This window comes from Pan troglodytes, chromosome 20, assembly GCF_028858775.2.
Source record: "Pan troglodytes isolate AG18354 chromosome 20, NHGRI_mPanTro3-v2.0_pri, whole genome shotgun sequence".
Classification (NCBI taxonomy): domain Eukaryota; kingdom Metazoa; phylum Chordata; class Mammalia; order Primates; family Hominidae; genus Pan; species Pan troglodytes.
This window is the reverse complement of record NC_072418.2, coordinates 60555769-60612500: the sequence shown is the minus strand read 5'-3', so window position 1 is coordinate 60612500 and position 56732 is coordinate 60555769. Positions and strand designations below refer to the sequence as shown.

General features: G+C 43.8%; 3 protein-coding genes across 50 annotated transcripts in view; all 3 read right to left on the bottom strand.

Moving 5' to 3' along the window:
- ZSCAN4 (zinc finger and SCAN domain containing 4) overlaps positions 1-19233 on the bottom strand; it is a 27952-nt gene extending 8719 nt beyond the window's left edge. The window contains exons 1-4 of the mRNA XM_009436554.5: positions 18975-19233; positions 18827-18891; positions 10560-10706; positions 72-397 (exon numbers count right to left, since the gene is read on the bottom strand). The gene's annotated coding sequence lies outside the window, so the exon portion shown is untranslated. The remainder of the gene's footprint in view (positions 1-71; positions 398-10559; positions 10707-18826; positions 18892-18974) is intronic.
- Positions 19234-27983: 8750 nt separating this feature from the next.
- On the bottom strand, positions 27984-40980 carry ZNF211 (zinc finger protein 211). Of its 48 annotated transcripts, none has more exons than XM_063800898.1 (7): positions 37271-37544; positions 36802-36921; positions 36646-36684; positions 36192-36265; positions 35770-36079; positions 30686-30841; positions 27984-30048 (listed from the first exon to the last, which is right to left on the bottom strand). In XM_063800898.1, the coding sequence occupies exons 4-7, from the start codon at positions 36243-36245 to the stop codon at positions 28571-28573; spliced, it is 1998 nt and encodes a 665-aa protein (XP_063656968.1). In that variant the 5' UTR covers positions 36246-36265; positions 36646-36684; positions 36802-36921; positions 37271-37544; the 3' UTR covers positions 27984-28570. The 48 variants fall into 48 exon arrangements, with proteins under 48 accessions (XP_063656968.1, XP_063656967.1, XP_063656979.1 ...); XM_063800897.1 differs by having other exon boundaries at positions 36802-36994; positions 37271-37539; XM_063800909.1 differs by having other exon boundaries at positions 35953-36079; positions 36802-36994; positions 37271-37539.
- A 7761-nt stretch (positions 40981-48741) lies between these two features.
- ZNF134 (zinc finger protein 134) lies at positions 48742-56409 on the bottom strand. The gene is given in 3 exon segments (NM_001280353.1): positions 48742-50505; positions 51158-51254; positions 56162-56409. Coding segments are annotated over 2 exon segments (1284 nt in total). The 5' UTR covers positions 51198-51254; positions 56162-56409; the 3' UTR covers positions 48742-49261.
- Positions 56410-56732: the final 323 nt, after the last annotated feature.

Sequence of the window (56732 nt, the reverse complement as noted above, 5' to 3'; positions counted from 1 at the left end):
TACACACTCAAAGACACAAAATGTATACACACTCAAAGACACAAAATTTTCCTTCCATTATGGAAGCTTACCTCCTTCTTGGTTGACTGGGTAATCCCGGGCCGAACACTGAGCTGATGTGTGACTAGCTTTCCACACTGGGTTTATCTGATGTGCCTCCTAAGGCTGCTCCCTTTTATAGGGGCTGGGATCAGTGATTGATTTAAAGACGTGATTGGATAACACTTGTCTGTTGATTGAATTACTGATGGAATCTTCATCCAGCCCCAGCTCCATGTCAGTGATTGATTTAAAGACGTGATTGGATAACACTTGTCTGTTGATTGAATTACTGATGGAATCTTCATCCAGCCCCAGCTCCATGTCTCTAATACAGTGTTCTATACCATCACTGGTCCTGGGTCAACAGGTCATAAACAAACACATTAATATTTCTGCAGGCTAGGTGCAGTGGCTCACACCTGTAATCTCAGCACTTTGGGAGGCTGAGGCAGGCAGATCACCTGAGATCAGGAGTTCAAGACCAGCCTGGCCAACATGGTGAAACCCTTTCTCTAATAAAAATACAAAAATTAGCCGGGCATGGTGGTGGGCACCTGTAATCCCAGCTACTTGGGAGGCTGAGGCAGGAGAATTACTTGAACCTGGGAGGCAGAGGCTACAGTGAGCCAAGATTGCGCCACTGCATTCCAGCCTGGGAGACAGAGCAAGACTCTGTGAATCCCTAGCCTGAGCAACAAAGCAAGACCCTGTCTCTACCAAAAATAATGTTAAAAATGTTAGCCAGGCATGGTGGCATGTCTGTGTAGCTTGTTTGAGCCAGGGAGTTCATGGCTACAGTGGATTATGACCGCCCCACTGAACTCTGGCCTGGGAAATGGAAGGAGACCAAGTCTCTAAAAAAAAACAAAACAAAACGAACAAAAAAAAACCCATGCCTGTAATCCCAGCACTTTTGGAGGCCGAGGTGGGCGGATCACGAGGTCAAGAGTTCGAGACCAGCCTGGCCAATATGGTGAAACCCCATCTCTACTAAAAATGCAAAAATTAGCCAGGCGTAGTGGCTTGTGCCTGTAGTCCCAGCTATTCAGGAGGCTGAGCAGAAGAATTGCTTGAACCACAGAGGCGGAGGTTGCAGTGAGCTGAGATTGTGCCACTGCACTGCAGCCTGGGCGACAGAGGTAGACTGTCTCAAAAACCAACAAACAAACAAACACACAAAAAAATACAAAATCTGCGGTAAAATGTAACAAGGTCCACATTAAATGAAAATATAAAGACAGGCCGGGTGTGGTGGCTCGCGCCTGTAATCCCAGCACTTTGGGAGGCCGAGGCAGGTGGATCATGAGGTCAGGAGTTTGAGACCAGCCTGACCAACATGGTGAAACCCGGTTTCTATTAAAAATACAAAAATTATCTGGGCGTGGTAGCATGCGCCTGTAATCCCAGCTACTCAGGAGGCTGAGGCAGAAGAATTGTTTGAATCCAGGAGGCAGAGGTTGCAGTGAGCCGAGATTACGCCACGGCACTCCAGCCTGGACGACAGAGCGAGACTGTGTCTCAAAAAAAAAAAAAAAAAAAAGAAGGAAAATATAAAGACAAACGTTAGTCTCACAAATTCTGATCAAGTTTTATTATAAATTACTCATAGAAACATGACAAACTTTTGCTCAAACTTTTAAGTTTTCAGAGATTTATGAATTACAAGGGTGGCAGAGGGCAAGGCTAATGCTGTGTCTCCTTCTGTGCCAATTCCAGGCTGGTGAAACAGAGGGGGCCCGGGACCCAGAGAAGGCATTCCTAATCCATCAAAAAGATGACAGGGGTTGAGACTAGGATTATATCAGTGGAAAGGGAGAAATTGGTGCATATTTTATATTGAGAAAGCATATGATGTTTGATAGACTTAACATGAGGCTTGAGAGAGATGGAGGAGTTAAAATGGTGAGAAGCGCCTGGTCACCTAGTGTGGTGGAAGCTGTGCCTTCTTCCCTGCACTCTCCCTCCCCACTTTCCACCCTCATACAGGCTGAGGCTTTGGTGGAGTTGAGAACGTATCGAAGGGGTGGGAGCTAATTACAGCCATGTGTTTCATCTGCTCCATCAGGCATGCAGCCTCTTGGGGCTTAGATTGTCCCCCTATCACTGTTGGGTACAGAGTTTGAATCTCCTGGTACTCCGCTGATGAAATGTCTGCTTGACTTCCCCGCATTAGGAATTATGTTCTGAATCCTCACATTATAAGACTGTGTACTAGTCCATTTCTCCAAGGAGTTTCATCCACATATACTCCATACAGAGAAGTATCCCTGCTCCCATCAAGAGCCAATTTTCCACTGGTGGTTTAGGTCCTGTCACCAACTATGTCATTAAACCAACTGTGACAGGAAAATTGGCTCTTGATGGAAGCAGGGATACTTCTCTGCTACAACAATGAAAAATGGGCTGGGCGCAGTGGCTCATGCCTGTAATCCCAGCACTTTGGGAGGCCGAGGCGGGTGGATCACCTGAGGTCAGGAGTTTGAGACCAGCCTGGCCAACATGGTGAAACCTCGTCTCTACTAAAAAAATACAAAAATTAGCCAGGCATGGTGGCAGGCGCCTGTAATCCCAAGTACTCGGGAGCCTGAGGCAGGAGAATCACTTGAACCTGGGAGGCCGAGGTTGCAGTGAGCCAAGATCGCACCACTGCTCTCCAGCCTGGGCGACAGAGTGAGACTCCGTCTCAAAAACAAACAAACAAACAAAAAACAATGAAAAACGTAGACAATGTGAGTACCACTGGAGGCCAGTTGTTAATTTGTGGTGGGTTGAAAGCATTTCCTGTCTGCTTCTGCAGTCTCAAGGAGTTCCTTGAGCTCTGTAAGGAGCTGTAAGGAAAAGCTTTGGGGGAAAAGCTGGCAATTTCTGTTTGGAGGAGGTTATTGGATTTTTGAGTTCAGATATACAGCCAGCTGTTGGACATGCTGGTGTGTAACTCTGGGAGCAGTTAGACCTGAGGCATGATGATATCAGTAAGAGTAGTAAGAGCATCAGGGATCATAATAACTAACCTTTAAGCAGTCAGGGCATATTTGACTCTGTTCTCAGTGCTTTCTGTACGTTAACCCATTTCCATCACAACAGTCCTGTAAAGTAGATCCTAAATAACTCCATTTTAACATCAAAGTAACAGAGGCACAGAGAAGTTCAGTACCTTGGCCAGTGCTACATGGCCTGTAAGTGGCTGGGCTAGGATTTGATACCTGGCTCCAGAGTGGGACTCTGAATGCTACATTAAGAAGGCAAAGACACACAGCCACTGTGTAAAACCAGCAGCTTTCTAGGGAATGGGCTAATGGAGGAGTGAAGGGCATGAGCAGGAAGATTTATCCTTGGGGAAACACAGATGGTGGAGGAAATGACCTGGTGATACCCCAACTTAGGCATAGAATAAACAGGCACAAAACAATAAAAATAAATGTGAAATCCACATAGTAATTTAATCAAATAAGGATATTACAAAGACAACTATCAAATGCTTTTCTGATCAATTGGGAAGGCAGGTAGTGCTGCCTTTGGTAAAAATAGATGACCCGTTTACATCCAGCATCATCTCAACTTGTGTCTGGTGAGTATCCCCGCTCCAGTGTGAGTGAGGAAAATAACCTTTGTTTCCAAGAAGACAAAGCCAATCCGCCTCAGTATGTAGGAAACAGTGATTTCAATTAGAATAATAATAATAATAATAAAAACCTGGTAGGAAAATAAACAAAACTGTTAACTTTCTATTTTTTTCCAGACAAAGTCTTGCTCTGTCGCCCAGGCTGGAGTGCAGTGGCGCGATCTTGGCTCACTGCAACTTCCGCACCCGGAGTAGCTGTGATTAAAGGCATGCGCCACCACACCCGGCTAATTTTTGTATTTTAGTAGAGACGGGGTTTCACCATGTTGGCCAGGATAGTCTCAAACTCCTGATCTCAGGTGATCCGCCCACCTCAGCCTCCCCAGGTGCTGGGATTACAGGCGTGAGCCACCACACCTGGTGACTTTCTTTTCTTTCTTTCTTTTTTTTTTTTTTTGAGAAAAAATATTTAGTCAATTTATTTATTATTTATTTATTTTTGGTTGTTGCACCTACTTTAATAACAACTTCAAAAAAGGAACAACATTCATCCGGTTCTAAATGTCTTTATGAACGCAAAGACTGGGGTCCCCTGCCAGCTTCCGAGGCAGCCCTGCACCTCCCGTAGGTGGCCGCACTTGGACCGCACCACTCCATTAGCTAAAAGCTACAACAGTCGTAAAGAGAAGGAAAGAACTGGAGAGCCAGCACGCGAAGCTTATCCAATGCTTCCAGTCATACAAGCAAGCTGCAGGATCTCACGGAGGTGCGTGGATCACCCCGTGGAAATTCTCCAGGGCGCATCGAAGCTTAGCATGTTTAGTGGAGACTTGGACAAAGCCCCGAGTCTGTACGGGACCTGTAGGAACCATGGCAGGCATCGGCTGCTTCCTGAGGATCTGATATGGTTCCTTTTTAAAAAGTGCATTCTTCAAAAGGCAAACTACCCAATTCCCTTTTAAATATGAATACAATACAACTTATAATACATACACTTGTCAAAATTGTGTGCAAAGAACTGCCAAAGTGACTTTCTCAAATTAAAAAATTGTCCTAAGATGATTTTCTGTAAACTTACTTGGGCCTCGCAAAGATATTTTAAGTATCAGTATTATTATTGAGACGGAGTTTCACTCTTGTTGCCCAGGCTGGAGTGCAGTGGCACGATCTCGGCTTACCACAACCTCCACCTCCCGGGTTCAAGCAATTCTCCTGCCTCAGCCTCCGGAGTAGCTGGGATTACTGACGTGGGCTGCCCAGCTTATTTTGTATTTTTAGTAGAGATGGGGTTTCTCCATTTTGGTCAGGCTGGTCTCGAACTCCTGATCTGGTGATCCACCCGCCTCAGCCTCCCAAAGTGTTGGGATTACAGGAGTGAGCCACCGCGCCCGGCCTTGGATTAATTTTAGAAAAAGGGTGACTTTAGGTCAAACACACATTTACAAAAGAACAATGATTCACCCAGGAGCTGACAGGTGCAGATTGATGTCAGTGAACCTGTCTGCTGGCTGCTTTTGTATGAGCTTTAAAAAAAATAAGTATTAAAATTTAAAATACAAAATTTGACACCAAGTGTAAACGTATTTGTGTCTGCAGACACTGGAGATACCAGGTGCCTCCCTGTATTTAGCAGCCTACACAAATGGTAAGGGGTGTGCTGCGGGATTTAGCCTGCTGGAGTGGCTGGGATGGGAAGAACCGCCAGAAGCCAAGTAGATACACTCCAGGAAAAGTATCAGAACTGAAGTTACAGAAAATGGAATCCTAGCAGCACAGTGGCAGCTAGATTCTTTTCGCTTTTGTCTGTAGCTTGCATTAGCAGAGTGCAATATCCAATTACTATGCACTTTACTATTCTAATCGTGCAGAGATCCCAAAAGGTAAAAGACCCCTATGCTTCCAGCCAGCAGCGGCTTTGCATGAGGACTGCCGGGCTCTCAGACCCCACATCCCTTGGCCTTCTTAGTGGGGAGAGCTCCCAGAATGCCGCTGGCTAAAAGCCTATTTTGCCCCTGGTCAGTCATGGAATAGCCCAGTCTAGCCTCATTGTTAATGAAGGACATCAATCCCAGGCCGGTCTCCATGAGGAGGGGGCGCTCCACGACCAGCACGCGTGCGCTTGTCCTGGAAAAGGACTTTCCTTTTTGGCGTTTTTGACCTTGGATTCACAGAGCCTTGAAGCTTTCCATCTGGCAGAGTTGCTGTGTTCTCATCCGCAGCAGCCATAGCGTGTTGTATGAAATTGGCACAGGGTACGTTTGTGGACCAGGGATTCCATCTGTTTAAGAAGGAAAGGCGGCTTCGCTTGCCCCACTGAATCCGAATCCCAAAACCTTCTCGCTTGTTGAGCGACTTAGGGGGAAATTGGAATTCTCCGCAGGAGACGGCATGCCATCCGGGCCGCCTGCCAGCCCTGGAGTCAGATGAAGCCGTCTTTACCGCTGAGCGCTCCCTGCCCCGTGACCAGCTCCCGCCGCTGCTTCTCACTGTCCCAGCGGCCCCTCGGCCGGCAGCCGCAGCCCCCGGGTCTCGCTGTCCTCCACGGCCGCACGACCGCGCCGACTCCTCCCCCGCCCCGGGTGCTGCGGGGCGGGAACACCAAGGATTCCCTGACCGGGGCGGCGCTGGGTCCCAGACGCTGAGCGGCCACAGCGCCTAGAGCCGCCCCCCGCCGCGCCCCAGCTCCTCGCCCGCCGCCAGCAGCGCCCTGGGGCTCTTGCTCGCCGAGTCCACCGAGCCCTGCAGCTGCGGCATCGCCGCGCCCGACCCCGACCCCTCACCTTCATCTGCCCAGGAATTTCTTTTCCCTCCCTCCCTTCCTCCCTTCCTCCCTTCCTCCCGTCCTCCCTTCCTACCTTCCTCCCTTCCTTCCTTCCTTTCTCTTTTTCTTTTCTCTTCTTTTTCTTTTTTGACGGAGACTCTCTCTGTCGCCCAGGCTGTAGTGCAATGGCACGATCTCGGCTTACTGCAATCTCCGCCTCCCGGGTTCAAGCCATTCTTCTGCCTCAGCCTCCTGAGTAGCTGGGACTACAGGTGCCTTCAGCTAGCCCGGCTAATTGTTTTTTAATTGGTATTTTTAGTAGAGACGGGGTTTCACCATGTTGGTCAGGCTGGTCTCGAACTCTTGACGTCAGGTGATCCACCCGCCTTGGCCTCCCACAGTGGTGGGATTACAGGCGTGAGCCACAGCGCCTGGGCTTCGCTAGTAATTTCAAAATCGTTTTATTAAAATTCAATAAAATTTAAACAAATCAAAATTTAAAGCATGCAATGAAGAGGATTTGTTCAATAAAGACAAATTCAATTACCAATGGCTTTTTTTTTTTTTTTTTTGAGACAGGTTGTCACTCTGTCACCCAGGCTGCAGTACAGTGGTGGGATCTGGGCTCACTGCAACCTTTGCCTCCCAGGCTCAAGAAATCCTCCCACCTCAGCCTCCCGAGTAGCTGAAAGTAGCTGGGATTACAGGCTCATGATACCACGCCCAGCTAATTTTTTTTTTTTTTTTTTGAGACATGGTTTTACCACGTTGTCCAGACTGGCCTCGAACTCCTAGGCTCAAGCGATCCTCCCGCCTCGGCCTCCCAAAGTGCTGGGATTACAGGCGTGAGCCACTCGCGCCCAGCCTATAGCATTTTCCTGACATAAAGGTCTACCATTATCTTAATGGTATAGAAAGGAAATGTGTGTGTATGTGTACATAAATGTAAATATTGGGACTTATTACCTAGTAATAAAATAGTATTAGCTGAAATATAGAAGTGATTTTTTTTTTGCCTCAGGTCTTAGCTTTAAATAACATGTGGGATTCAAAGTGAAGAATAACAATCCCGGGTGCGGTGGCTCACGCCTGTAATCCCAGCACTGTGGGAGGCTGAGGCGGGCGGATCACATGATTTCAGGGGCCTGTAATCCCAGCACTGTGGGAGGCTGAGGCGGGCGGATCACTTGAGTTCAGGAGTTGGAGACAGCCTGGAAAACATGGTGAAATCCAGTCTCTACAAAAAGTACAAAAATTAGCTGGGAGTGGTGGTATGTCCGTAGTTCCAGCTATTGGGGGTGGGCGGTGGGGGGCAGAAAAGGGGCTGAGGCAGGAGGATCTCTTGAACCCAGGAGGTTGAGGCTGCAGTGAGCTGAGATCGTGCCACTCTACTCCAGCCTGGGTGACAAATGACAGCCTGTTAAACAACAACAACAAAAAAAAACCCAAAGTAAAGCATAATCTTAGGCTGGGTGTAGTGACTCACGCCTGTAATCTCAACACTTTGGGAGGCCAAGGCAGGTGGATCACTTGAGGTCAGTAGTTCAAGACCAGCCTGGCCAACATGGTGAAACCCATCTCTATTAAAAATACGAAAATTAGCTGGGCGTGGTGGCTCAAGCCTGTAGTCCCAGTTTCATGGGAGGTTGAGGCGGGAGAATCACTTGAACCAGGAGGAAGAGGCTGCAGTGAGCTGAGATTGTGCCACTGCACTCCAGTCTGGGCAATAGAGTGAGACTCCCTCTCAAAAAACAAAAACAGACAAACAAAAAACCAAATCTCTCAGTGGTAAAAATATTTGTATATTTTTACAATCTTGGATAGGTAAGCCGTTAATATGTAAACACTGAAAAAAGTCAATTTTTAATAAAATGAAATATTAATGAAAAATAATTGCAAATTAAAACAATCTAAATAAGATATTTAAATACATAGAATGTAAAAGAGAAAGTTATCAATCACTTTACTATTGTTAATAGCCAGATAAAAGAAAAAAATACAACATATAAAAAGATATAATCCTGAGAAAAAAATAAAAACATAAAATGTTTGGCTCACATTCAAATGAAATTGAAATGACTTATTTTAATTGTAGCTTGTATTACTTTGCTCAAATTTGTTATGGGTTAAATTCTTCTGGAAGAAATTTTATGTTTCTTTTATTTTCTATCATAAACCATAATTAAACATGATTTACAAATTTACAATTGGCAGTTCTTTTTTTCTTTTCCTTTTTTTTTTTTTGAGACAGAGTCTCGCTCTGTTGGCCAGGCTGGAGTGTAGTGGTGCAATCTCAGCTCACTGCAGCCTCTGCCTTCCAGGTTCAAGTGATTCCCCTGCTTCAGCCTCCTGAGTAGCTGGGACTACAGGCATGCACCACCACATCCAGCTAATTTTTTTATTTTTAGTACAGACGGGTTTTATCATGTTGGCCAGGCTGGTCTTGAACTCCTAACCTCAGATTTTCTGCCCACCTCAGCCTCCCAAAGTGCTGGGGTTACAGGCATGAGCCACCGCGCCCAGCATGGTAGTTCTTTAAAGTAAGCTAAAACACTTGAAGATGTCAAAATTCTGAGTACAGAATATTCACAGACTTGTATTTATACAGGTCTACTTTTATCACTCACTTTTACCTCAATAGGATTTTTAAAGAATCTCTAATTTTTGTTTCTGGCACATTTTATTTAGGCTTTATAAAAATAAAAAGTTTTCCTTTTTGTGATTATAGTTTAGTAGTTTTTATTACAGTAAACCACTTATGCCATTGAATAAATAGAGCAAATGGCATTACTTTTGGGAGGAGAAAACTCCCTGTTGATAAATATATACATCAACCTGTGGAGACAGACGTGTTGGAGTTGAAAGCATTGATTTCACCAGTAACAATCGTGTGTGATTTATGGTCACTGATTAGCACGTTACATGAAGGGAATATGGAGAAAGAATTTACTCAGCAGTAAGTCAAGCAGAGGTGAGTTAAAGGAGATCTTGCAAAATTTGTGTAAATTAATGAAAATCTATCTGGAAGGATCCTCACCACTTGTAGACAGTGTTCCTTCCTTAGGTTGAGGATGTGGAAGAAGGAGGGGGATAGTGTGTCCCAGTGAGTATTCACCATAGACACATACGTTTATTCCAAATATTCATTAAAATATTTTAATATTAAGAGAAGTTATGAAATTACTGGTAAAATAAAAATATAGGGGATCAATGAATCAAAAGAGGAGAATAACTGGAAAACTTTTGGAAGAGAAATCTTAAAATGAATTTAAGTAACAAAATGTAGGTCAGTAGACATAGTGTGGGCATTAATAAAGTTTCTCTAAAGTCCAAACACCGTTGCTGTGGTAATCAATCATACCAATTCTTCAAAAATCATAGTAACTAGTAATGAAGGCTCAATTTTATCCTGATCTGAAGGATTGTGTGGAGACAGAAGAGGAATCTACACTGGGGGCCAGGGGAGGTAAAAATGCCCTTCACTCACAGCCTCTGGTCAACACTTTTGTTTGCTAAAAATCCACTTAAACTAGGCAAGGAAGGGAGGAGGGAGGCAGAATAACAGAGGAGACAGGAACAGAGAAGCAATTCAGAAACTTTGAGGATAGAGAAAAGTACTGTGAGTACATGAGAATGAGAATGTCAAGACACTTTTAGAAATATAATTATCTGTTTGCAGGGTGAGATACTTAGGGATTTTTAAGCTCCATGAATTTTTCATGGCTGAAACTCACAACCCTCCTCTACTCCTCCATATTTATCTGTAAGTAAAATTTGCATTATTATAAATGGGATAATTGAGACTCATTTAAACAGTAGAAAAATGTTCAGAGTCTTCTGCTGATGACAGAATGTGGAGACATTACAGATTCCAGTTTGCACAACCTGCTGTTTCACAGAAGAAATGCACATATCAGCACCTGTCTCACAGACACTAGGTATCTGCACAGCACCAAGAGCTCACCATTGTCATCTAACTGTTCTTAACATGTCTGTAGCATCAAGCCTTTATCTGTGGCATATAGACAGGATGCGATGTGTGTCTAGTTTTCTCAGCAAATGACCTTCCTGCTATATAAACTCTTTTGTGTTCCAAACCCAGAAATGTTTTACAGAGAACAATTAATACTGAATTTTCTGAGATAGTTTCCATCTAAGGACCTGAAACTTACTTGAAAAGCATGAATTACTCACTTGGCATCTGGTGTCAGAATGATGGAGTGACGGCATCTGTACAGGTGTGGAAAGGACATCTGAACCTGAGATAAAGATTTGGAACTCCGTGATCTCACCTTTTTGCTGGGAAGTGGTTATCACTTCACCTGTAATTGCAGCGACCATCTGTAAAGAGAATGGAGGTTATTTGCGAAGAATATTTGAGTATTGTGTATATTACTGAAACTATTAATGGTGAATCATAAAGATATCTAATAGGAATGACAGAAGTAGCTGAGGAACACCCTATGTAGGAAAAAATGAAAAAGTAAAAATAAAATTGATCTGTAGGGCAGGTAAGCAGAGGACAGCAAGATCTAAGGAGAAAGAGAATGAAGGTGAGAATATGGCTCTGCTGGATTCCTGGCTGCTTTGAAGGTTTTGGTAGCAGAATATAGAGCTGTGTGTGTGTGTTTTAATCATCCGATAGAACAAAGGTAACTTGAAGGTAGAGACAGTGAATGAATTAGACAGAATTTCTGGAGAGGTAAAAATGAATAGGAAATTGGTATGTCATATTTCTTCAGTGTTTCAAAAACTCTTTATTGAGACCAGGTGCAGTGGCTCCCACTTGCAATACCAGCACTTTGGGAGGCAGAAGCAGGAGGATCCTTTGAGCCCAAGAATTTTGAGAGTTCGAGGCTGCTGTTAGCTGTGATCATGCCACTGAACTCCAGCCTGGATGACATAGCAAGGCTCTGCCCCTCAAAAAAAATTATTGCATATTTTTTGTGGGTCGGGTCATTTTTTCATTATATGGGGTATATCAACACACAAAATTAAAAAGAAAATTGCCTACATGGAACTTAGACTTAGTTGATAGAAACAGACAGTAAGCAGTAAGCAAAGCACCCACGTTATTAGGCTGATAGTGTATTAGAAAATGATGGGTCCTACAGAGCAGGATACAGCCGAGAAGTAAAGTTGGTAAGGATGGGGTGAAACAGTAAATCAGGTGTTCATAGTAGGACTTACAGTGAAAATGACATTTAAGATATATTTTAAGGGGGCGAGGAACTTAGCTTTCTTTCTTCTTTACAGATTATATATTTCTTGTCTCACCTAATTGCATGAGATAGGACTTTCAATATAATTGACTATATGTGCAGACAGTGACCATCCTCCTTTGGTTTCTGGTCTCGAAAATATTTTAATAATGGACCATGAGTTATTGTATTTACTCTAGGATTTTGCAGATGTTCTTTATAAGATTAAGGAAGAGTATTTTTGGAGCAATTTGGGAATATATTACTTCTTTTTTTTTTTTTTTTTTGAGACACAGTCTCACTCTGTTGCCCAGGCTGGAGTGCAATGGCATGATATTGGCACACTGCAACCTCTGTCTTCTGGGTTCAAGTGATTCTCCTGCCTCAGCCTCCCAAGTAGCTGGGATTACAGGCACGTGCCACCATGCCTAGCTAATTTTTGCCTGTTTAGTAGGGACGGGGTTTCGTCATGTTGGCCAAGCTAGTCTTGAACTCCTGATCTCAGGTGATCTACCTGCCTCGGCCTCCCAAAGTGCTGGGATTACAGACCTGAGCCACTGCACCCAGCCAGAAGTATATTACTTCTTGAGCCATGAATATTTTTGGTGTGTATTATTATTTTCCTTAAACAAATTTAGTGCAGTATAATACAAATAGGATGATCCCCAATTTCCAGTGTATAATTTGATGAGTGCTGACAAATATAAACAGCATGTAACCACTACCACAATCCTGATAGAGAAGGTTCTCATCACCCTATGTACTCTTCTGCCCTTTGCAGTCAGCCCCTTCCTCCTAGGCCCAGATCTGAGGATCACTCATTTGCATTTTGCCACTTGAGTTTTACCATTTCTAGATTTTTATCTGAAAGAAATTTTACTGTATATAGACTTCTGAGTTTGGTTCCTTCACTTATGCTTTTGAGATTCAGATTAATGTTTTTTTCCCTTATGTCAGTAGTTCATTCCTTGACGTTTATGAGGAATATTCTATTTATAAATGTAACACAATTACCCATTCAGATGTGCATAGACATTTGTTTTTGTTTTCCAGTCTTTAGCTTTGAAGAAAATTGTTGATAACACGCAAAATCAGTTGGCTTTCTATATCCATGGGTTCTGCATCTATAGATTCAACCCACTGCAAATTGAATATTTGGAAGAAAAATTGCATCTGTACTGAACATGTACAGACCTTTTTTGGGTCATTACTCCCTAAACATTACAACTATTGTGTAGCAACTATTTAAACAGCATTTACACTGTATTAGGTGACAACGTATAGCAACTATTTAAACAGCATTTGCATTGTATTAGGTATTATAAGTAATTTAAATTATAATTTAAATTATGTGGGAGGATATACACAGGTTATATGCAAATACCACATCATATTATATAAGAGACCAGAACATCTTCAGGTTTTGGTATCCTTGGGGGTCCTGGAATCAGTCCCCCATGGATACTGAGGAATGATTATACAAGTATTTCTATGGACACGTTTCCATCTCTTGAGGTTATACTTAGGAATGAGATTAATTTATCAAATGATAAGTGGACAACTAACTTTAATAACGGCTACAGTGTTTTCCAAATTTATTTATTTTGCATTTCCACCAGCAATGTATGAGAGCTCCAGTTTATTTCATATCTTCAACAGCTAGGTGTGATCATTCGGTTAATGTTACTCATCAAAATGAGTATGTAGTGGTATCTCATTGTGGTTTTCATTTGTAGTTCCTTAAATAGTAATAATTCTGAACTTATTTTCATGCATTTATATACCATTCATATATCATCTTTAGTGAAAAATGTGTTCAAATATTTTGCCTTTTTTTTTTTTTTTTTGACATGGAGTCTAGCTCTGTCGCAGACAGACGGAGGGCAGACGGAGTTTCACTCTTGTTGCCCAGGCTGGAGTACAGTGGCGCGATCTCAGCTGACTGCAACCTCTGCCTCCCAGGTTCAAGCAATTCTCCTGCCTCAGCCTCTTGAGTAGCTGGCATTACAGGTGCCTGCCACCACTCCTGGACACTCCCGGATAATTTTTGTATTTTTACTAGAGACGAGGTTTCACCATGTTGGCCAGGCTGATGTTGAACTCCTGTCCTCAAGTGATCCGCCTGCCTCAGCCCCCCAAAGCGTTGGAATTACAGCTATGATATCTCACCCTGTTGCCCAGGCTGGAGTGCAGTGATTTGATCATAGCTCACTGAAGCTTCAACCTCCCTGGAATCAGTGATCCTTCCATCTCAGCCTCCCAAGTAGCTGGGGCCATAGGCACACACCACCATGCCCAGCTTATTAGCTAATTTTTGTAGAAACAGTGTTTTGCCATGTTGCCCAGGCTGGTCTTGAACTTTTGCCTATATTTAAATTGTGTTGTTTATGCTATTTGTAGGGATGTTTTACGTATTCTGAATACTCATCATTTATTAGATAGAGGTTTCACAAATATTTTTCGCAGGCTGTAGTTGGCCCTTTCCTTTTTTTACAGGGGGTATATGGGTGAAGTCAACTTGCCAGTCCTCTTGTGGGAAATGGCCTCATGCCCGATGAGTGGAGAAAGGAGGTGGTTTAAGAGCCCCTTCAGGGGAAGTCTGACCACAAACTGGGCAGACTGGTTAAACATTCAAGGTTGGTTGTCATGGTGGTGGAGTGTGTGTAAGTTTTTAAAAACTGGGGTATGTGGTAACAACCAGCATGGAAGTGGTTGTGGATGTGGGAGGGAACAGAGAGTTCTTGAGATTTGGGCAAGATGAGTTTGTGTCAAGATAACATCAGCCTTCCCTTTGGGTAGCCCCAGTGTTAGTTTGACTTGTTCCTCCTGGGTGTATGAGGGATGTGTGCTGGGAAAATGGACAACAGTGATGGGATGTCGTGGGCCACCTGCCAGGCTGCTGAGTCTGCCATAATGTTTCCCTTGGTTATGGCATCTGTAGCTCTCTGGTGTCCATTGCAATGGATAATGGTGGCCTCTAATGGTAGTTTAGCTACCTCCAGCAACCTGTGTATCAGTTTGCCATTTACTATGCAGGTCCCTTTGGTACTAAGAAAACCTCTTTCCTGTGAGATTAAGGCTTGGGAGTGTAGAATGTGGTATGCATACTTACAGTTAGTGTAAATATTGACCCTTTTTCCTATTACTAGGGTGAGGGCCCTAGTTAGGTCGACTAATTCTGCCTGTTAGGAGGTGGTAGGGGATGCGACAGTATTGGACTCCAGGAGCTTGTGTTTGGCAACGATGGTGTAGCCTGCTGCAAGACATGGCTCTTTAAAAGAGCTCCCATCAATGAACCATGTAGGTGTCCCCTGTAAGGGGGTCTCTGATATGTGTCGGAAAGGGAAGGAAAGGGAATCTAAAAAGTCCAAGCAGGAGTGAGAGAGTTCAGAGTCAAAGGTCCTTATAGGGAAGAGGGTGGCTGGGTTAAGAACTTTACATCTTTGGTAGGTGATTAGAAGGTTGTTTATGTAGGAGGTGTGTGTTTGTTGTAAGTAAGATAGCAGGAGGGAAAGAAGGGAGCAATGACTCATGAGTTCCTGTAGGTTATGAGAAGGTGCAATGGTAATGTATTGATAGAGGGTGAGTTTTTGAGCTTCTGAGGCCAACAGCATAGACACACATAAGATCCTTAAACAGGGTGGCCAACCTTAGATGACTGAGTTCAGTTGTTTTGAGAGATATACAATGGCTTGTGGGGTACCGCTGAATGTTTGACAGAGTAGCCCAAGAACAAGGCCTTGGTTAGAATGAACATACAGAGTAAAGGGCTTGTTGGGGTTGGGTAGTCCCAGTGCTGGCGACATTGAAAGGGCATTTTTCAGTTTTTTGAACTGGGAGTCAACGGTACAGACTGGATCCAGGTGTTCTAGGATGGGCCCACATGATGTGGTGTACAGCAGCTTGGTCAGCAAGTTGGGAATCCATAGCCAGAAGTATCCCATAAGGCTCAAGAAGGAAAGGAGGTTCTTTGTATGAGAAAGGGGCATATCCCAGATTAGCTTCTTCCATTGGGTTGGTATGGCCTGAATATTAGGGATTAGGATAAGTCCCAGGTAGGTAACCTGGGGTTGGGTTACTTGAGCCTTTGTGAGTGAGACCTAATATCCCCAAGAATGGAGAAAGTCTAGAAGCTGAATGATGTGTTGGATGGATAGATAGGTTAAGGGAGGGGCTACAGAGAAGGGTGTTATTGATGTATTGGAGGAGGGTGCTAGGAGCAAGGGGAAGTTTAGCCAGGTCCCTGGTGAGGGCCTGTCCAAATAAGCAGGGGCTATTCCAGCCCCCCTGTGGGAATATAGTCCATGTTAGCTGTGTGGATGTGTGAGTATCAGGATCTGTCCAGGTGAAAGCAAAAAGGCTTTGGGAGGCTGGATCCAAGAGGATGGTGAAAAAAGGTGTCCTTCAAGTCCAATACAGATAAATGAGTGGTGGAGGTGGGGGGATATGGGAAAGTAAAGTGTAGGGGTTGGGGGCCACCAGATGGATGGGCACCACTGCCTGGTTAATAAATAAAAAATCCAGGTAGTTGGGCCCATCAGTTTTCCAGATGGCCAGGATAGATAGGGGTGTTGTGGAGAGATTTAACAGGCTTGAGAATTTGGGCTTGCAGGAATTTCCAACGAATGAGTTTGAGGTCTCTGAGGCCAGCTGGGCTAAGGAGGTACTGGGCTGACAAAGGAATGTAGAAGGGTTTTGAAAGGTTATTTTGTCTGGGGTGTGGTGTGCTGCTATTGTTGGCTTGGAAACATCGCAAACCTTGGGGTTGACAGAGGCTAGCAAATTGGATAAGGAAGATGAGGGAGAGGAGAGGGAAGCGTCCAGTTGACAGAGTAAAATAAAAGGGGTAGAATGACAGGGGGTAAATTCTATGGAAAACTGGAATTGATTAATATATTCAGTCCCAAAATAGGGGTGGGACATTGAGGGATGACCGGGAATGAGTGGGTGAAGCAAGTGTTGACTAGGTTACATAATAGGGGGCCAGTCTGTTTATGTTTAGAGGGTATTCCATCAACTCCTAAAATAGTGATGGAAGAACTGAGGAGAGGTCCAGAATATTCTGGTAGAACTGAGTATGTTGCCCAGTATCCAATAGGAAAGACATGAGCTTACTAGAGACTGACAGTGTTACCCTGGGTTCTAAGGTGGTGATGGTGGTGGGTGATCCTGTCAGTCTTCAGTGGCCAGGCCAAGAATGCTTGCCAGACTGGGATCTGGAATGGGGGACCTGTTTGAGTTAGAGGTGGTCAAGCAGGATGAAGCGTCTTGCTGAGCACAGTCTGACTTCCAGTGTCCCTTGATACCACAGATGGGGCAAGGTTTTGAGGGCCGCCTGGGATTAGGGCAGGCTTTTGCCCAATGACCCTGTTGGCTGCACTTAAAACAGGCTCCTGGTGAGGGCTGTCCTGAGGTTGAGGATTTTTGTATGCATTGGGAACCCTGTTGTATGGCATCTGCCAGCACCTGGTATTTAGCCTAGTACCTTTTGAACTTTTGGGTTTTCGGTTCTTCCTCCCTATTGTTAGAGACTTTGAAGGCCACTTTGATTAAGTCTCTGGAGATTTTGAGGGCCATCTTCCAGTCTTTGGAGTTTTTTTCTGAATATCAGGGGTTGACTGGGAAATGAAATGTAAGTGGAGATAGATTCTGCCCTTGTTGGCCTGAGGGCTTTAGGTGGTGTATTTAATCATGGCTTCTGAAAGGCGAGAAAGAAAAAGAGCAGGATTTTCTTTCCTTTTTTTTTTTTTTTCTTCTTTGAGATGGAGTCTCACTCTGTCACCCAGGCTGGATTGCAGTGGAGTGATCTCAGCTCACTGCAACCTCCACCTACCAGGTTCAAGTGATTCTCCTGCCTCAGCCTCCTGAGTGGCTGGGATTACAGAGGCGCACCACCATGCCCGGCTAATTTTTTAGTAGAGGCAGGGTTTCACCGTGTTGATCAGGCTGGTTAAGAGCAGGATTTTCATCAAGGCCTTGAATAATTTCCTTTATCTTTTCATAGTTGACTACCTTAAGAGTGGCTTTATTCATGCCTGCCAGGAGGCATGTTATCTTATGATATTGCCTTTACCTGTCTGGGGAAGTTGGCTGATAATCCCACTGGGATCAGTTCTGGGGACAACCAAGGCCCCAACTGGGTTATGAGCTGCATCTTGGTGGTGGAGAGCATCAGTGTGAGCCTGAGCAGCTGTCCAGACATGTCCCCTGTCCTCAGGGGTAAGAGGGGAGGAGAGGATGACATAAAGGTCATGCCAGATTAGGTCATAAGATTGAGTGATGTACAAAAATCTCTTACAGAAGGAGGCAGGGTCTGTGGAAAAACAGCTGAGTCTCTTTTCAATTTGGAAGAGGTCAGCTAGGGAAAAGGGAACATGGACTCAGACTATGCCTTCAGCCCCTGCCATCTCCCACAAGGGAAGGACTCTGAAAGGGTTTTGGATGTGGGCATGGCCTTCAGTGGGAGGGTGTTAGGCACAGGACTGTGTATGCAGTGGAGAAAGAAGGGAGGATGGAGGATGATGGTGAGGGGGTGGAGGAGCCAGAGGGGGAGATGGAGCCAAAGGAGAAGGAGGAGGATATGGTGGTGAGGAGGGGTTCAAGGGCAGAGGTTCATCGACTGGGTCAAAATCAGAGGAGGAAGGCTTGTCCGAAAGAGGAGGTGTTTTCGTGGGTCTTTTGTTGAAGAGGAGGATTTGAAAGGGTGAACAGGATTGACAGAGAGAGGACCACAAACAGAGATAAACAAAGGCCTGAATATAGGGCACCCCGGACCATTTACCATTGCATTGGAGAAAGCTTTTTAGATCACGTTGAATTTGGAAGTTCAATGTCCTGTTTTCCGGCCATCAACTACATTGTCCAGCTTATATTGGGGCCAAGCCACATTACAAAGGAAAATAAGGCGTTTGGTTTTAATGGAGTCCACCAAGCCCAGGGTTTTGAGGTTCTGGATGAGTATCTGAGAGGGGTGTCTTGAGGGGGTTTTTAGGAGCCCTGCCCCATATTGGTGGCCAGGAGGGTGAGATAGGTGTGTGGGGTGGTGAGTATCCTGATTCCAATCATGAGGAGGGATGGAGAAGAGCTGGGGCATCCCTGAAGCTTTTCACAGTCCCTTGGGGGTTGGAGCAGTGAGCATTCTGAGGACATCCCCTGAGAAGGCAGGTCAGGGTTACCCAGTGGTGACTGGGGAGTTCTCTCACCTGGCACTGGGCTTTCTGGAAATATGAGAGGAATCCAGAGGGGGAAAGGGGAACTCACCCAGAAATCGGAGACTGGTGTTGGATATGATGTCCAGTAATTGGAGTGATCCTTGCTGGAGCTTCCTAGTGGAAGAAGGAGAGAAAAGGGAAAGTGGTAGGAAGACGGGGCTGGGAGTGAAGGGTCTAATTAGGATCTGGGAATTCACCTGGGATGAGCTGCCGCTGCTCACTGCTTCCCAGGTTGCAAAAAGGGATTCCTCCAAGTGAACCCAAGCCTCGTCCCGGGTTTCAGAACTGAGAGCAAGGAAGGGAGAAGGAACGGAATGGAGATGGCTCTATGGCAAAACAGGTTTATTGAACAAAGGCCTGTAGAGGGGCACACCAGCTAGCGCTGGAGTCCACCCCTGCTTACAGATTGGGGTAATTATAGGTCTAGGCGGGAGAGGTCTGGGCTTGTTGCAGACTGGGGTGGGGCGTTGTGGTTAGCTGCTGATAAGGGAGGGATTTCCTGCAGTCAGGTGGTTAGGCTTGGGACTTGTCTGGCAGGATGTTTCTCACAGCCAAAGACCTAGTGGAATTTTCCACTCTGTCCAGGGTTTATGAAATGGCAGGGGTTTACAAAATGGCACCGTTTGGGCTAACATTATCTTTATTTATTTATTTATTGAGATGGAGTCTCACTCTGTCCCCCTGGCTGGAGTACAGTGGTGTGATCTTAGCTCACTGCAACCTCCACCTCCCAGGTTCAAGTGATTCTCCCATCTCAGCCTCATAGGCAGCTGGAATTACAGGTGTCTGCCACCATGCCTGGCTAATTTTTGTATTTTTAGTAGAGACAGGGTTTCACCATGTTGGCCAGGCTGGGCTTAAGTGATCCACTCGCCTCTGCCTCTCAAAGTGGTGGGATTACAGGTGTGAGCCCCTGAGGCTGGTGGAAATTCATGTTAAAACTTAATTTCTAATGCAATGGTATTATGAGATTAAGAGATGGGGCCTTTAGAAGGTGATTAGGTTGTTATGACAGCTCCTCCCTTAAGAGTATGATTAAGGCCCTTATAAGAAAGAGACTTTGGCTGGGCATCGTGGCTCACGCTTGTAATCCCAGCACTTTGGGAGGCCGACGGGGGCAGATCACCTGAGGCCAGGAGTTCGAGACCAGCCTGGCCAACATAGCAAAACCTTGTCTCTACTAAAAGTACAAAAATTAGCCAGGGGTGGTGGCAGGCGCCTGTAATCCCAGTTACTCAGGAGGCTGAGGCAGGAGAATCGCTTGAACCCAGGAGGCAGAGGTTGCAGTGAGTCGAGATCGCACCACTGCATTCCAGCCTGGGCAACGAGAGCAAGACTCCATCTCAAAAAAAAAAAAAAAAAAAAAAGAGGCTTCATCCTCATTAGTATAGTGGTGAGTAACCTAACCCTTCTGAGTAGCTGGGATTACAGGTGCCCGCCACCACACCCAGCTAATTTTTGTATTTTTGGTAGAGAGGGGGTTTCACCATGCTGGTCAGTCTGGTCTCGAACTCCTGACCTCAGGTGATCCACCCACCTCGGCCTCCCAAAGTGCTGGGATTACAGGCGTGAACCACCACACCCAGCCGAAAATTACACATTCTGATGTAGAAATATACAGAACAGTGAACTATACACACTGTGGAAATATACAGAACAGTGAAAAATTTTTAAGAATTTATTTTGAAGTACAGATATGCAGGATGTTGCAAATGTAGTTGTGGGATCAGGAGCAAGAGCGAAGTTGGAGGTGCCACACACTTTCAAACAACCAGATCTCGTGAGAACTCACTATCATGAGGACAGCACCAAAAGGGTGGTGCTAAACCATTCAGGGGAAACCACCCTCATGAGCCAATCACCTCCTGCCAGGCCCCACCTCCAACATTGGAGATTACATTTCAACATGAGGTTTGGGCAGGACAGATATCCAAACCATATCAATAGTGCAGAGTACCTTTCACCTACTTTGCCCAATAGTAGCATCTTATATAACCTTAGTACATTACCAAAACCAGGAATGCCACATTGGTTCAATCCTCAGACCTCTTTCAGAGCTCACCATTTTATATACTCGTTGTGTGTGTGTAGTTCTATGCTTTTTTTTTTTTTTTTTTTTTTTTGAGACAGAGTCTCGCTCTGTCACCCAGGCTGGAGTGCCATGGGGTGATCTTGGCTCACTGCAACCTGTATTTCCTGGGTTCAAGCGATTCTCCTGCCTCAGCCTCCTGAGTAGCTGGGACTACAAGTGCGCGCCACCATGCCTGGCTAATTTTTTTTTGAGACAGAGTGTCGCTCTGTCACCCAGGCTGGAGTGCAGTGGCATGATCTCAGCTTACTGCAAGCTCTGCCTCCTGGGTTCACACCATTCTCCTGCCTCAGCCTCCTGAGTAGCTGGGACTACAGGCGCCCGCCACCATACCCGGCTAATTTTTTGTATTTTTAGTAGAGATGGGGTTTCACCGTGATAGCCAGGATGGTCTTGATCTACTGGCCTCGTGATCCACCCGCCTCAGCCTCCCAAAGTGCTGGGATTACAGGCGTGAGCCACTGGGCCCGGCCATGCCCAGCTAATTTTTGTATATTTAGTAGAGACGGGGTTTCGCTGTGTTAACCAGGCTGGTCTCAAACTCCTGACCTCGTGATCTGCCAGCCTTGGCCTCCCAAAGTGCTGGGATTACAGGCATGAACCACCACTTCTGGCCAGTTCTATGCAATTTTATCACGTGTGGAGATACATGTAATCACCATCACAATCAAAATACAGAACTTTTTTTGGCAGGATAACAAAAGGTTATATTTGGCCCCAAAATGCACGTAGTGCAAGTCAAATTAAGAGAAGTCTGAGATTAAGGACTCAATAACTTCAGAAGCGAGGGGTATTTCGGGAAATACAACCAATAAGTTCTCAGGGGCTAAAGTCTTGGACTTGGTATTTGGTATGAATTATTGCCAGTGAACATTTTGGTCAGACATAATAGTGGGTCATCTTGAATAACTGGAGTTGGCATTTTTAAGAGAAGTCCAGGAGAACAAGTTTAGGTTTGAGGTGTGACCAGCCAAATAGATTGATGTGTGGAGAGTGTGTGGAGAGTGCCATGGTAAGGCTTACAGTCAGCTGAATAAGCTGTGACATGGTGAGGCAGTTGAAGGGGAGCCTACGGCGTACACACACACAGGTGTACAAAACTGCCAATGAGGTAGGGGGAGCCTGCGTTCCTTAGTGGAGGATGCTGTTAGACAAATTCAGTTTTGGTCTTTGCTGGCCTGTTATTGACACGGTGTGGTTGTGGGTCTTGGAGCCATGATTTCTCTTTCCTGAGTGAGATCATTATGGGCATTTGTAATTAAGTATCCTTTATAACCAATAATATTTGGCAAAACTCCTGCCTTAGGCGACTCAACGTTAGCAGGGTGCCAGATGGCTCTGGCAGGAAGCCAAAGGGGCATTCATTCATGAGGATCATAACTCACAATCCACCCTCAGTCTGTCTTTCTTTCCAGTCAGGATGGGGACTGAAAAGTGATAGCAGAAAGAGGAAGAACAGGAGGAATGCCTAGTTCAATATGATCTTTGTAAGCTCTGTTATGTGAAGTGTCACCACAGAGGGCAATGAAATCTAATGGAGATGTTTTCAGTGCATTTTGGCAGGGAATAGAGCTGGGAATTTAGTATAATAAGGTCTAATGGCAGGAAAAAGACCCATCTATAAGACCATATGCTATTTCATAATTTCTATTAAGTTTTAAGTAAGCCATTGTAGCATTCTATAAAACCAGCAGCCTGGGACTGATTGGAATGTCGCAAGTTCTCTCGAATGCTTTGTCTAAAATGAGAGCTTTGTTCACCGCTGTTGTCGGGAACTCCAAAGGGAATAGGAGCGTTTTGTGGTGCTGTATAGTAGCTTCAGCAGTGCCATGTCTAGTGGGGTAGACAAGTAAGATGTCGGCGGTAGGCATCAACCACAGTCAAAGCATAACAAGTGGCACTGGTAGACAGAGGCAGTGACCTGGTAAAATCTACCTGCCACGTGACTAAAAGTGGGATCCAGAATAGCACACCTCAGTTGTCTTGCCAATGACAGGTATTCCCACAGAGTGCACTGACCCGTCATCATGTTGGCCATGGTAGAGGGGTGGGGAAACACTTTGTGTTTAGCCCCAGTCTTCAAGATTGGGTTCCTCATAGAGGTTCCTCTATGACTGTTGTTTCATGGGCCTATTGGGCCAAAAATAAAGGAATGGGCCTGGAAGGTCATCCAACAAAGTTTTGGTCCTAGTTTTTGAAAATTGTTGTAATCTACCAGCTTGGGAATTAAGTTAGGCTTCAGCAGTCTGAGCCTTGGTGTGGGCGGAGACATACATGATCTTAATTTATATCTTTGATATCTGAGAGGCAAGAAATTCCTAAAGTTGTTTACCCCAAGAGTATGATCTTGAATGAGAAATTGTTGCCATTGGTTGCACCAAAGGACTAGAAGTGTAATTGAGGTAATTTGTTGGCCAAGATAGCCTCCAGCGCTAAAATGACTGCCTGCAGTTCCCATCCTTCAGCAGTGTGTCTTGTTTAGAAGAAAAGCAGCAGACCTCCAGAGAGCTCCAGCTCATGTAGTGGTGGCATTACTGTCAATAAAGTATGTGTTCTCCCTTTGTTGTTTACTTACTTGATTCCAGGGCTGCCAAGGGCCCAGGAGAGAGGAGACTTCCTTCACCATGGCATCTGGCAAGAGACTGAGGACAGAGAAGGCCACCTCTTTTTCCAAGTGAGATACACCAGGGGGCCCAGATTTGGCTCCATCCTGTATCAAGGCCTTGGTGATCAGGCTGAGCTTGTAGGTGTTGCTTTCATGACCTAGGTAATAATGTGTAACTGGGTGGAGTGTGTCATGGTTCAGGTCCTGTGAGAGCTTCTGTTTCTAAGAGGTCCCAGTATGTAGCTGGCAGTTGTTGCTCTAATTGCATGTTACATGAGGACAAAACAGGCAGTTTTTTGCACCAGAAGCCCATGGGCAGCTTATGGCCAGATGTGTGGTCCAGAGTCTAAGAAGAGAGTCTAGTGGGTAGTCCACCAGAGCTTCTACCATGAAGGAATCTCCAGGAGGCACTAAAGGAAATGTCTGTTATATGGTCATCTGAACTGACTCTAGGGCCTTCTGTTGTAAAGGCCTCCAAAAGTGGGCTGTTTTGTGGATGGGTGAATAAATAGGCCTGAGTGGTATTTGTAAATGGAGACTATGTTGCCTCCAGGAGCGAAAGAGACCCAATAGGTGCTTGGCCAGCTTGGGATTGGTTGGAGCTGACAAAGTTAGAAGTTGCCTTCTAACAGTATCAGAAATGGAGTAATGCTAAGCACACCAGATGATGTGCACCTCAAGTGATCTGCCCACCTCGGCCTCCCAAAGTGCTGGGATTACAGGCGTGAGCCACTGCGCCCAGCTGAGAACTGTTGAAATCACCTTCGAAGGTGAATGTGTATGAGAGGCTGTTGGAATAGGTAATGAATAGAACATATATAACAGGAAAGTATTTGCCAGTGGAATAATGAATGGCTTTGTTCATGTCAACTATGTGAGGTATAGGGGATTTAATGGGTGAGACCAAAGTAGCAGTAATCTACAGTGAAATACCATTTAATTACATTCTCTTATTTTGTGTACTAAAACTTTTCTAGAATGTTCCTTCAGTTTTTACTTCATGCTTAAATTTTTCTTTCAAATACATATAAATTTAACATACTTTCTGTTCTACCTGTGTAACACTAGAAGTAAACACTTATCTATGATTGATGATCCTTCTGGAGATAGCCTGATTTACTTGAAAACAAACAGTAGCATCTCTTCTGATTCTCCACCTGATTTCCTGGTTGTTTGATTCATCCCACAGTGCTCTTCCTGGCCAAATGTCTACAGACAGCTGTGTGATCAGTTAGTGAGATGTGCTCCTCATTATCTAGCCCTGGTTCTGTGGGAAGGAGGCAACAAGTAGCTATTTTCTTCCCCAAAACATTAGTGCTATTTGTACTTTCCGTTATCACAGAATGTACCAAATATATAATATGGACAACTAAAATGTGACTGCGAGTTCTTTATCAGTAAATCCTAATAAATCCCAATGTATTTGCACTAGAAAACTTTATGTTACAAAATCCCAGAGGATTCATAATGAAAATAGACTTTGATTCCAAAATAAATGTTGGCAAATTTCATCTCAATTGTTAACTTCCATTCTTTCTCATGTTTTGTCAAGGCATTTTCAGTTCATGAAGATGAATAGAGCAAGAACTGCCTGTATTTCAAATATGTTGCCTGCTTTGTTTTTTGGACAACTGATGTATTTAACAGAATAACTTAACTGTTAACTGTTAACAGTATTACAGATTGTCTTTTCACTTGTTTTCAACGAAATTTTTGATTTTAAGGGTATAAGCGTGTATCAAAATATCAAAATGTACATTCAAAAATATGTGCAGTTTGCATTGTCAATTATACCTTTTATATTTTTTAAAAAACAAATATTCAAAATTTGTCACTTCCTAATCATTTTACTATGTTTTATTGTCTACATTCTAGAGGCTATTTGCAGGTAGTAAACTTGCAAATAAATTTACTTAGAAGTAAATTTAAATATGGATCACTATTATGGAAATGGTATGTTTCTGATGGCTCTTCCCAACCCCAAATTCAGTGACATGATGACAGTTTGAAATTGGCCACAATGGGAAGTTTTACACCAGGGAAACTGGCATCACTATAAACCATAGCTTGATTCACTGTACTACTAAGTGTCTAGACTTAAGAATGTGATAGAGAACATGTGAATAATACAGATTAAATTTAAAAGTGTGTGGTGTATGTGGTAATTACACTGTGCATAGCATGAAATTAATTGTGGAACAAAAACTAGTTATTTGTTAATGAAAAGCAAAATAGACACAATTCCTAACAAACAGATAACGTATATGAACAGACGTTTTATCAAAGAAGATATACATTTGGCAGGCTGGGTGCAGTGGCTCACGCCTGTAATCCCAGCACTTTGGGAGGCCGAGGCGGGCGGATCACGAGGTCAGGAGATCGAGACCATCCTGGCTAACATGGTGAAACCCCATCTCTACTAAAAAATACAAAAAAAAAAAAAAAAAAAAAAATTAGCCGGGCATGGTGGCAGGCACCTGTAGTCCCAGCTACTCAGGAGGCTGAGGCAGGAGAATGGTGTGAACCTGGGAGGCGGAGCTTGCAGTGAGCCGAGATCACGCCACTGCACTCCAGCCTGGGCGACAGAGCAAGACTCCGTCTCAAAAGAAAAAAAAAAAGTGTAAAAAAGAAGATATACATTTGGCAAATAAACACATGAAAAAATGTTCAACATCATGAATCCTTAGGGAAATGCAATTAAAACTACTGCACACTTATTAAAAGGGTACATTCTAAAAGATAGACCATGCCAAGTATTGGCAAGGATGTGGAACAGCTGGAATTCTCACACATTCCCAGTAGGTAAGCAAGAGCAAACAGCCATTTTAGATCAATTTGGCCATTTATCTTTTCTTTTTTTTTTTTCTGAGATAGAGTCTCACTTTGTTGCCAGGCTGGAGTGCAGTGGTGTGACCTTGGCTCACTGCAACCTCCGCCTTCTGGGTTCAAGTGATTCTCCTGCCTCAGCCTCCCAAGCAGCTGGGACTACAGGCGCGCACCACCACGCCCAGCTAAGTTTTGTATTTTTAGTACAGATGGGGTTTCACCATGTTGGCCAAGATGGTTTCGATCTGTTGACCTCGTGATCTGCCTGCCTCGGCCTCCCAAAGTGCTGGGAGTATAGGCGTGAGCCACCGCACCCAGCCCATTTTTGGCCATTTCTTAATAAGTCAAACATTCACTTATCCTGTGTCTCAGGCATTGCACAAGAGAAGTGAAAAAAATGCACATATGAAGAATTGTACATTTCTAGCAGCTTTATTTGTAATAGCCAAAACTAGATAAAACCTAAATGCTTATAAACAAATGGATAACAAATAGTATATCCATAAAAAATATACCACTCAGCAATAAAAAGAATGACCACCACATATAAGCTCCATTGAAGAATCTCAAAATAATTATGCATCATGAATGAAACTGGAAAAAAAGACATTTTATTAATAAAATCATATATTATAGAAAATACAAACAAACCTATTATAAATGAAGGTATAAATCAATGGTTGCCTTGAGGGCCAGAGAGGGGAGGGAGAGCTTAGAAAAAGGCCTGAGGTAAATCCGAGGTGACTAATATGTTCATTGTAATAATTATAATGATGGTATGTGTTTTTGACTAGGTTTGGTAACCCTACATTAACTCTCTTTCCTGATGACCTTGGAGGGACACCTTGCCTCAGTGGGCAGCAAATATTGGTAATCAATGAAACTGATTTGAATTCATTTAAACACAGGATGATGGTAGGCTACAAAGTCACATTCCTGGAAGGACATCCCCCGCCCCTTCTTTCTATGCTTGTTTTCCTGGCCTATGCAGCAATGTCCTTGAGGTGCACATCCCAGAAAGGCTATTGGAATACACGAAACCTTTAGGTTGTTTATTATTTTTTGACAGTCACCTCAGCTACAAAAAATACACATGCCTGGAAATTCTAAGAATGTCTGTACACACTGATCCTGCACAATTACTAGAACATATTACAAGGAGCACATTCCATCTAGTTTGCTGCAGTCTCCTTCACTCCCTAGTAACCCAGTGTTTCCACACCAATTATGGCTCCCCCATCATTTTACAGTGACAGTAGCCTACTAAATTGTATTGGGGCACTTGGCTCCTTGGCAGCACCGGGGGTAGACTGCCTCAACAGTGCTGGGCAGTATGTAATAACCCTTGTGAATAACAACAAAATTCATCTTGTTCCCAGAAGCAATGGAATTTGTCACAATTTCCCACTTCCTCAGGGTGTCCTTTGAGCCCACAAAAAATCCTGGCATCCAGTCCACGAATTAAGACCATAATATCCTGCAGTATTTCCTAGAAGGCCTTGGGCAATAATTCAAATTCAGATTAGGCCAAAGCTGGAAAGACAGTTGTATTTTTCCATTATACTGTTGTCACTGAGGCATATGACACCTCCCTCTCCCTCCAAAGGTGTTTACTCTGTAAAGCTGGCAGGGCCTGATTCTGTTTTTGAACCACCTCAAAGAGTGAATCAAATGCCAAGATAAAGGTAGCTTAAATAATAATGCTTTTATTATTGTAAAAAACAAAGCAACGTGAGACAAGCAGTTCCCAAGTTGGTGACTTAGAGGCTGGAAAAAAATCCATGGAGGCGTCACATGAAACCAGTATGTCTTGAAAAAGACAGTCCTTCTTGGCAAGCTGCCAACAACACTCATATTGGGTTCTCCGGCACAAAGCTGGGTCAAGTCCATGCCCTAACTTGTCAGAGAGGAAGACTCAGACTATTCATGATTTCTTCTAGCAAATGGGGAGAAGCAGAGGTCTGCTTCCTTGAGCAAGTTCAGGAGGTAAATGATACACACTGTGTGGACCTCACAGGTGGTAGACGTGATACGGCTTCTGCCTCAGAAACTGTCAGTGACATAAATGGCAAGAGCCATAAATGGCAGGTGAGAAAGTGTAACACTTTCTAAATGGCACGTTAGAAAGTGTAACACATACCTGGAACTTAAGGGGAATCCGCCCACTGTATATCCTTAGATGTTGGGGCTTCCAAATCAGGTTCTTGTCTCTCTCACAGGTGTACTCCTTCAGTATAATTACACTAAAAGGAAATTGCATATTCTCAGTATAGCTAAGGCTTTTCTCCAATGTGAACTCTCTGGTGTTGAATGAGGACAGATTTGCAGCCAAAGGATTTCCCACATTGACTGCACTGATAAGGCCTTTTTCCCGTGTGAACTCTGCGGTGTTGAATGAGGCTAGAACTTTGGCTGAAGGATTTCCCACATTCACTGCACTCATAAGGCCTTTCTCCAGTGTGAACTCTCAGGTGTTTAATGAGGTTAGATTTACAGCTAAAGGATTTGCTACATTCACTGCACTCAACAGGCCTTTCTCCAGTATGAACTCTCTGGTGGTTCTTAAGGTTGGAGCTATGGCTAAAGGATTTCCCACATTCCCCACACACATAAGGCCTTTCCCCTGTGTGGACTTTCCGATGTGAACTGAAGCTGGAGCTTTGCTTAAATGACTTCCCACATTTACTGCACTCATAGGGTCTTTCTCCAGTGTGAAGTCTCCGGTGGTGAATGAGGCTGGAGCTTCGGCTAAAGGATTTTCCACATTCATTGCACTCATGAGGTCTTTCTCCAGTGTGAACTCTCTGGTGGTAAATCAGGCTGAAGTTTTGGCTAAAAGATTTCCCACATTCGCTGCATTCATAAGGCCTTTCTCCAGTGTGAACTCTGCGATGCTGCATGAGGTTGGACCTTTGGCTAAAAGATTTCCCACATTCCCCACATTCATAAGGCCTTTCTCCAGTGTGAACTTTCCTATGGCTATTGAGGCTGTATATCTGACTAAAGGATTTCCCACATTCAGGGCACTCATAAGGCCTTTCTCCAGTATGAACTCTCTGATGTATAATGAAACTGGAGTAGTAGGTAAAGAATTTTCCACATTCATTGCATTCATAAGGCCTTTCTTCACTGTGGACTTTCTGGTGCTGAATGAGGTTACATCTTCGCGTACATGCTTTCCCACATTTACTGCACTCAAAAAGTCCTTCTCTAGTGAGGATTCTCTGGTCCTGAACAAGTGTGTCTATGTGGCTAAAGGCTTTACTGCATTTTCCCCAGTTGTGATGACTTTTTCCACTGTAAAAGGCCACCGCACACTTGTTACTGTTATTTGGCTTCTCCCCTGTTTGAGTGGCGTCTTGATGGAGAAACCTCATGTTGGCCAGGAAGTCTTTCCTGATCTCCCTGCAGGTAAAAGGTTTCTCCGACACATGGACTATGCAGCTCTGTGTAAATGAGGCTGTGTCCACATAACTTCTGAAAGGTGCCTCTGTAATGTGCTGCCTCTGGTGCTGTTGAAGATTTGCACTGATGTAGAATTGTTTTCCACATGTGTGTAGTTTCTGCCTGCAGTTTGTTCCTTGGTGTTCAGCCAAGTGCAAAATATCTCTCAAGACCAGGCAACGTATTTCACAGGAGTTGGCATTCTGGGAAGATGAACCTTCTTTGGAAGTCCTGAACTGTGGCACTCTTTCTCCGGAAATTCTCTGTTCAGAAGGTGTTTCCTCATGTTCCACTCCACACCAACAACCTAAAAGTAAAGAGATCATGGTGAAGTACATGTTACCTTTATTAGGAGGAGGCAATGCAATTGCAAATGCACATCAGTTACAGCAAAGAACCAGTATATGGGCCTGTTTTTAGGAAAAGTGAGTTGGGGGGGTCACGTTGAGGAAGCAGCTGTTGTGCATTACTTGTCCCTAAGGTTACGGAATAGGGTAGGCCCTCCCAGGTACAGTGCACAAGGCTAAGGTATGGCCCAGGACTAAGAGGCATGTTCTACAATTAATTCTTCTGATAATAGCTTTTAGTGGGATCATATCTGCTGGTGACAAGTGATGCTGTGAAGTGTATGCCCAGGCCCAGGAAAATCTCACTGGAACAGTAACTGGTGTTCAGGGACTATTAAGGGAGATATGCACACTTCAGGACAAAATAATATTAAAGAACACTACAGAGGGAACAGTGAAAAGAACAGGTAGGATAAGGAGTCCAGAGAGGTGAGGATTAGCGTTAGCTAGAAGTCAAAATAAAAATGACAAGTAGTAGAAATAACAAGTTTGTAAACTTTTAAGAGTGAAGAGGGGAAGGTCGAAGTGAAGTGTCTCTGGCAATGGCATCAAGACAAGTCAAACAGGACAGGTTCCTGGTGCAATTTAAACACAGACCTGATGACATGCCTTTTCCCAAGTGCCATTCATGTAGGCCAGGCCCTCTCTGATCCCATCTTGCTGAGGCTGGAGTCATGAACATCCTGTGAAGAACAGAGGGCACTTCCCCTAGCCCTAGTTGAGCAACTACATGAGACCAGGATAACGTAAGTCCTAAGGGAAAGACAGGACATGTGAGCAACTAACACTGGCCCAGAACAACATGGCACAAAAAAGAACAAGGAAAGTTAAAGAAGTTAAGTTTGTATAAATTCAAGTTAGAGTGTTGTAACTTTAGGATGTTAAATGTAATCCCCATGGTAACTATTTTAAAAAAAGAGCTACGTGAAGTATACAAACAACTGGGCGTGGTGGCTCACACCTGTAATCTCAGCACTTTGGGAGGCTGAGGTGGGTGGATCAACTGAGGTCAGGAGTTTGGGACCAGTATAGCTGGGTGTGGTGGTGTGCGTTTGTAATCCCAGGAGGGATTACTCATGAGGCTGAGGCAGGATAATCACTTGATTATGGGAGGCAGAGGTTGCAGTGAGCCGAGATCGCCCCACTGCACTCCAGCCTGGGCAACAGAGCGAGACACCGTTAAAAAAAAAAAAAAAAAAAAAGTACACAAAGGAAATGACAAGGAATTAAGAAGTTTCACTAAAAAAAAAAAAAAAAAAAAAAAGTGAGCCAAACACAAAAGAAGCAGTAATGCAGGAAATTAGGATCAAAAAAGCTATAAGGCTATAAGACATGGGGAAAACAAAGAGCAAAATGATAGAAGTCTGCCCTTCCTTATCAGTGATTACCTTAAACATAAATGCCTTAAACGCTCCCAACTTTTAGCTTAAACTCTGCCAAAAGACAAAGATTGGCAGAATGGGTTAAAATAAAAACAACCCATGATCCAACTTTATGATGTCTACAAGAGATTTGCTTTAGATCCAAAGATATAAATGAGGTGAAAGTGACAGCCTACAAAAAGATATTCCATGCAAATAGCAAGCAAAAAAGAGTAAGAATGGCTACATTAATATCATACAATAGAGATTTTAAATCAAAAAGGGTAACAAGAGATATAAAAGGATATTATATACTAATAAAAGGTTCAGTAGAGCAAGAAGATATAACACTTATAAACACTTATGCACCTAATAATAGACCATCAAAACACATGAGGCAAAAATGGACAGAACTGAAGGGAGAAATGGATAGTTCTACAATAACAGTTAGAGACATCAATACCTGACTCTCAGCAGTGGATAGAACAATCAGAGAGAAGAGAGCAAACAGAGGACCTAAACAACCAACTAGCTCTAACAAATATATAAAGAGCATTCTACCCAACAACAACAGAATATACATTCCCCTCATGTGTACCGAAAACATTCTCCAGGACAGACCATAAATTAAGCCTCATTTGATTTAGACACACATCATACAAAGTATCTTCTCCAACCACAGTGGGATGAGGTTGGGAACTCTTAATAGAAGGAAACTAAAAAATTTACAAATCTGTAGAAATTAATACAATATTGAAAAACCAATGGGGCCATGAAGAAATCAGAAGGGAAATAAATTGGAGATGCAGTAAAAGCAGTACTAAAGGGGAAATTTATAGCTATAAACATTAAAAAGAAGAAAGATCTCAACTCAACAATCTATTTTTACAACTTAAGGGATTATAAAAAGAGGAACAAACTAAAACCAAAGCTGGCAGGAAAAAAATAATAAAGACTAAAGTCTAGATAAATAAAATAGAGAAGAGAAAAACAATATAAAAAAAATCAACAAAACCAAAAGGTGTTTCTTTGAAAAGGTTATCAAAATTGACAAACCTGGCCGGGTGCAGTGGCTCATGCCTGTAATTCCAGCACTTTGGGAAGCTGAGGTGGGTGGATCACCTGAGGTCAGGAGTTCAAGACCAGCCTGGCCAACATGGTGAAACCCCATCTCTATTAAAAATACAAAAATTAGCCAGGTGTGGTGGCATGTGCCTGTAACCCCAGCTAATCGGGAGGCCAAGGCAGGAGAATTGCTTGAATCCAGGAAGTGGAGGTTGCAGTGAGCCAAGATCACACCACTGCACTCTAGCCTGGGTGTCAGAGCAATACTCTGTCTCAAGAAAAAAAAAAAAAAAAAAAGACAAACCTTAAAGAAAAGCCCTTGACTTGATGGCTTCACAGATGAATTCTACCAACCATTTAACTAAGAACTAATACTTACCCTTTTCAAATTCTCTCAAAAAACTGTAGCATACACACATCTAAAATCATTCTGTATGGCCAGCATTACCCTGATTCCAAATGACACAAAGATTGTGTAAGAAAATAAAACTACAGACCAATATCCTTGATGATTATTAATGCAAAAACCATCAACCAAACACTAGCAAACTGAATTCAACAGCATATTAAAAGGATTATGCACTACGACCAGATAGAATTTATTCCTGGAATGCAAGGATGGTTCAACAAACAAAAACTGATCAAAGTGGTGGCTTACACCTGTAATCCCAGCTACTTGGTAGGCTGAGGCAGGAGGATCGCTTGAGGCCAGGAGCTTAAGACCAGCCTGTGTAACATAGCAAGACCCCATCTCTAAAAAAATTAAAACGATCATCTCAGCTGATGCACTGAAAGCATTAGACAATATGCAACACTTTTTCGTGGGGAAAACACTCACAAAACCAGGAATACATGGAAATTACCTAAACATAATAAAATCCATATGCAAAAAAAAAAACCTACAGCTAAAATTATACTCAACAATGAAAGACTGAAAGATTTTCCTCTAAGATTAAGGACAAGATAAGGATGCCTACTTTTAGCACTTCTGTTCAACGTAGCAATTAGGCAAGAAAAAGAAAGAAAAGGGACCAAAATGGGAAAGGAGGAGTAAAATTATCCCTGCTCACAGATGATATACATGGAATACCATAAAGATTCCACTGAAAAACTGTTACAACTAATAAGGAAATTCAGCAAATAGGAGAATATAAATACAACATGCAAAAATCAGTTACGTTTCTATACACTAATGGTGAACAATTTGAAAAGTAAACAATTCCACTGATATCAAAAAGAATAAAACATTAAAGATTAACTTAACCAAACAAGTAAAAGCCTTGTACACTAGAAACTACAAAATTTTGCTAAAATGAATTAAATAAAACATTAATAAAATAGATCACATGTCTGCTCATGGACTAGAGGGCTCAATATTGTTAAGATGTCTATACTAGCCAAAGTAATCTATAGAAAGTGCGATACCTATCAAAATCCAAATGACGTTATTTTGCAGAAATAAAAAAATCCATCCTAAAATTCATTTGAAATATCGAGAGACACAGAATAGCTAAAACAATCTTGAAAAGGATGAAAGTTGGAAGACTCACAGTTCGTAATTTCAAAACTTACTGCAAGGCTATAGAAATTAAAACAGTGTGGTACTCCCATAAAGAAAGACATATAGATCAATGGACTAGAAGAGACCCCAGAAATAAACCCTCAAATATCCGGCCAAATGATTTTTGACCAGGAGAAAGAAGACAAATTTTTAACACATGATGCTAGGAAAACTGGATATCTACATGTGAAAGAATGAAGTTGGTCCCTTACCTGACACCACATATAAAAATTAATTCAAAACAGATCAAAGATCTGAATGTAAGTACTAAAACTATAGAAGTCTTAAAGCAAAGAAAAAGCTTCATGACATTGGACTTGTTAATGATTCCTTGGATATGATATAAAAAGCATAGACAATAAAAGTAAAAAAGTAAAACTGAATTCATCAAAATGAGAAACTTGTACATCAAAGAATCCTATCAACACACTAAAAACGTAACCCACAGAATAAGAGAAAACATTTGCAAATCACATATCTGATAAGGGAATATCTAGAACACACAGATAACCCTTAAAGCTCAATAAAAAATTATATTTAATACTTCTAATTATAATTAATAAAACCTAATTTAAAAATAGGCAAAGGACTTGAATAAGCAATATCATTTGAAGATATACAAATAGCCAATCAGCACATGAATAGATGCTCAATATCAGTAATCTGCAAATCACAACCACAGTGAGATATCACCTCACACCAATTTGGATGACTTATCAAAAAAATCAGAAAATAACAAGTGATGGTGAGGGTGTGAAGAAACTGGAACCTTTGTCAGCTGCTTGTGGGAATGTAAAACGGTGCAGCTGCTATGAAAAACAATTTTAGTGGTTCCTTAAAAATTAAAAATAATTACCTTATGATCCAGAAATTCTACTTTTGGGCCAATACCCAAAAGAATTGAAAGCAAGGACACAAATACGTATCTGTACACCCATGTTCACAGTAATATTATTCACAACAGCCAGAAGGTGAAAACAACCTGTGTCCACTGATGAAGGAATGGATAAACAAACTGTAATACATACAAAGGAATATTATTCAGCCTTAAAAAGAAGCAATTCTGATATACACTACAACATGGATGAACCTTGAAGATATTATGCTAAGTGAAGTAAGCCAGATAGAAAAGAACAAATATTGTGTGATCCCACTCATATGAGGTACTTACAGTAGACAAATTCATACAGACCAGAAGTAAAATGGTGGTTGCCAGGGGATGGGAAGAGTTATTATTTAATGAGTACAAAGTTTCAGTTTTATAAGATGAAAAAGTACTATAGAAGGATGGTGGTGATGGTTGCACAACAATGCGAATGTACTAAATGCGCTGAACTATATACTTGAAAATGATTAAAATGGTAAATTTTGTTATATATATTTTACAATTAAAAACAAAGAAAAACACCTTGAAGGAGGTTTCTATAAGAACAGTCTGTGTAGTGTCTCTGTGGCGCAATTCGTTAGAGTGTTCTGCTGTTAATGGAAAGGTTGGTGATTGAAGAACAGTCTGTGTAAATAGTGGCAATGTCAGTGACTACATTTCATGTCACAGTCTAGCACAAATAAATGTTAGGTACATGAAGGGAGGGAAAACTGGGTGCCATAGATCTAGAAAGTCACCAGACAGGGAGAAGGCAAGTCAAGTGGGATCTATTAGGCTTACTGTAAGACTACTGATCCCAAATCCTTACCCAAGATGCTTTTGGGCTGGGACGATAAGGGAAGTAGGCTTGCACTCAGTCCACAACATCTACCCAGGGAACTGGGGAAGGAGGCAGTGCCTATGGTCCAGATATGAGGACAGAGCTGCTCCTGAGGAAAAGGAGAAACAGAGAGCCTAGTCCAGGGCACAAGGGTGAGTATGAGGGCCTTACCCAGGGAGGACGTAAGTGCAAAGTTCTCCAGCATCACATCGAAGTACAGGTGTTTCTGAGCCTCATCAAGGAGATCCCATTCCTCCCAGGAGAAGTACACGGCCACATCTTCAAAGGTCACACTTCCCTAGCATAATAGGGATTGATGAAACCATGAACAGTCTCAATTTGGAAGACTCAAAATCCATGTCCCCATACATTCTCCTCCCAAGATCCCCAAGTCAGAAGAGACAGCAGACCTTGGTGTCATTGATCCCTGTTGTCTTCACATTCCCATTAGTCACTGTGTTCATTCTGTTTTCCACTCTGTATCCTGTCAACACTTGGGTTAGATAAATCTCCCTCCTCTGATCCCAAACTCCAATTTCCTCACAATAGATGCCAAACTTCACAGAAATAAAAGGAAACCTGCAGTTCCCTGAACCAGCTCAGCCTCACCTCCAAGGAGTTCCAAAAGCTGGTACCTACCTGTTCCTATCATAAATTTTCACCCATCTTTCCATTGGCTGCTCCAAATGGAAACACTGGCCTGGACTCAGGGCCCTTAGCTCAGGGATTCTCCAGGGTTCCCAAACCAAACGCTGAGAGAATGGTAGGTGAGTCCCATGGCACCACAAATCTAAAGAAAATATCTGTCTGGGGAGGGTGGAGGGACATTCCAGACCAGTGAGGGGCTGAGATACCTCCACTTACCTGTGTAAGTTTGAAAAGCACCTCTGTAGCTATGGGAACCTGTGGAAAGACGCAGGCCTCAGAGGAATGTGATCATGGCAGTGCTCCATGGGCACAGGCCTTCCCTGTACCCTTGCCCCGGCCCAGAGCCACGTAACTTTGGGTCGACTGTCTAACCTGTGCGCCTCGGTCCTTAGTGCTGCCTCTCACCAGTTGTGTGGCCTTGGAAAAATATTCAACCTCCCTCTGCCTCAACGTCCTCATCCATCTCTAAAGTCTTTTCTTCCACTGAACAGCCTGCAGAGGATTTTTCAAATTTAACTCAGATGGTGTCTCTCGTTTGCGCAAGCTCTCTATGGCTCCCACGGCCCTAAGAATAAAGGTAGATCTCTCTCAAACTTTGTTCCCTGCAGTAACAATGTGGAGCCCAGGTTCCTGAATGCCCCCTTCTCGGTTGCCCGTCCAAGCCCTGCACGCGCCGGTCCTGTCCCTTGTCCCCCTGCCCACCACATCGGATGTCAGAAATAGGGGCCCCACCCACGAGCCTCAGTGTCCCCGACCCTGTGCTACAGAGACGTGAGCTGGTGCCCCTCACTTGGGACTTAAGAATCTCGGCCGGGGGAGGCCCGGAGATCGCAGCGCTCACCGAAGCCGGGTCCCTCAGTGCGGTCGCCATCCGAGTCTGTGGGCGGAGCTGGACCGGGAGCTGCGGGCGACCCGGGGGGAACCCGAGCACCGCTATCCCCAGGCCAGCCTCGCGGGCGGCTCTGCCCCCGACCCTCAGACCTGACTCTCGCGCCTTCACGGTCCGTCACTTCGATCCCGATGCAGCGTACCAAAGCGGCTGACAGACAGAACGGACCTCCGGGAGGGCAGCCAAAATGACCGCTGCGAAGACGCCAGAAGTCCCGCCCTGGGGGGGGGCGGGGGGTACACCCACACGGAAATGCCCCTGTCTTGGATTTTCATTGGATCAAAGTACTGCCGCTCGACGCAAGGCTTTCTGGGTAATGTAGTCTCCCCAAGGCTGCGACTGAGGGCGCCTTGTGTGCAGATAGCTGGGAGCGCTAGGAAGCTGCGTCTGCTGCCTTCCAGGGCGACTGAGGGGCTTCGGTGTTTGAGGTCTTAAGTAGGTTGACACTTGAACAACACAGGTTTGAGCTGTGCGGGTCCATTTACACGTAGGTGTTTTTTTTCCCCAATAAACGTTACTTCGAGTGTGCTCCTTTTCCTGCCTCTTCCAGCTCCCCGACCTCTTGCCCCAGAGACAGCAAGACCTCATTCTCTTGCCCAGCATGAAGAACACAAGGATGAAGACCTTTATGATGATCCACTTCCACTTAATGATTAGTAAATGTATTTTCCCTTCCGTATTCTTTTATTTTCCTTTTTTTAATTGGGTGAAATGTCAACGAGCCTCTTACAATTTTCCTGATACCCTTTCTCTGGTCTGTTTTAGTATAAGTATAGTTCTTATACTAAAATATATATAATGCATACATCATACAAAATGCATATATCATATATATTATGCATATATCATGCATATATCATACAAAATGTGTTAATCGACTGGGAGTTTATGTAATTCATAAGGCTTCCGGGCAACTTCATAAGGCTTCCGGGCAACAGTTGGCTATTAGTAGTTAAGGTCTAGGGGAGTCAAAAGTAATACAAGCATTTTCAATTCCGCAGGGGTCGGTATCCCTGACCCCTGCGTCGTTTAAGGGTCAGCTGTATATCAGTCTCTAGTGTAGAGGTTCACTTCAGTATTTAGACATCATTTCAGATTCCATGCAGCCCACCCCAGCAGATCTCCACTGGTAGTGGGAAGCGAAAAAACGTTATCTTATTGCTCTTCAAATGCATGCAGCCTGAAGTGTTAAAGTCACTTTTTGTAGGTTTTGTCAGGGACAAAAGACACCAGACAGGGCTACGATGGGAAGATGGTGGAGGGATAGTGGGCAGCCCTGAAGCCAACGGACACGGAGAGTTCCCTGCTTCTGGTGCCCCCAGAAAACGCTCTCCTGCCTGCAAAGTCAGTTTTGTTCATAAAACATGAAGCTTTAATACATGAATGTTCATTTTCCTTGTATAATCAAAACATTTAATTTTTTTTTGAGACAGGGTCTCACTCTGTTGTCCAGGCTGGAGTACAGTGGAACAATCATAGCTCATTGCAGCCTCCACTTCCTGGGCTCAAGTGATCCTCCCACCTCAGCCTCTTGAGTAGCTGGCACTACAAGCACACCACCACACCCGGCTAGTTAAAAAAAAAAAATTATTGTAGGAATGGAGTCTCCCTATAGGGCCCAGGCTAGTCTCAAACTCCTAGGGCCATGCAATCTTCTTGCCTCAGCCTCCCAAACTGCTGAGATTACAAGCATGAGTCACCATGCCCAGACAAAAGTTTTTAATGCATAAAATATCAAATTATTATCATTATTTTAAACAGGGCCTCACTCCGTCGCCCAGAAAGTTTATATTATTTTAAGGTACATATATGCACATTGTTAAATGTACACATATACATTTTATATATATTAGATCAAATTTTACATTTCACAATAAAAATGATCCTTTAGGACAAATTAATTCCAGTAAAATAAAATTAAATTAAAAGTTGTGAAATGATTTTATCAAATATATAATGTATTTGTTTACACATTTACTACAAAAATTTATAAGTGGAATGACTACTATTGTACATCTGGTTAGATCTCACAATGGGCTTGTCATTGTTTTTAGGAAAAAGGTTAGAGTTCTTGGCTGGGCCTATATTACAGAACCAACCATTACATATTGCTTCACCTCCTACCATGTATCTCCTCTATATCCTACACATGCTGAATTTCCTCAGATCCCTGAAAGCTGTGTGTGCATTCACATGCAGGGATCTTTCCAGGTTACCTTTTTCCTACCTGAGACTGCTGAATCCTATTGTGCTTTAAAAATTCATACTTTTAGGTAATCAACTGAGAAACTAGTGAAAAATGACATAACTGGCTGGGCACGGTGGCTCACACCTGTAATCCCAGCAGGTGTGATTGCTGCTCCCACCTTGGGAGGCCGAGGTGGGCGAATCACCTAAGGTCAGGAGTTCAAGACCAGCCTGGCCAACATGGTGAAACCCCATCTCCATTAAAAATTCCAAAATTAGTCGGGCGTGGTGGTGGCACCTGTAATCCCAGTTACTCGGGAGGCTGAGGCAGGAGAATCAGAATCACTTGAACCTGGGAAGTGAAGGTTGCAGTGAGTCGAGATCGTACCACTGCACTCCAGCCTGGGTGACAGAGCAAGACTCCAAAAAAAAAAAAAAAAAAAAGGACACAACTCTTTATGTCCAAATTCAATGTTTCCATCCATTGCACGTACTCAAAACTTCCCAGTACTCCTCATGAGGTAATGAAGCATAGGTTAAGTAAGTTTTGTATAATTGTGTAAATTTTTCAGGGCCGGGCTTGGTGGCTCATGCCTGTAATCCCAGCACTTTGGGAGGCTGAGGCAGGCAGATCACAAGGTCAAGAGATCAAGACCATCCTGGCCAACATGGTGAAACCCTGTCTCTACTAAAAAATACAAAAATTACCTGGGCGTGGTGGCGCATGCCTGTAGTCCCAGCTACTTGGGAAGCTGAGGCAGGAGAATCGCTTGAACCCAGGAGGTGGAGGTTGCAGTAAGCCGAGATCATGCCACGACACTCCAGCCTAGTGACAGTGTGAGACTCCGTCTCAAAAAAAAAAAAAGAAAAAAAAGAAACATCTTGATTAAAAAACGAAATGGGCAAAGATTTTAGGTTTAGATACCTCACCAGAGAAGATACACAGATGGCAAATAAGTGTATGAAAAGATAATCCCCATCATATGTCATCAGGGAAGTAAAAATTAAAACAGCACTGAGATACCACTACACATCTATTAGAATGAACAACCTCTGTAACACTGACAACTGCAAATGGTTGAGAAAATGTACAGCAACAGGAGCTCTCATTGCTGACGGGAATGCAAAGTTGTACAGCCACTTTGAAATGGAGTTTGGTGGTTTCTTACAAAACTAAACACACTTTTACCATACAATACGGTAACCATATTTTTCAGAATTTATCCATATGAGTGGAAAATTTATGTCCACACAAAAACCTGTACATGTATGTGTATAGCAGTTTTATCCAAAATTGGCATACTTTGGAAGCAACAAAAATGTCCCTCAGTAAGTGAATGGATTAGAAACTGTAGTATATCGCCAGGCGTGGTGGCTCACGTCTGTAATCCCAGCACTTTGGGAGGCCGAGGTGGGCGGATCATGAGGTCAGGAAATCGAGACCATCCTGGCTAACACGGTGAAACCCCCGTCTCTACTAAAAATACAAAAAAAAAAAAAAAAAAAAAAAAAATTAGCTGGGCATGGTGGCAGGCGCCTGTAGTCCCAGCTGTTCGGGAGGCTGAGGCAGGAGAGTGGCGTGAACCCGGGAGGCGGAGGTTGCAGTGAGCCGAGATCGCGCCCCTGCACTCCAGCCTGGGCGACAGAGCGAGACTCCGTCTCAAAAAAAAGAAAGAAAGAAAGAAAGAAAAGAAACTGTAGTATATCTAGACAATGGAACATTACTCAATGCTGAAGGTAAATGAATCTTCAAGACGTGAAAAAACATGGAGGTACCTTGTATGCATACCACTAAATGAAAGAGGCCAATCTGAAAAGGCAATATACTGTATGATTCCAATTAATGACATTTGAGAAAAGGTAAAAGTATGAAAGAGTAAAAAGATCAGTGGTTGCTGGGGGTTTAGAAGGGTAGGAGGGATTAATTTGTGGAGCACAGAGGATTACTATTTTATATGACACTCTAATAGTGGACACGTGTCATTGTACCTTTGTCCAAACACATAGAATGTACAACACTAAGAGTGAACCCTAACGTAAAGTAGGGACTTTGGATGATAATGATGTGTCAGTGTAGGTTTATAATTGCTACAAATGTGCCACTGCGGTTGGGGTGGGGGGCGCTATGCTTATGTAGGTGCAGGGAGTATATGGAATATCTCTTTACCTTCCCCTTAATTTTACTGCAAACCTAAAAGTGCTCTTAAAAACCTAGTAATAAAAAAGATTGTGTCAGCACCATAAGGCAGGGTGGGAAAAAAAGATAAATTTCAAAAAAAAAAAAAAAACTGTGGCTGCCTCAGAGCCATATTCTGCATCCTCTTGAAAGATAGTTGGGGATCAAAATTTTCCCCATAGGTGAAGTCACAAGTGGCATACCTTGTAAACCTTTTTATGAGGAGGAATAAGTGTCCAAAGAACAAGTATTTCACAGGATAGCAGTCCATGACCTGGCAATGTGATCAAGGGCAAGGAAGAATATGTTTGAGAAGACAGTTGACAAGGAGGTCTGAGATAATGGCATGTGAATGGATACATGGGTAATTGTGCACATTGGGGAGATTTTTGATGGTATAAAAACCATCACCAGTCACTCTTGAATTGTGCTTTGACCACATGATTTGTTTCACTTCCAGGCTTTTTGGACACTGTACTGGCTATTTCTTTTCCATAGCACATTTTCTCTGTGTTTACAAATCACTTTCTCTCTGCTGTGCTTTAAATATATGCTCAAATATTATCTCCACTATAAGGACAACCCTGACTATAGAAATTTCCTATAGAAATTCTACCTACTTCACGTGTTCGTTATTACTTGGTGCTGGTATTCTGATATTTTCCATAGAATCTGTCTCTTTATAACTTAGTGTATATTTTCCAATATTTTCTTTATTATTTCCAGACCACATCTCTTAATTTGAATAAAGCCTACTTGAGAATACATTTATTTGTAGGTTGTTCACTGCTGTAAATACAAATCTAGATGAGCCTCTGAACCAGATAAGATGTTGAGTAATGCTTTCCCTCAACTCTTTCACCTTTGTACTCTCACTCTCTTTTTACTATTTCTTTCCTTCCAAGTTTGTTATTCCTCACCATTCATATGAATGAAAAAATGTCAGACTTTGTAGAAATAAGAATTTCGGCTGGGCGCGGTGGCTCACGCCTGTAATCCCAGCACTTTGGGAGGCCGAGGCGGGCGGATCAACTGAGGTCAGGAGTTCAAAACCAGCCTGGCCAACATAGCAAAACCCCATCGCCACTAAAAATACAAAAATTAGTCAGGCGCAGTGGTGGGCGCCTGTAATCCCAGCTACTTGAGAGGCTGAGGCTGAAGAATTGTTTGAACCTGGGAGGCGGAGGTTGCAGTGAGCCGAGATCGCGCCATTGCACTCCAGCCTGGGCAACAGAGCAAGACATCTCAAAAAAAAAAAGAATTTCATAGGAGCCAAGATTCCAGCATAACCAAGGGTTCAACTTACATGTCCCGTGTCTTAGAACTGTTTCCTCTATTTACCTTTATTTGTTCCCATTTCACAGATAATTTTCTCTTTTAGGTATGATGTCATTCTAAATGGATAACTCCAGTAATTAATGTTAATAACTTTCTACAATTTTCTAACTTCAAAAATTTTTTTCAGAGATCATCTCCAATCCTCTTGGAGACACTGTCACTGCAATTACAGGTGGAAGAATAAAATGACCATCACTTCCCAGCAAGGAGATGAGGTCATGGAATCCCAAACCTTATTCTCAGAGTTCAGATGCCCATGCCAAAAACTGATGCTACTTTCCTAGTAGCAAATACCAGTTTGGTAAGTAACCACTATTTCTACATAAATGTCATATTCTTCAAAAAGTAGATTATATCTTGGAGAATGCAGTAAGAAATGTTATACAAAAAATTGTAATTTTGAGGTTTAGAATACAAATACTCAGAAGGAACATACTATGAGGGACTCAGAAGCATAGACCACCTCATGCATTTGCTTTAGTGCCCCTAGAATCTCTATTCCATATTTTCTCTTATAACCTGTCTGGATTAGCCTCCATTTCATCCCTGACCAAATACTCTGAACTTCACACAATCACTCGAAGAGTTTATTTGCCTGTGAAGTGAAGAGCAATAAGACAATTTGTTTTACTCACAACTACTGAGTGGACATTTGGCATCTCTGCAGCAATTAATTGGAAATACACACTTTTGCTTTTTTTAAAACCATGATTCCAAAATAGAATCTGTAGGGGTATTTTACTAAAGATTCTCAGACACCTACAAGACCAAACATTCTTTCTAATTTAGTGTAAGAAAAATATTTGTAAAAAGTAGTAAGTTACAAATAGATAATCCTGAATACAAGGACTCTGAAGCTATAATTGTTAGGCAGATTTGAAAGCATGGTTTTTTTGTTTTTTTTGTTTTTGTTTTTTTGACGGAGTTTTGCTCTCGCCGCCCAGACTGGAGTAATGGCGCAATCTCTGCTCACTGCAACCTCTGCCTCCCGGATTCAAGCAATTCTCCTGCCTAATGTTAGTATTTTTAGTAGAGATGGGGTTTCACCATGTTGGCCAGGCTGGTCTGGAACTCCTGTCCTCAGATGATCCGCCTGCCTTGGCCTTCCGAAGGGCTGGGATTATAGGTGTGAGCCACTGCACCCAGCCACAAGCATCTTTTATAAGTATATAGTAATGTAATTATCAGTGTTTTGCTATGTCCTATGTTGAAGTAGCTCAGGTAATTTTGAATCAGCGTAAGTAGTGTGTCATCTAGACGTCGTAAGATGGCTTATTCTGGTCACATACACTCTCTGATGAATATCTAATTTCCTAAAGACTGTAATTTTCTTTCTTTTCTTTTCTTTTTTTTTTTTTTGAGGTGGAGTCTTGCTCTGTCACCCAGGCTGGAGTGCAGTGGTGTGATCTCGGCTCACCGCAAGCTCCGCCTCCCGGGTTCATGCCATTCTCCTGCCTCAGCCTCCCGGGTAGCTGGGACTACAGGCGCCTGCCACCACACCCGGCTAATTTTTTGTATTTTTAGTAGATATGGGGTTTCACTGTGGTAGCCATGATGGTCTCCATCTCCTGACCTCGTGATCTGCCCGCCTCAGCCTCCCAAAGTGCTGAGATTACAGGCATGAGCCACCGTGCCTGGCCTAAATAACGTAATGTTAAGTTAAATCTGAACTGTGCTCCGATAGTACCTCTGTACCAGAAAACCTTGAGCCTTTTTGAAAACTTGAAGTTTGTAAGAGGCTTAGTGTTAAGCCTAATCTTAGGATTTGCAGACTCCTAGTCTTTTTCCCCAATTAATACAATCTTTGTTAATCTCACAAGTTAATTTGGCATGCTTGTATATGGCTTAAATTTATTTCATACATTTTGATATTAAGTAATTTCATTTCTTTCCTTTTCATTAGTCTCTTATTGTGCTTCATCAACCTAATTGTTTGTTGTTCTAATAGTATTTTTTTCCATTTTTACAGTGCTATATAATTTACTGTTTTAAACAAATCTATGCATATGTGGCATATTATCCTCTCTGAATCGCTTACTCTGTAATTTAGACTGAGATCACTATTGTTAATTTTCCCAGGAACAATTTTATTCATTTTCAAATATACTAGGAACTCCATTGCTAATCTCTGTGGTAATTGCTCAATTGTCTTCCACAGCTCTTTAAACCAATCCCAAAAGGCCAGGCACAGTGGCTCATGCCTGTAATCCCGGCACTTTGGGAGGTCAAGGCAGCCGGATCACCTGAGGTCAGAAGTTCAAGACCAGCCTGACCAACATAGAGAAACCCTGTCTCTACTAAAAATACAAAATGAGCCAGGCGTGGTGGTGCATGCCTGTAATCCCAGCTACTCGGGAGGCTGAGGCAGAAGAATCGCTTGAACCTGGGAGGCAGAGGTTGCAGTGAGCTGAGATAGTGCCATGGCACTCCAGCCTGGGCAACAAGAGTGAAACCCCATCTCAAAAACAAAATCCCATTTATGATTATGAAATTCAAAATGATCAAGGCTATTAACATGTTATCCCACACACCAGAACTGTTGTCGAGTTTTCAGTTCACCAATAGGTATTTCCCCTCAAAAATTTGATGCCTTTTACCATTTTATTATTTTTTTTGAGACAGTCTCGCTTTATTGCCCAGGCTAGAGTGCAGTGGCGCAATCTTGGCTCACTGCCACCTCTGTCTCCTGGGTCCAAGCGATTCTCCTGCCTTAGCCTCCTGAGCAGCTGGGACTACAGGTGTGCGCCTCCACACTGAGCTAAAGTCTCCAATTTCATCTAAATTGTCTAAGTCCAATATGGATGAGGCTCTAGGTATAATCCCATCTTGGGGCACAATTCTTCTCTGTGTTGCTGGGGGGTTCAGGGGGGGTCTCTGGACATTGTTGGTGAGACCCCAGCCCCAGCAGCATCCAGGTTCTTAACACCATTGAAAGAATTCAGTGACGAGTCACAATGAAGCAAAGGCAAGCAGCTTTTATTGTGAAGCAAAAGTACACACAAGAGAGAAGTGTGGGAGTGCCCCTGAGAGCAAGTCATGCAAAACAAAGTTTGGGTTTCTAATTGTATGGGTGTTCCTTTAATAGGGGTAATCATTAGGTATTCTGGGAAAGGAGGGGATTTCAGGGACCCCTGATTACCACCCCTCCTCCCTTATTTGGGTTTGCCTGGAAGAGTCACAGACATGTCACCCTGACTGGGGTTCTGGCAGTTTTCTCTTTTGTTTTGGGTTTTCTGTTATCCCACGGTTTCTTTGCCTAGTTCCCGTTTCAGCTGTTGTTTGGGTTTTTCTTTTTTTTTTTTTTCAGCTGCACCAAAACCAGGGTGTTGAGATTTTCCATCCTCCTGCGACCACCCAGTGCTATTCCTGTCTCATTTGGATCTGTAAAACTAGAAAACTAGTTATCTGCTCCCAAACAAAAGGTTGGGAGAGACCTAGGATAATAGTTATATGTATATGCATTGTTTCAAAAGGGGAGGAAATGGAAGGGGGGAAAACAAACAAAATGGAACCACCAATCCCAAGAAAATCTGAAATCTAGTTTGGCAAATGCCACTGGGAGTCAAGACATGGGAATATCACATGGTTCAGGACTCTGCCCACTGGACTCTCCTCTGCTCTGAGTCATCCTTCCTTTCTCATGAAAGGTAGCAAGGGCTTGCACCTGTTTCCGCAGCCAGTCCCATGTATAGAATATTACACCCTTTAACTTCATACTGTCAAGGTCCCTTTAGACCCAAGGTGAGCATTTCCACTGGTATAAAATTTTCAAGAATTTTGTGAGTCTCCTGTACATCACTGAAATTCACAACATTAGAAAAGAGGTTTATGCAGATTATTCCTCCTAGGGAATCCCCTATCTATATTTTTGGCTTTTGCTGAGATGAGTGATAGTTTAAACTTCTTATAAATTGTTTGTATTGAGGGGATCTACAAGTCACATTTAATCTCTTCAAAGAGCTTTTTGTGTGACAGTGTTCTGATGTATGTTTTGATCCCGGTATCAGCAAACATCCTTGGCTATCTCTCTAAAACATCGCTCTCTCTAAAACATCTATCTTTCCTAACAATGAATCTCTTAATTTCAATGGTTTGTTTGTTTTTTTCCAATTAAGATGGGCTGAGAATTTCCCAAATCATCAAATCTTAGGTCTTTTCTGTTTCGCAGTTCTTCCCTATATGTATCTCTTTTCCAATATATTTTACTATAATTAGTAAGATATATGGTCACACCTTCAAAACCTCTGCTTAAAAATGTTCTCAGCTAAGTGTCCACATAAAGACTCATGCATCAATATTTGCAGCAGCTTTTTAATATTTAAAAATGGGGGTGGAGTACAGACATCAATTAAGATAAATGGATAAACTGTGGTATATCCATACAGAATATGACTCAGTAATTTTAAAATGGACTGTTCATACATACCATGGACAAATTTCAAATTATGTTGCATGAAAGACAGCATGCAAAATTAACACTTTATAGACAGACTTACATAAAATTCTAGAAAAGACAAATTTACCTACAGTGAAAACTACTCAATGGTTGCCTAGGGATTCTGGGGGAAGGCGAGCACTGAGAGAAAGGTTAAGGGCCTCAGGTTAACTTTGGGGGTAACAGATATGTCCAATACCACTGATAGGGTGATAGTTTCAAGTGTGTGTGTGTGTGTGTGTGTGTGTGTATCAAGACTTACTCGTACACGTTAAATATGTGCAATATATTGCATGTTGATTACACCTCAGTGAACCTATAAAAAGTTATCCCATTTAAAAATCTGGATCTCCCACTTCTATTGGAAACTGGACAACTGGACATCACTAAGAGTGACTCTACCTCACTATGGTGACTCTTATCGCTCCAAATATCTTGGGAAGACAATCTCTTCCTCAGTAGTAAGAAAAACTGGCAAACAATGAGGAGGACCATTGCCAACAGAGTCACCAGAAACTCCAGCTGGTCACAAAAGCTACTTCCTTGGACCACACCTCTTTACTCCCAGGGTTACCACCTGTGCAGCAAAGACATTAGGTAAAGAGCCCAGGGAGGGAGAGGAATCTAGGAAAACTACATTCGTTGCTGCACCAGTGACCTTGACCTAACAGTAACATGGCCCTGGAGATCCTGAGATTTCTGGATACCCTGATCCCATTCAGCCTTAGTGCCTGGACTGTCTGTGGATGTGTTTTTACAATGGGCACTTCCCCTCTAGTTTGCCACAATCTCCCCAATCCCAATTACTCACGCTCAATATTTATCAATTTTGTTTCCCTATTGGATGCTTTAAATCTTACCAACAGTGGCCTGTGAAACAGATTCAGGCCTTCAGGGAATATGGCCACTCAGCAGGTCCTGAGGAACAGCTTTCCCTCAACAGTGTTGGGGAACATGGGACACATGCTGCAAACAAGACACCCAATCCATGCTGTTTCAAAACACTGCAGGCTGCCACAGCAGCAGCACCCTCCTCAAGGTGAAATATGGGCTCTCAAATAACTCTAAAATCCAGACAAATCAGGTCTACACAAGATCTTAATTCTTACTTAACAAGCTTTGTCAGCTATGGAAGTTAACATCAAAACTGGACTAAGAACTATTCTCCCTCAACCCACTGTCCCATTTGAGGCAAAGTTGGAGGCACCGCACAAAGGCTGTCTTCAGTTTGGCAGAGCCTGTTTTCAATCCACCCCAGACCATAAGAAGAAGCCCCAAGATTAAATGTGGCTTAAACTGTAAAACCTTTATTATCACAAACCAGAGCAACATGAGGCAAGTACTTTCCCAGACCAGGTGACTTGGAGGCTGGAAAAACTTGATTACAAGTATGTGAGACCAAGAATATCCATGAAGAAAGTAAACTTTTTGTATAAGCCACCAGCAGATACAGCTCAGACCCTCTTGGCTAAAAATGGGTCATATCCATACCTATACCTGTCATACAGAAGGGAATGAGGACCCCCAATGAACTCAGGCATTTCATGATTTTCTCCACGGACTGGAGAATACAAAACCCTGCCTTCCCCAATGCTGGAGTTTCTTAGCTGGCAGAGTTAAGATGGTTTCGGCCACATGGATTGACAGTGACATAACTCTGGCAAAAAACCTGAGCAAGTCAGAAAGTGCAACATATCCCTAGAAGGTTCCTACGTACCTGGCACCATAAGGTATCTCCTTTGTGTCAATGTTCAGATACATGAAATTCAACATCTGATTGATGAGTCCTGTTGTATTCAAAGCACTCCTAAAGCCTGCCTGCAGTGTGAACTTTCTGGTGCCGATTGAGGTGGGAGCTTAAGCTGTAGGCCTTCCCACATTCACTGCACTCATATGGCCTTTCTCCAGTGTGAACTCTTTGGTGTCGAACAAGGTGGGAGGTTCTGATAAAGTCTTTCCCACATTTACTACACACAAAAGGCCTTTCACCAGTGTGAACCCTCTGGTGTGCAATATAGTCAGAACTTCGACTAAAGAACTTCCCGCATTCAATGCACTCAAACGGCTTTGACTCAGTGTGAATTCGCTGATGTTTAATGAGGGTGTATTTGTGGCCAAAGGATTTCCCACAATCACTGCAATCATAAGGATTTTCTCCAGTGTGAATACTCTCATGCTGAACAAGTGTAGATTTGTGTCTGAAGACTTTCCCACAATCACTGCACTTATAAGGCCTTGCTCCATTGTGAACTCTCTGGTGTACAATTAGATTGGAGTGATGGCTAAAATATTTCCCACATTCATTGCACTTATAAGGCATTTCTCCAGTGTGGATTCTCTTGTGCTGAGTAAGGTTGTCTTTTCGACTGAAGGTTTTTCCACATTCGCTGCATTCAAAAGGCCTTTCTCCAGTATGGATTCTCTGATGCTGAACAAGTGTAGCTTTGCGGCTGAAGGCTTTCCCACATTTGCTGCACTCATAAGGCTTCTCTCCACTATGAATTCTCTGGTGCTGGACAAGTGTGTCTTTGCGGCTGAAAGCTTTCCCACATTCACTGCACTTGTAATGCATTTGTTCACCATGAAATGCATCCCCATTCTCAGTGCTCCTGTGTGTCTTCCTTTTACTGTGGATGGCCTTTTGTTGGCAGCCACCCAAAGTAGCCTGGAAGTTTTTCTGCTCCTCCTTACACGTAAAGGGCTTCTCTGACGGATGAGGTTCTTTGCTAACTGTGCAGTTCTTCACAATTGAGGCCTCACTTTTATCCCTTCTTAAGGGTTGCTCTATACTGTAACACTTCTGGTACTGATGAAGGTTTGCACTGAACCAGAATTGTCTCCCACATGCCCCACATGTGTGAAGTTTCAGTCCATGGTGTGTACCCTGGTGTTCATCCAGATGCAAAATATCTTTCAAGATGGGGCCACATATGTCACAAGGGAGAGCCGTCTGTGCGGGCAAACCTGCCTTGGAAGTATTAACATGTGACACTGCTATAGAAATGCTCTGTTCAGAAGATGACTCTTCATCCTTCACTTCATGCCAACAACCTGAAGGCAGAAAAATACTATTGATGTACATGCTGACTTTGGTGGGTGGGGCAACTACATCACAAATATGTGTCTGCTGTACCCAGGACTGAGTACCTAGGTTTCCTGGTGGAATAGAGCTAGGATCAGGTTGAAAAAAGGGCTGCTGTACAGTACTGGAATCTAAGAGTCACAGAATGGAGATGGCCTCACAAGAAACAAAGACACGAGGATGGGGTGTAGTACAAGGTCTCCAACTTAATCCTCTGCAATGACTTTTAGCAGGACCTTGGCTGACTGTGGGTGACAGGTGACTCCTATGCAGAAATGTGAGTACAGGCCCAGGAAAATGTGATTAAAAATAAGTAACGTGTTCAGGGACTATTTACAGATATGCACACATCTTATGACACAATAGTGTAAGTGTAGTACAATATTGGAAAGCATTGCAGAGAGAGCTATTGCTCTTCTAGAGCCCCTCTGGTAGAGAATGGGAGAAGACAGCCCTGAGTCAGAAGTCAGATTAGAAATTACAAAAGTGTACAGAATGGGGATAAAAAGGTAGAAATAAGTTAGGGCCTCTGGCCTTGGCACTTGTGATGGGCACAACATAGGTTTCCGGAACTACAGGAACCCAGCCCTGAGGTTATGGCGTCCCTCAGCTCCCACTCACCAGGGCCTGTCCAAGCCCCTCCTGCTGTGACTAGAGTCATGCCCTCTCAGGTAGCCAGAGTTCTCTCTCTTGTTACAATTCAACAACCACAGAGGATCTGGAAGATACAAAGCATAGGGGAAAGGTGAAACAGGCTGAGAGCACTAGCCAGAGTAGCCCACCCATGCAAAATTGCAAGAAAACAAATGCTACAAAATGAACCTCAGAAAATTGTCCTGCAGGAACAGTGCAGTGGGCCCACAAGTGGTGACCATGATGACTGAAATTGAGGACACAGGCAGACTCAAGGAAATTACAATTAGAGGAAGCGGGTGGAGCCTGGAGTCCAGAGGTGTCATGAGTGTGGATAGTCACCTGGCCAGGGAGAGGCCAAGCAGAATTCACTGGGTCACCTTAGGACCCCTGATCTCCAAACCCTTCCTGGCAAGGCTTCAGGGCAGCAGGAGTTGAGGAACACAGGGAAGAGAGGGGGCAATGCATCTAGCTGAGCCTAGGCACCCAGGGGACCTATGTGAGGGAATCAGAGAAGAGAGCAGTACCCATGCTCTAGCTATGGAAAGGAAAGAGCAACCCCTAGGGCAAAAAGGAAGAGTAGGACCCAGCCCAGAAAAATGGGATACTGGGGCCTTACCCCGGGAGACTATAAATGCAAAGCACAGAAGCCATTATTTCATAATAGAAGAGTCTCTGAGCCTCATCCAGCAGCTCCCATTCCTCCTAAGAGAAGTAAACAAATAAATCCTTGAAGGTCACATAGCCCCGTGTGAGGTGGACAACTGAGCTTAAGGACAGCCTCTCTCTCCAGGACTCCTTGTCACATCTAACTCAAATGAGATAACAGGCCCTGGTGTGATTGGTGCCTGTTCTCGACTCATATTCCATTAATCATTTTGTCCAGCTCAGAACAGGCAAGTGGACAGATAAAACACCATGGGCCTGGTAAGTAGGACCCAACCCTTCTCCTATCAGCCAGCTCCCTGGGGATCAACAGATTATTCCTCATACACAAACCTGAGCTCAGCATTCTTTCAGAAACCCTCCATACCAAAGCTCTGGGCTCATGAATTCACACTCCATCTCCATGTGCACATCACCCTTTTGGCTATACCTTCTTTACCTCTATGGACACCCACAACACTGGTACCTCCATGGCTTCCCCACATGCAAATCTGCACACAGCATCCAGAGAATGCTTGGATAATGCATCCAGGATTACATCTGGTCCTGATCAATGGCCACACTGCCATGGGTTGCCCTGAATCCACCTATTAAATCTTCCCCTCCTGGCTCTATTTCATGGGTCAATTCAGCAATCCAGAACCATGTGCAGATCCCAGATAAACTCAGCCCTTTTCTGCTTTGTTGTTGTACTACTGAGGTCAGTCACAGGCTTCTCAACATTTAACTCATTCAAAACCCACACTCACTGGGCACCTACCCCAAGCACAGGGATTCTGCCTACTGACCCAATCTGTCCCTGGGCTAATTCACTAGCTTGACTGAAACTCCACAGGTCCCACCAAAGGTCACCATGGAAGCCTGAGGAGCACATAAAGAGCTGAATAAGCACTGGCTCTGGCCTCACTGCCACCTCACTTCTATTACGACAGTACTTCACCTCACATCCACTCTCTGCCTGGAACGCTTTGCCACCTGCCTGACCCTATTATTCCCCTTCCTCCCAAGGACATTTCCCTCCCTCTTCTAGACTCTAAGATGGCCCCTACCTCTACCCTGCTGTGTCTGCCCTTACAGTGTGCTGATGGCACTGTCACCATGACCTAAAGATTCTCTCTCTAAATTGGAAGCAAAGCTCCATCCTGATCCACATGCTGGCTGCCACCCTGTGGATAGCTCCAACCTGAATCCCTTCTCTGAACTTCAGATCTCTGTGTCCAGCTGTCTACTTGACACCTCCACTCAAGTGTCTTTGGAACATGGTAGATTCCACATAGCCAAACTGCACTCCTGATATTACCTCTGAAAGGTACTCCTACCACCAACTTTGTCACTTCAGTTGATGGCATCTTTATATCTTCTCAGACTAAAAAATCCAGGGTCTTCCTTCACCCCTTGCCTTTTCTTTCTCATCTTCCACATCAGAAAATCTGGTTGGTCCCACTTTAAGAAAAATGATTCAGAATCCATCCACATCTCCCACCTCTACAGCGACCACTCTGGTCCAACCTGAACTGTTGCATTAAGCTCCTCAGTGGTATTCCTTCCTTCATCCTCACTCCCACAGTCTTTTTTCACTGTACAGAGAAAGTTGGTTAAGACCAAAGTCAGATCACTCCCTCCTAGCTCCAAACCTGCAGTGGCTCCCAATTCTCTCAGCATACAAACCCAGATCCTCAGGCTGCCATTTCTGGGCTGAATCCTGTCCCTGCTGTCTGATCCCACCAGACATAATGGAGGCCTGAGGTTCCCCGAACACTCCTAGTTTAGCCTTAAGTTAAGTATTTGCACATGCTGGTTCCTATGCCTGAGATAATGTTCCACATTTCATCCCATTGCTTGCCAGAAATGGAAACCCTTCCACATAATTCCAAAACAGAATTTACAACACAGAGCTTTGGGTGACTGCAGGACCTCCAAAAACGGTAGGCAGAAGGGACACTGAAGAGTCCCAGAACACTATCATTCTCCACACTGAGTTGCTGAGATAATGGGGGTGTGTTGGGCTAAGTGAGGGCCTGAGACAATCTACTCTCATCTAGGTAGGAATCATAAGTTTCTGCCACCATGGCAACCTCACAAGAGGAGGGAAGCTGGGAGTGGCAGGTTCCCACAGTGGGATCTCATCGACTGAACTGTTTCCCTAAGCCCTGCCTACCCTGCCCTTTGGCAGGAATGATTTTGGGTTACCTCTCTTATTTCAGATACTCAGAGCTCAGTGCTGGCTCCCACCAGCTGTGTGAACATAAAGACCAGCGTCTGAGTGTCCTCATCTTAAAAGTGGGGATAATAACGGCACCCACCTCATAGGGCTACTGTTTGTATCAGGCTTGTCTGTACATCTCAAGTGCCTTTGAAACAGCTACTACTATCCATGCAAATGAACTGATGAGTTTTTGAAAAATTAGGTTTGTTTTGCCTGCTTTAAAGCTTTTAAGAAAATTTGGTTAAGATTTTTCCATTGTAATAAAATACTTCAAGGCAACTTAATATTTTGACCAATCATTAAGTGCTAGTATAAATTTCCCTTACTTTGTACATACATTTTTTAGTTCCTTCTGCGTACTTGCAAGGTGTACACTAGCCCTTGCACTAAACCAGCCTACCTGATACATATTCCTCTGAAGGGGAGCTGCAGTGATCCTTCATTAGAGATGTTCATCAATTCTGCTTACCTGAGGGTTTGGGTAACTGAGGCACCAATGCACTGGTTGGGGATGGGACTGCTCCACAGGCAGCGCCCATGAAGGCATGCTGAGCCTGTAGGGTGGCAAACCTACTGCATCCCTCACCTTGGTCTCCAGTGCAGGCCAGGCTACTTATGCTCTACAGCCCTCTCCTCTTGCTGACACTATAAGATATAATAAAATTCCTCTTCAAAGGTTTAGCCTGTTAACTTCCTTGTTCTTTGTTCTCAAATCTTTCTTGTTCTCCATGCCTCCTTGCCCCTAGTTACTACAAACAACCTTCCTGTAAGCACTAATCAATAATTCACATCTGTTCCCTTACTCACTTTGCACCCATTGCCCCCGCCAAAACCACACGTCCTACACAACTCACATGTCCCACCACTGTAACTCACCTTCCCCTTCCCTCTTCCTTATTTGGAAAATACTCACAAATACCCAATTGGCTCAGCTTAGATTAAGCGGTCCGACCCCAGCCCATGGGGGAGTGACACAGAGGAAGGTAGGGACTATGGGTTAGAGATAAAAACCCCTTCCCTCCTTTGTTCAGTGTGCTCTTGGGATCGTGATTAACACAGGCAGCACACTTGCACAGAAGTAAATTGCCTTGCTGAGAAAACTTTTGCCTGAGTGCTGGTTTCACTTTGCAGCACCAAGCATTGACTTCCAACAACACCATCTAGAATGCTTTCACATGCCAGGACCCCTCCTTTCTGGAAGGAATCTTAAGTGTCCACCCCTTCATCCCTGGCCTTCCACCCTAAACCCACCTCTCACTTCAGAGGCCACACAAAATAACTTCCTTGAAATTCCACCCTCTAAATCTGATCTACTACAGGCTTTGACTTTATGCCTCACCCATTGAAGTCTCTAGCACAACTCCCTCTCTAGAACCCCAGACCTGCATGTTCGGCTACCCATGTGAACCTCCAGTGCAGAACACCTTAGATTCACCAAGTCCAAAACCCAATTCCTGATGCCCCTGAAACGTGCTCCCTGCTGTGACTTACCAATTTCCATTCTTTCACATGTTCAGGAAGGAAAACAGGCCAAAAAAACCCTGGATAGCCCTTTCCTCCCTACATTCACTCACGACCACATCTGATGCAGCAGGAAACCCCATTGGTTCCATCTTTAAAAATCTACCCAGAATCTCATGACTTCCCCACCCAACCCCTCCTGCCACTGCTCTGGCCCAGCCACCACCGCAACACTTCCGGAGTTTGTTGCAGGGACCTCCTCAAAGGTCTCCTTGCCTCCATCCTCATCGTTTCTACCTCACTGTAGTCGGTTTCCTCCTCAGCAAACATTGGAATACTTTAAAAATCCTTTTTCGGATCCCTTCCCTCCACCATTCAAAACCCGCCATGGCTCCTATAGTCATCGCAATGAAGGAGCAACTTCTCCCCTCGACATTGCAGGCCTGACTACGGTTCACACACGCTCCCGACTGCTACGGGCTCAGTCCAGCTCCAAACCTATGCTCAGGCTGCCCCTCTGCCAGTCACACTCGCCCCCACCCACCAGCGCCCCGCTGCCTTGGACACTGGGGCCTGCGCTGCAGGGACTCAGACAGGCGCTCCTCATTTGGAACTTCAGGATTTGGGGCGGGCGAAAGTCCGGGAAAGGCAGCACCCACCTGCGCCGGGCCCATCACCGCGGCCGCCGCCATCACAGTTCGTAGACCACACGGAGCCGCGAGGGGGTCCCAGGTCGCGGGACCCTGGCACCGCGGTCGTCCGTCCCCGGGGGCGCAGGCGGGGTCTTCGCTGGCGAGCCACTCCGCAGAGCGAACAGCGACTTCTCCCGCACCCTCCCGCTTCCGTCACCTCGGAACCGCCCAGCAACCCCGAGCTTCTGCTCCGATGGTTCCACCTAAGAGCCGACAAGATGTCCACCGCGAGGAAGATACCGGAAGTCCCGCCCAGAGAGCTTCCGTCCGCAGGGAGACGCCCCTAAGAGTGCCGCCGCCGGGCGACGCACAGGTTTCTGGGCAATGCAGTTCTCATGTGCACTTGGCCGTGGTGACGGCTAACTCCCCTGCACGCTGGGCAAAGGCCAAATGGTACTGCGAGGGGCGCTGAGAAATTATGCCCTGAGACTCTGAGGTCAGGGCGTGGCTTCGCTCCTTTTAAAGGACCCTCAACCAGGTCCTGTGTAGTGAGGTCTGCAGGGATCCCCGAAATATTGGGATATATTCTTACAGATGT

What these genes read in the sequence shown, in the direction of transcription:
- ZNF211 (XM_054673017.2), bottom strand. Translation starts at nt 40,495, where the DNA reads ATGACATATGATGGGGATTATCTTTTCATACACTTATTTGCCATCTGT. An exon ending in TGCTTTTCAAACTTACACAG is followed by an intron (nt 36,080 to 36,645) that starts GTAAGTGGAGGT and finishes CTATTATGCTAG; the next exon opens with GGAAGTGTGACCTTTGAAGA. An exon ending in CCAGCCCAAAAGCATCTTGG is followed by an intron (nt 30,842 to 35,769) that starts GTAAGGATTTGG and finishes TCTTTCCCTTAG; the next exon opens with GACTTACGTTATCCTGGTCT.